Below are 72,089 nucleotides of genomic sequence, written 5' to 3' on the forward strand. Positions count from 1 at the left end.
CATCATACTTATATGAAGAATATGGTTGGGATCACCAATAACTTTAAGGCTCTGCTTCTTTACAGACCTCTCAAAAATCTCCTGAAGAGAACTTAGGGGCAACAATTATTCTTTTGGCTTTGTGACCTAAATTTAACAGACAGATTACCAAACCATATTGTAAAACGATAACATATAATAGATTACCACTTCATTCACATATTGTTGTAATGAACTAAATTGATTCGTCAGATTCGCTCTTTGCTCCAAACGTACACTGCTAGTGACATCAGTCTCTTTTCATTTTATTGTCTTTCTCTCACTCTCAAGTAAACTAAATGTGAACAGTTACAACCTTGAATATTGTGTACCTTGACAGCTCTCTAAAACTGGACAAAACAGATAAATTACGTTGTAAAGTCAAGTTTCTTTCACTTATGCAATCTAGCAAAGATGAAATCATGTTTGAAGTTTAAAGGCCTTGAAACTGTGATCCACGCTTTGATAACATCATGACTTGACTATTGTAATGCGTTATACAGGGATTAGTCAGTCGTCTATTTCTCGTTTGCAAAAAGTTCAAAACTCAGCTGCTAGACTTTTAATGGGGATAAAAAAAAAAAAGGTGAACAGATTACTCCTACCATGGTCTCCCTGCATTGGTTTCAAGTCTACTATAGGATTGATTGTGTATACAAATCCTTGCATGGACTCGCACCGACCTGTCTCTCAGATTTCTTAACTGAATATCAGACTAGACGAACTTTGAGATCAGCGACTCAGAAGCTACTAAAAATTCCCAGGACACATCTGAGTCAAAAAGGAGATTCTAAACTTTGGAACAGTTTGCCTAAACATATTAGAGGAGAGCTGCTACTGTACAGGATTCTAAAGGACAACTCAAAAAACATCTGTTTTCAATAGCTTTTAATCAGTGACAATTTTATTATATGTGCCTATGTGTTGTTTTTTTTCTTCTTCTTTTTTCTGTGTGACATCATAAAAGCACATTGGTCAACTTGTGTTGTTTTAATTGTGCCATATTAATAAAGTTGCTATTGCTATTGTATATATATATATTTTTGTCCAAGTTCACATCATGCAAACAGAGATACAGACACCACACCTCCATCTCTTCTCTGAACTTGCTTTCTCTGTCTCTCATATGCACACCAACACATTCAAATGACTTCCTTGGGAAACGTTCCCTCTGAGCTTCAAGTACGATGCTGTGCTTTGATGTTACTCCTGCGCAGACAGAAAAAAAAAGAAAAAAAAACAAACAAAAAAAAAACGCAAGGAAACCAGACTCAAATATGTGAGGGGAAAAAAAGAGACAACTTGAGCTAACTGAAAATTTGTAAAATACATTAATAAAATGGATAAAATTTCTGTCTTATAGACCATAATAAACATAGGTTTTGCTCAGCAAAAACACAAATTAGAGGGAACATTGAACCATGAATGTGTTAAATTAATTTAAATGCAATAAATAGACAGCATCTGCATGCTCTCTTTACAGGCAGAAGAACATAGATGCCCTTGTGCTCTGATCACAGCTGTATATTACAATTATGACCATTATGTGTCTCATAATAACACACGGAAATACCCATACTTGACATTAGATCTACCTACAACCCTCACACATAAGTGCTAGTTGAGTTTATGATTGGACACCATCATAAGGAAGCCATAATCCATGAATCCATAATAAGATGGAATTGTCCAGACCTTGTGAAAGATAATTTAGGCATTGTCGCCATCAGGCAATGTTGATGTAAATGGAAACAGGCATGACAGACAGATATTTCATTATTGAATTGCTTGGTCCCTCCCTATTGCCCATTTCCTGTACTGTCACCCAGCAACATTGCCTTTGAGATTGTGGTGTATTGCTACAAAATAGCTGTAATAACATAGCTCAAAACCCTTCAAAGCTGGTGTAAAGCAAAAGTGATCGAACATGGTTAATGAGAGCCTCATTAAAAAGTGATGCCTTTAATATGTTCTCCAGCTAAATGTTAAAGATAATTTATTGGGGTATCCAGACCAGAACCATACAGCAAAACTGGCTCAAGGATTTCAAGCTCAAGTTGTTGCCAAAAAGGTATTAGCAGTATATGTTGCTCATATTTCAACGTCTAATAGCGGTTAATTGTTTTAGGGTATGAAATGTTCCTACTTAGTCAACAGGAGTAACGTGCCAGTTATTGTTGTTTTCTTGTTTGAAAAGGGAATGGCTATTAGCCTACACATATTATTTAAATTACAACAATCTGTCTCGGGGAAGAAGAAGTTAATTAGAAATTCCTTGAACTTGCATGCAAAGCAGCATAAATTACTTCCTTTCAGAATGTAAATAAATTCAGAGGAACAAAAACACGGTTGCTGTTCTGCAGCAGTGTAATTTAAGTTGACTAAGTAGTGATGACTGCAGTAAGTAAATTATTAGGAGTGTTTTGATCAACATTAATAACTTTTTTTCCCACTAGGCTTTTTTTCTCCGTTTCTTAGTGGCATCACATGTGCACGACCCCTTACAGCCCTCATTGAAATGCTTGTGATGACATGACCTTTTTTAACAATCTGTTTAACACTGAAGATGTCTGATTCATGTGATCCATGACCACATCATTTACTGTCTGTCATTTGGCGAAAGTCTCAGCTGCTGTAAACTACATAATTATGTTATGTCTAATATATAATACATACATATACAGTATATATATATATATATATATATATATATATATATATATATATATATATATATATATATATATATATATATAAGACACTTAGAGTAAAATGTTTGCATATTTTTTTTAATTTTAAATGTTATTATTGATCTTGTATTCTGTAAGAACAATTACTGCTAATGTATGACTCTTAAGATACAAATAAATGTAATGTCTTGCTGTAGACAGGGTCAGCCATTTGGTGAAAAAAAAACTAAATTAGCATAGAGTTTTGTTATTATAGCAGGTAATCAATTTCATAAATTCATGACTCATACTTCAGAATTTTCTGCTTAGATTTTTTGGGGAAATCTGACTTTTGTCAGGGTATAGGTGCCATATTGAATTTCACACACATGAAAATTAGGCTGTGAGAGATAGACTTACATTCTTTTCAATGGCATGCACTGTATTTGTCACAGTCGTTTTCAGTTTAGTTTTTCTTGGGGTGCTTCTCATACAGAAGGCTGCATCCTACAAAGCCTGCATATCTCGGCCGCCACGTCATCAAGCGTCGCTGAAGGCCATCTCAAGTTGAAGGATCCTTGTAAAGCAGCCTTCCTTTCGAGTCCTTCTTTCGGCCTGTTTTGAAGGACGCATCGGATGTGTCCTTCGCAGGCCTTAAATCACCCACAATCCTTTGCACACATTTAAATTCACGAAAATCAACTGATGGAAAACGAGTCGGTACTGAGCTCGTCTGAGTTTATTATGAAATGTAATACAACAATAATATTTTCAGGCATGAAAGCATAGATGTTATCTTTTGTTTTGCAGTAAATTATTCATTAACACTAAACTGCCAATAATGTAAGCCAGTGGGAGACTGCAGACGGCTGTCATTCACTGTATTGCATTAATAGAAAGGCAGTTAATATAAAAATGAGTATTTTTCCAAAATTAAGTTTTAATAGTATTTTCGTGAAGTGACCGCAGGGGCGGAAACATGTGACGAAGCCATGCGCACTTACTAGACCGTCTCATATTGGCTTTTAATGCTGAGGAGGACTCTAGCCTTCAAGCCTCAGAAGGACTGAACTTAGGAATGACACAACCTCAATACAACCTTCCATTTGAGAAGCACCCATTATAAAAAGTTATTAAAATGAAACAGAAAAAGGGTCAAATCATTTTAATTAACATTAAATGTAAAAAAAAAAAAAAAAAATCACACTTTGGGACTATAGATAAAAACACATTTGCCTTATTATTTTTTCTTGATTGCTTAAACACTATATCCAGGCCTTCAAACTAAAATTTCAAAACCATAACACCATTTATCAAAAAGCACAGCCATTTCCCTATTCCCCTGTTTTGACACATGAGTCAGGTTTGTTGAACTGTCACTGCAAAACTCTACACACAAATCATCCTTCATTTCTCATTGCCTACACCATGTTGTCATTTAGAAAGCACTAGCATTCAATATTGTTCACTGAAGTCAGCACAGCTTCAGCTCAGTTAGCACACAGTTACCCAAGTGGAAACACTAAGAGTCAAAATTTATCACACATCAATAGAGAGATAAAAGGGCCAGAGTCAGTTCAGTGGGTTTTGAAACAATGGGCCCAGAAAGACATGAAGGAAGAGATTGAGGAGGTGGAGGTGGAGGTGGAGGTGGAGGTGGAGGAGGAGGAGGAGGAGGAAGAGCAGATGGGAATGGAGGAAGAGGAGGAGGAAGAGGAAAAGTAGGAGATGGAGGAGGAGGATGTACAGTAGGGAGTGGAGGAAGAGGATGAGGAAGGTGAAGGGGAAGGGCAAGGCCAAAGAGACAAGCATTTCCACTCTAGTTGCCCATGTCTTTGTCCATGGTATGACTATGAGGGAGACTGGGCTATGAGTACAGCCAAACTTGAGTCGCTTCACCGTCGCCTCGATCATAAGAACCTTCAGGAAAGAAAAACAGGTACAGTGGATGTACTTCAGACTGCTCTCTACTGTAACTTTTGAGTGCAGTACACTGTGCTGTTATAGCACATACATGTACTGTAGCTGTTGCCCTATACTACTGTAATAAAAAGAAATGCATCAAATTGCCTCACATACAGAAAGAGTTTTCTGAATGCTTCCATTTTGTAAAAAGGATGTGTTACAGGTACAGTAATCAGTACTTCTATTTTTCTAGGACACAGAGACGATGAAATGGAAGAACATAACCACAAGCAACATAACTTGCCAGTTTTGGAAATGTTGTTTTGAATTTATTGCACCAGTGTGTAAGACTATGTTGTAGTGTGTGTGTGTGTGTTTGTGAGGGGCTTGTGTGTGATGTCTGAAGGCAAAGTTTGGTTTTTCAGCAAGAGTGAATGGCTTTGAGAGCTTCATTTTGACCTGAAAATAGGATGTTTGTAGCCTGGCTAACGTCAGACCAAGTCTCAATGAGACTTGGTCTGGGAACTACGTGCGCATTTTCTCGTATTTGAGGCGTGGTTTACGAATGCCCAGAGCCGTTTATTGGGCGCTATGAATGTCTATCAAATGCGCCTGTATGTAGCTCATAGCCAATCGCTTCAATTATACCAGATGACGTATGTAGAGTGAGAGAAATTCGACGAGGAAAAAGACGATGGGTCAAAGATTTATTTGTACACGATGGCGTTTAGCGAATATTACCGTTTGTGAAAGATAAACATGAGGGTAGAAGGTAACGTCGAGTCTGATATAAACAAACTGCTTCGGTGTCGTCATCATCTTGCTGCTCCCTCCCCGTTCTGTGATTGGTTCCCTTTTTCAGGGGAAAAATTGTCCCATGGTGTCCAGACTGCCTAGCAGCGTGAATAGAATCGCGCTGCGAGCAAGGCAGTATGGGGAAACCCAGGCTAGGATGTTTGGGGAATTGGGAACTGATTTGAGAATACAAGGCATAGTTTCAAGAAATGTGTTTAAGCAATCGAGAAAAGGTAAGTTGATATGTGACAACTCTTAACTGCAGCTGAAAGCATGAATCAAGTTTTGACAAAATATTTAATAAACAAACATGCAAAGGGCTTTGAGTTTCTCTTCAGCCTCAGATTCTGTATTGCCATATTCATGATGACTTAAGATGGAGTCTCTTCATATTGACATACTAAAAAACTTCTCCCCATCATATCCTAGCAATTGATTGTTCTTTGGGATGAAGAACCAACCGCCTTTGGTGTCTGACTGAATGATATAGATAGAAATAAAAATGTCAACTTCTGAAGAAAAGTTAATATCAATTGCTTCTGCCAAATGCATGCCTGAAAAATCATTTTGAGCTTTGGGCCTGTCTGACCACAGCTGACCAGAAGCTGTAGTTAATCTTCACACCGCCTTTTGTCGACATTTCTGTTATTCTGTTTAATCATATTGCAAAAAAAAAAAAAAAAAAAAAGATTAGATTTACCTTTGGACTTTGAGTCAGATTCTTCTTCATGGCTAGTCTGGCATGACCTGACTGAGATTGAATATTCAAGTATTTGCGAGTGGGAGAGCCAGCATTTGCCTCTGAGTCATGCACACTTGCGTCTCCAGACATTCAAGGAGGCCAGAAGGATTGTACTATGTGCATCTTGAGTCTCTCTGTGAAATGAAGCGAAAATGTGAGGGTGACACATTTTTCAGTAATCCTCAGAGGACTCCTACACTAGTGGCAGTTTCTGGGTTTGAAGTCAGTAAGCTGTTAAATTGTGATAAATGCCTACAAACGACCATAACCAAAAAAAGTTTATATCATGGCAGTCTCCCAACTATTGTACTTTTGAAAAATACAGGATTAAGGTCAGAGAAACAGTCTTTTTTTAAACATTCCAAGGAACATAAGACTCTTTCTTTCTTCAAAGTGGACAGTTTTCAGCCAATTCCAATATTCTGGAGACTTTATTTATCAATCTGTAATGTATTTCTGTTCAAATCAGGCTGATTATTATCATCACAAATAATATTATTAACATTACACATATTTATGTAAAAAAAAAAAAATAAAAAAAATCTAGATAGAACTAAAAGTCTCTTATGCTCACCAAGGCTACATTTATTTGATCTAAAATACAGTGACATATTATTACGATTTTCTATTTTCAATATTTATTTTTTTACTCATTACTCCATGTCTTCAGTGTCACATGATCCTTCAGAAATCATTTTAATATGATTTGGTGCTCAGTGTTATCAATGTTGAAAACAATTATACTGCTTAATTTGTTTTGTGTAAAAACTGTGATTTTTTGTTTTGTTTTTAGGATTCTTTGATGAATAAAAAGTTAAAAAAGAACAGCATTTAATTGAAATATAATCTTTTTGTAACACTATAAATTTATTTTCTGTCACTTTTGACCAGTTTGATGCATCCTTGCTGAAATAAAAGTAATAATTTCTTTCCACAAAAAAAACAACAACTTTATATATATAAAAAATATGTATATTTTACTGCACCCAAACTTTTGAACAGCAGTGCAGCTTTCTTATAAATATAACGATTGTAAATATTTAAGCATGTTTGGGCTCTGCCCTCTAGTGGTAAATGGCTATTTAAACAAACAACTTCCCACTTATCAATAAAATCAAAACACAAACAAGTCACATATTATTACAAATTTTATTTATGGTTAAATAGGGTATATAATCCCCTTAAATTTGAACAATATCTGTCTGTGAACAAATTTTGAGAAATGAAAGTCATCACCCATATTTCAAAAATCTCACTGTGGATTAAACAATAAACTCTAATTAACTAAACTAATTAACCTGTCATGCTACATTATTTACATCCTTACTATATATTGCAGTGCATAACCTTCGTCTACCTAAAAACCAGATCTGTGCACAATCAAAGATCAAGCTCAGTACGCCGCTTTCACGTGCGACACACCCCGACTTAATTCGGTTCGATCAATACACCTATACAACCGCAAGAGAAACCCACACACACTGTCAACCTGAGACCTCAGGCTCAGGTACATGAGAAATCAAGGAGAACAACCATCTTCAGACCACAGGAGGATAAATAATGTGCTCAACTCGAACACACTTCTTATGATTTGGCATCGCCCCTGAAAAGCAGCTGAATAAAATATGAGCACTCAAAATATCTAAACAATATTTGAACCTAGAAGACAAACTCAATCATTTCCAATTTATAAACTGAGTGAAGGTGAGAACAAGGAACTAAAGATGTGACTCACACTTCATGTTCTGCCATGCGGGAGAACACCAAGGTAAAGTGAGGACAAGACAAAACACAGCGAGACTAAAGAGCCAGCCCTGTCACTTCTTCTGTTTACAGAGGTAGAGTTCTCCTGTCAAACTTGTTTACACCAATGCGAGAGTTATATTCCAGAGTTATCGATCAAAGAGACTGAAGCTGTAGATTTCAGGGAAATGCAATTGCCTTATTCTCAAAGGCGTTGTATTGTTTAAGTATTCATTTACAACAAGTGTATTGAAACTTTTTTTTTAATTTGTTGTCCTTCTAAAGCCGGATGAAACAGCGGAACCCCTGAAAGAGTGCCAAACAACCTTGATAGTGTCATTGTAACCGTCATAAATAAATAATAATATTAAAAAAAATTGCATTTGCCATTTGTGGCACGGTTATCCCAGAGTAGGCAGGTCTGTGACTGTGAATGTAAGCTTTTAGTCTGTCCATTTATTAGCATCCGTGTGTATGTATGCGTTTGTATTCAGCATGGATGTATTCAAATGTGTGTGTGAATCTGAGCAGAGTGTGTTGTTGCCTCCTGTTGCCAGGCAATAATCAGGTGTGTGTGTGTGCATGAGCATTAGTCCACTCCAAGGGCTTTGAGCTGTCTCTCGATCTCCGCATCTGATATCCCATCTGCTTTGGATGTGGTGGCGCTTGGTTGCTTTCGGCCAGCTGAAGGGGCATGAGCCATCTGCAGGGGAAACAAAAAATCCATTATGGATCAAAAACAATGTGATGGATAGTGCTGCTGCAATCAAAGACTCAATAATCATGACACTTCACTGCGTAGGCCGTAGGGTACAGAAAAACAATATAATAATTCTCTATGGCTCTCAGTTTCTAAAATAAAATGTGTTAATTCTTTCACACAGAAATTATGATTCATTAATAAGTTCACACTTAAAGTGCCCCATTATGCTTTTTCGGATATTACCTCTCATGTAGTGATCAGTAGCGGCCTTTGCTATGTTTCACGCGTTCTGTTCTTCGCAAACAGAAGGAGCTACCACTTAGGCTCGAAAAAGGAAAAAAAAAAAGGCCGGAAATTTAAAGGGGGCTTGGGGCAAATATGCCATCCAAAATTAATAAAAAAATATCCCCAAAATCCATGAGATGGTGCAAAAAATGACTCTTGTTTTTAATATTTATAAGCAATACCACATGAGCAAGAGTACAGTTTTCCTGAATATCAGCACATTTGCAAATGTGATATTGATTTTAGTTCAATAAACAAGAAGTTAAAATTAGGAGACTTCAATTTTAGACTCAGAATATTCTTTTTGCTCTATTTTGCTAACGAAAATAGCACATTTCAAAATTGCGAAATTGTACATCTCTGAGCAACAAAATCGGTGCGTCCCAATTCGCATACTATCCGTACTAAATAATATTCGAAAATAGAATTAGTACGTCCCAAATCGTAGTATGTTGAAACGAGTGTTCCAAAGATACCCGGAGGGTCTACCATTTCCGGTCAGAATCTGAAGTGTAGATCGATGCACACTCTAACGGCTAATGTTGCCCACAACCCATCTCGCGTTGGACGAGGATTAGATTAGAAATACAAACACGCGTAAAAAGTGTTAAAAAACGACAGACATGGAGGATGTGCGAGTTATGTAGAGAGGTTTAAATAAAGGGGGTTGAGTGATTAATTATCAGTATCTAACCTTAAAAAAAAAAATATTTATTCAATGTTGTCCACGTGATATTTCATCTGTAGCAGCATTGTGAACTTTTGTAAAGATATGTTCAGCCATTAACTTTAAAATGCATCATTATATTCAAATTGCAAACACATTAGGAGAGCCTCCGCATGAAAGACCCACAACTGGCAGATCATCGTGCTCCAACATTTCTCTCCGAGATGATTGAAGATCAGAAGATGATTGACAGGGCAGTTTCCGGTGACAGGATGCACGTAAATAAGCGACAGAGCTGTCCGTTAAAGATGACGAAGTAGTATGTCCCAAAGCTTGTCTACTCTTTTGCTACACACTCAAAAGTATGTACTTTTTCTTCACAAAAAGAGTACATACTTTTAGGGCGTAGTATAAGTAGGCGAATTGGAACGCAGCAAATTATGTTTTGTTACTGAATGTATCTGGGCCTTTGTATGAATCAGTCTAATAAATGACCGAACGACTCATTCATAAAAGGCAGGTGCGTCCCAATTTGCGTACTATACATTTATGTATAATAATTAACTTTTTACATTTAATTAGTTAAATGAAATGCATAATTAAATAGTTAAAATCATTTTTGCTATGGTACTGAATGTGAGACCAAGATCTGTGAAATGTAACTGGCATTGGTACCATCTACTTCAATTTTGGTATGACAACACTACTAAAGTATTTCAGAGTTAAAATGTAGCTGCTCACATGTAGTCTAGGCTTATATGAACGGTGTTTATGGGCACTTTTCACATTTCTGGAGTTCACAGAAGCAGAAATTGTCATATGTCATATACTTCAATAGTGATAATTGGGATATTACAGCAAATATGTTTCCTCAAAGATCTTGCTGCATGTGCTCTCAGGCGAGAGTGCAGAACGTAAGATACTTTTTGAAAGAGTGACAAATGGATGTACAGGTGATGTGTGCGGAATGCCCTGGACATGTGGGTGTGTGTTTTTTTCTTCTTTTTTCTTGCAAATTTAAGAGGAAATATAGCAAATCTATGCACGTACACAACAGGGTAATTTTACATGAAAAACTTATCTTGAAGAACTTTTACACGAAGAACACTTGCACGCAATTATTATCAAATGAAACGCACTGTGATGTGGTAAAAATTCTCTACTGGCATTTGTAAATAGGGATTTTATAGTTACATGAGCATTAGAGCTGCCTGACAAATGAAAAACATGATGTGTGATAAACTTGTTGGATTATTTTATAGCCCCTGTTTTAAGATAAATATCTCCTGTTCTTTCTAGTTAAACAGCAAATCTTGTACTACGTGACATTCTGCATAAAGTCTGATTCAGGATTACTGTAAGTCATATGCAAAACCTAAAAAAGGCTTAAAGTCCCCGTGAACCGGAAGTAAACGACTTTTCTCCAGTGTTGTGACGTATTTCCCAGTGAAAAGGAATATTGAACAGAGGGCAGGGTTTTACTTAGCGCTCCTCCTCTCCATCTCTCGCTCATAGCAGACTAACGGTTTGAGGGGAGTGGTTAAGCGTTTTCAAACCAAGCCGTCAAACCTACGTCATCAGAAAAAGACGCCATTCCAGACCGGAAGTAACTTTTCAGATTTTGATTAAAGATTACCATGGTAAAAAATTTTTTTTTTTTTATATTTACTTGCACAGACTGATTGTTCACCACAAGACTAGTAATATGCACTAACAAAGTAAATAGGGTCAATTTTGATTTCATGGGGACTTTAATGTATAGGGTTCAATTATTTATATGATATATGTAATGTAGAACATCAAGACCAACAAATTATGGGAGGCTCAGCACTTTGACTCCATTTTCCGCATGTGATCTATTCTCATATTGCTTCTCTTTATATATAGTTACACATAAAAAAAATAAATACAAAAAAACGGCCTAAAGCTTAAAGGTGCTCTAAGTGATGTTGGGTGACGTCACTTCTTGTTGACGTTCGAAGTATTGTCAAACAAAACGGAGGCTAGCTAGACCCTCCCTCCTCCTCATCCGTGCACTAACCCCCCAAACCCCACCCCCAAATTCTTCTTGTCAGTTATTGGCCAGAACAGTTTGTTATGTTTCGTGGTTCAGGTTAGCCCAGTTTGTTTTTCTTGCCGTTTGTGGAGCCTGGACTGTCTACAGAGACCGCATTTTTTTACAGTATGTTCAGGGGACAGACAGCTAGCAGATAGTGAGATGTTTGCTGTATGTGACAAAAAATGTTTTGGCCTAAAAATCGTGTGACATCGCTTAGAGCACCTTTAAATAGATCAAACTTGAACAAATGGAGAGTGCTGCTTTAGTGCTTTTTAGGAAGACGGTAAGAGCTAACCATGCTTGCAGTCTTTTCTATAGTTTGCCGTGCTTAGACAGACTGAATAGGACTGACTGAGCGTGGTCATCAAATGTAAAGCCAAAATACTACCACACAACCAAGGTGCTATCTCGTTTTTACCTTGTTTGAATGAAAAAAAAAAACAAGTCATAGATTCTCTGTATCACACTAGCATCGTTGCTGCTTGGTTGTTGCATATAACACATATAAGAATAATCATTAAAGTTTTTTTTAAAATCCACTATGTTATGCAGCCCTAATGGACACAAATGGATTTCAACACTAATGCACAACATTACACAGTACAGTAACACAGTAATAAGACAGTTTATTGAATCTAGTGCCTCAACATGATTTGCCTGATGCCCGTATAATATTTCAGTTCTTACCTTTCCTGAGATCTCAATTCCAATCTCGTCCAACACCTGACTCACAATGTCGTGAGATTCTTCCTCATCATCCGAATCATCAAAGATCTCATCCAGAGTGTCATTCACTGTAAACAGACACAAACATACGCATTACAATCAATCCTTCCTGAAAAATGTCTACAACATTATTTTTCAAAACCACTCACAAAAACAACCACAATAACAATAAATAAACAAATGAAAACACATCTTACTCATCTCTTCTGTCATGTCCATCTTTGCGGTTTCTTTCTGGAAGTTCTGCAGGGTCTGCATGGTCTTCTGTGGATCCATCTTTTTGTTGACAGCTTGCATTGTCTGTAAGTTGTTTTGAGAGAGGCGGAGACACAAACAACTGAGTCACTCTTTGATTCATGTCCTTTTTAAAGTGTGCACTTTAGGCTACTTATGCAATTATGCAAAGGATGATGGCTATGTATCAACACTGTGCCAGTTCCGCATTTACAGAATAGACCAACATGTAGGCCCAAATTAGTACAAATACTAATAAAACCAAAACAATTTACCTACATGGTTAATAGAGTTGTTAAATCGTGCACAACGTCAATTTGCTGCCCTAGCTGGAAGCAAATTTGCATTTTCAAGCCATGAGTTCCCTTGCGAATTTATAATGGGGGTTTTGAATAGTGGTTTTCCATTTGGGTAAAACAAGGTTAATATTACTTTAATATCCTTTCACATTAAAGAGACTTTAATAAATAAAATAGCAGCGTTTCTTCCAGTAATGTTTACCACAATCCTTATTTACTCATAAATCCAAAGCCAATAATTCAAAAAACCCATTTGAAATTCCAGAGGGAAGCAACGGCTCTAAAATGCCAATTCTCTTTGGGATTTAGGAATACAAAATGAGCAGCCCTATTTACTTAAATGTGAAATCAGAGTGGATCTGAATTGTCTAAATTGACTGAAAATAAAATTCCTGGGGTTTAGAACAGACTTTTATAAAAGTTATCATGAGGATCTTACTTTGGTGGTTGTGGCCATGGCACCAGCCATCTTCATCTGGGAGTTCATAAGCTTGGTTTGGGTGGACATGGAGGTGACCTTAGAGCTGACAGCATATGTACGCGTTTTCTGTTTCCTCACTTGCACAAGCTGCTTGGCTAAAACTGTACAGGCCTCTCTGTTCCCTGTTTTAGCCATTTTCTTGATTTCCATCTCCTGTGATGAAAAAAAAAATATATATATAGTAGGAAACGGTTAGAGATGCATTATAATTGCATTACAGTTCTCAGTCAAGCTAGAATAAGGCTTAGAGGTGACAGCATAATAATTAGATAAAGAAGAATAATAATGTTTATTTGTATAACACCTTTAATCCATAAAATGCAGATATGTTGTACATTTGTGCCACAGACAAAAACGACTAATTCTTCCAAAAAAACAAACAAAACCTGTAAAAATATAAAAACAACTTTATTACATTATTTTAGTGTCATATGTGTTACCCTGATGGTGTTTTGTGTGTGTGTGTGTGTGTGTGTGTGTACCTGTCTATATATGGGTATTGGCCATGTTTTAAGGCCACAACCACTTTCAATGAACTCAATTCAACATGTGGATTTATATTCTACCACATGTATTATTATAATGGCTATCAGTAGTACTTTTAAAGGTGAAAAGCAAATCAGATTCTGGTAGTTCAAGTAAATAATTGATATATTATATCACTTAATGAATTGTACGGTTATAAGTTCCAAAATATACAGGCACCAATATACCATTCTGTAATACCTGAAACACTGTGACAGAACTTTTTTACAGTGAATTTCTGGCAACCACAGCTACTGTTTTTTAATGTTTACACTGGTTTTAAAACATAGCCATTGATGTATGACGGGCAGCTATAATAAAAGTATAAAGGATTCCACCAGCAACTTCTTAAAAGTTACACCAGCAATGGCACAAACAGCCCGTATCTCAAGTTGAAACAGAATCATGAGCTGTTAGTCATAATCTATTGACACACTAAGGCCCCCTGTGACATTAATGACATAATGACATAACCTCGTGATCTCATACACCTCAGTGCTGAGAAAGGGGAACTTCTGGCATCATATTCACGTCACATTGATGGGTGGGGATTCTCACCAGTTGTTTTTCCTGTCTTTCCAGTGCTGTCCGGTCTCTTGTAATCTGTCTCTGCGTTCCCCGCAGCTCTTTGTTCTGTTCTTTGATAACATCTGTAGTATGATAGGAGATATAGTTATCGATTCCCATTTAAATTATTAATGCTGAAATTTCGGAGTCAGTTATAATAACAAATACATATTTAAAGGTAGCCAACTACTTTCATAACAAGTCATTTTAGAACCCTTAACGATACAGTAGTGGCCCGGTGATTTCATTAACTATTCGTTTCGACCATCTTTAACCCGATACTGTTAAGTATGAGCAGACTCAAGTCAGATCAATAGATGTTTGATATTTGATATGTAAGTTAGAATGTTTCCAGTGGCAGCTCCCACAAACACATTTTAGAATAAAATACACTTCTGTGTTATATAGCACTGTGGACATGCCCCAAAAGACCCCAAATCAGGTTAAATGTAGGCTATTCAACAAATTTACACTCAGTAAGGAAACCAGCCGATGATTGACGTGTGAGTGTTGCTGGGCGGCTTTCACAAACAAACAAGCCCTTAGAGCAGCAGCAAAAAACTTACCATCTACGGTCTTTTTCTTGAATAACGATGCCATAACTGCGACAAACTCCGTCGGCCACGAAACTAATAGAAAAGTAAGTATTTCACAATGACTAATGTCAACTGAGAGTCGCCTATCAAAATATCATGACTATTTCCTGGTTCTTGGCAAGTAGGCGGAAAACTTGTGCTCCTCTGCAGAGATTATTTCATTTTGATTGGTGGACATTGCCTTGACGTTGCATTCAAGTCATCCAATCGTAACATCATCTTGGAAAGCACCGCCCACAGATCTTGTGCACAGAGGTCTCCTTTGTCGGTCCCACAAAATACGGGTTGGAATTTGTTCCTTTTCCTTTTGAAACTTAGTACAGGGCAGGCCAGGGGCTCTGGCCAGGGGTTTTCAGACTGCGGTCCACAAGGGAGAACTGATGGTCCGTGGAAATGTGTAGAGGAAAACAGTGTAAAAAAGAAAAAGAAATACAATTAAATAAATAATGAATATACGATTAGAATAATATACATAGACAAATAAACAAACATATTAATAAATAACGAAAAGTTTAATTAAAATAAATCAATACATTGACTTATTAAAATTATTTAAAAATTGAAATAAATGATATTAAAATAAATACAAATTGATTAACACGTAAATAAGAAATTAGATTTTAATAAAGAAATAATAAAAAATATTAAATAAATAATTAACAGTACAATATTATAGTGAGTAGGAAAACAACTTAATAATGTAGCTTGATAGAAACGGAATATTTTACAAATAATATTTGTCAAATATTCATATGAATAATAGTATACTATTCTACGTTAAAATAGATATAGCTGCCGTTTAAATTGAGTTCCTCGCATGAGGATGATGAGGATGGTTCGTGAAAACCCCATGTTCTAGTCATAGACAGTGAAAGAAAGGTTCTAGTACATTTGAACAGATTTTTTCATATTTATTACGACTAAGGGCAGCCAATCGTAGCGCAAGGATTTGACGCATGCGCAGCCAATCATAGCGCCAGGATTTGACGCATGCGCAGCCACTCATAGCGGCGCGCATGGATTTGACGCATGCTCGTGTGAATCCGACTCTGTTCGTTAGCTGTTCGTATATCTTCGTACGCCGTTCGTTATGTTCCGCCTACACCTCGGATCTTGTCGATAGTGAATTAGGGCTGTATTTCGTCCCCCTCGATCTCTGTGTTGTTGTCCTCGGTGACGCGACGGAGGTGTAGCCTGACGCGGTCTCTTACGTGTCGGACTAAATAAAAGTGGAGCTCCGGAGGCCTGGGAGTGACGAGGCGAGTCTGTGTCGGGTAAGAAGAGACGCATTCGTGGGGGAAAGAGATAATGCACTTGCTGTTTTAGTGGACATGTCGCAATGCTCGATCCGTGTGTAACAAAGAGATCATGGCGGCGGTGGGCATGTTTCTCAATAGCTCAGACTTGCTTGCAGACAATGAGTCAGTCAGGCAGTCGAAGGAGGAAAATCGCGGTGGTTTTACGAAGTACGTGTGTTTATGGGAAGGAAAAGGGATGGATAGTGTTGTGAATGCGATCGCTCGTCCATGGCACATTTTGATGGAAATACAGCACATGAAATGTTTTTTTTCTTGACTCCAGCATTGGTTTTTAGAGTAGTCGAAGCGTTCCGTGTTAAATGAAAGATCTTTACTGCATTCTCGCCCATGCAAAGGTCTTTCTTTACCACAAAAACAATTATCTTATGTAATAAATTGTGGATTTGATTGGTAAATAAAATGAGAGAAAATGTATTCCTCTTGAGTATTATTTCCTTCAAATTACACCATAAAACAGACTGATTTTGTGTTGCATACTTGCATCATTCAACCTGGAACACTATTTTACAAGTCGAAACACGCCTAAAAATGCAAGCACTTACATGTACTGTATTGTTTTATTTTATTTTAAATATCCATAAATACGCTCACGAATTTTTTTTATTATTTCGCTTGCACCTTTTTTTCTTTATTTTGCCATAATCATAAATCCTTAAAAACCAAAGCGCAAATGTGACTGACAGCTGTACACGGAAGTAAAAAAAGGCGGCAAATGGAGTCAACTTGGTTTGTTGAGCACGATGATTAAAGACTCCGTTTCAACATTATTACTCATCACAAAACAGCCATGGAATCCTTCAAAGTGTATTTCGTTTATATTTGTTATGCATGATCTCATTCATGTGTAGGTTGGTAGCTACATTTGTTTCTATGTGGATTATAATCTAATTTTCACGTTATGTAACGTCATCTGAAATTAAATGTAGACTATATAAATGCAAACATTTCACCCTTTTAGAATGTCAGAAAATATATATATGTTTAAATATATTGCATAGTGTTATATTATACATTATTAATTTGTTCAATGTCTTTTAATTTGTTGCATTTGCATTTAATACCTATACATATGTCTGTTTTATAAGACAACCCTTCAGACTACACAAATGAATACTCAAAATGAAACCGACAAACCCAGTCTGTGGGCAGATTTTGCGGTCGCACCCTTTCAGATTTCACATTTACATCGATAAACATCCCCTTTTCATGGGATTTTGATGACCTGCCCTGTATATTCATAATAAATTGTATATTCGTAGTATCCTGTATATTTATCAAAATAAAATATTTTGAATTGCATCTCCAGGCTATCTAAATGACCATGGAGGCAGGAGCAGATGTCCAGCAGGGCGGCGACACTGCAATCTCAGAGACAGACAGTCAGCAGCTGGCCACTTTGGCGCAGGTGAGTTTCTAGTATGGAAACACATTTGCTAGCATGGCAAGGCTGATTATAATTGAACAGTTAGAGTAATTATGCTTGTAGATGTGGGTTGATATTTTAATTCGGTTCTAGCTTAGTTTAGTGTCTGTGTCTCACCCTGTTGTACCTCCCTGATGCAGGTTTCCATGGCTGCAGCACAGGCATCAGCTACTGGACCCACAGTGACTTTAGTTCAGCTGCCCAACGGGCAAACGGTGCAAGTTCACGGGGTCATCCAGGCAGCCCAGCCCTCCGTCATACAATCCCCACAGGTGCAAACTGTACAAGTAAGCCTGACAAGATGGTTCATTTAAGAGAGAACCGTACAAAAATCTCATTACATAATTCTGTGTGAGCCAGAGGTCGCAAACATTTTCTGTCATTGAATTTTTTTTTTAGCAGTGACGGAAAAATCAGAAGGTTGTCTGTAATTTTGACAGATTACACTGAAGGTGATCTATCTGTAAATGTCCAGTTGGTGAAGAGTGCGCTCCAGTGTGCAGGCAGTGTTGCCAGATTGGCCGGATTTGAATTTGATTGTGCGGGTTATAATTGGTTTGGCAGGAGGATCGGGTTTGGGATCGCGATTTTCAAACATTTAAATTGTATTGGCTAGTTGGTTAACAAACAAAACCCAAATGTGCATGTCTGTCTAATCAGTCCTCATGACGTTACTAAACTCACACCCACACAGCAGAGGCAGCTGTTTGAGGAGGATTGAAGCAACGATTAATCGGTTTTGACTGTGCAAAGTTCTGTGTTAAATGCTACTATGTGTACTTCAAGAAAGACGTTGAAGTTTTTTCAACAGTTTCTGTTTGAAGTTAAAGTGCAACACAAATGTAAGTTATTATTATTGTCGTTCATTTTTTGAGCAGCATTTTCTGCTTTTTATGGTGTGTGTGAGGGTTAAAATCTGTTAATTTCCTCCTGACTGCCGTTTGCAAATAGGCTTTTGACATACTTGTAATAGTTTCTACCTGTTTGGGTAGAAATATTTTTGTCATATTTGCTCATTTTCATTTACTATATTTACCATGTTTTGATCCGTTTTCCTGTTGTATTGTTGTTCTCCTGGCAGAGAAATTTATGAATTTTTATCGTTTTATTTTGTCATTTATTTTTAAGGCCTAATAAACCTTTTTTGTCATGACAGTAGAATTATATTGCATTCTTTTGGCAGTAAATGTTTTGGACTGGAAATTGTGGTCCCAATCTGGCAACACAGATCATGGGTTCAGCCTCAAGGACAAAATTAAAACTAGAAAAAACGCAAAATCTAATGACAATTCTGCATTAGTCTCCCTTGATGCGTTTAATTGCGCAGTGACGAGCATCCAGTTCCTGTTTTGTTCAAATCCTTCCTGTTATGTGTGAAAGAAAAAAATTGGCTGAAAGAGAAAAAAGGAAAGGAAAAAATGTCGATGCGGACATGGAGGAATTTTGAGTTAAGGCAGATACAGAGCGTTGATTGAGTTTAGTTCAGTTAGTTTTTTTTATTTTTAATATATTGCGTTGTTTATATTGGCCTTTTCAGGCACCAAAGCCCAATGTCGCTGCAGGGAATAAAAAATCTGCTTTGCACAGTCTCTGTTCATCTGTTCTCTTTTCCTAAATGTATAAATGCATAATCTTGCCCTTATGCTTGTCCTGTAAGTTCATGATTAAACATTTAAATGTGAATGAAAACTACAGCTATTAAAAGTCTTATTTTCAATAAAATATTCAAATTAAAATGACTGGTAATAATGGATTATTACAGAAATTGTATGACTCTGTCAGTCAAAATGATGGACAATTGAGAAAGACTAACGCGACCTCTGGTGTGAGCTGTCTTTGCAGACTCAATATTGTATGCAGGTAGCACATAGGCTTAAATAACCTTAATACAATATGTATACTCTGTTGTTTGTTAATCTAGAAGACTTGATAGTTTATAAATAGTAATTTTTGTAGGGGATGAAGGGTCTTCAGTATTTATGGGTTCCTGTTTTGTCTCGTTTTAGATTTCTACCATTGCTGAGAGTGATGATTCTCAGGAGTCAGTGGACAGTGTGACAGATTGCCAGAAAAGGAGAGAGATCCTGTCTAGACGGCCATCATACAGGTACTTGAGTGTATTTGTAGTTTCATCTCAAAGTTGCAGTGACTTCTCTTCTTTATCTAATCAAGGGCTGTAACTAATTATTATTTTGGTAATCGAGTAATCGGTCGATTATTTTGACAATTAATCAAGTAATCGGATAATATTTTTTTGTGGTAATAAAAATAGACCTAATTGAATAATATCCAATTAATTACTTAAATGCATAAATAACAAGGAGGCAATAATAATTGTCAAATAACATTTCAAAAGCAAGTAATCATTTGGTTTTATTGAACAACACTGTTAAAATATATAATGTAATATAATATAAACATAATCAACTTGTAACGAGGTTTAAGTTTAATAGTTCACTTAAAAATGAAAAGTTTTTCATCATTTACTCACCCTCAAGTTGTTTCAAACTGGTATGAATCTCTTTCTTCTGCTGAACACAAAAGAAGATATTTTGAAGAATGTCGGTAACCAGACAGTTGATGGACCCCATTGACTTCCATAGTAGGAAAAAAAAAACTATTGTAGTCAATGGGGTCCATCAACTGTTTGGAACTGGCTAACGTTCAACACAATACTTTAATTATAAAATAAACAAACAACAAAATGAAAGTAAAGCGGCAAACCCCTCATGGATGACTGCCTCATATAAACATATAAATAAAACATAAAACACAACATAAACAGTCCAGGTCAGATCCTCTCCCGTTCTTCACTGTCGTCGCTCCTCCTTTTATCCTCGTTGTATGTAAGCATGTAAAAGCATGTAAGCGTTGCAATTCACTCTGAAACCTGCAGCGCATATATTTATTTAACTGAATATAAAATTCAACTCGCCAAAGTGGCTAGTTTATTCACAATTCATTGTTCACAAGCATGATTTGATATTTTGAAATGCAGAAAGATCCTGAACGACCTTTCATCCGATGCTCCAGCGGTCCCACGGATAGAAGAAGAGAAATCAGAGGAGGATTCCACTCCAGCCATAACAACCGTTACTATGCCAACGCCCATCTACCAGACAAGTAGTGGGCAGTACAGTAAGTTGTTTGCTTCTCTAGTACAAATACACTACTACTATTATTTTCCAACTTTTAAAATAGTAACTTGACACTGTTTGAGTCTGCTAAATACAAATCGAAATGCAAAGGTTGTCAGTATTTCAGATAACTTCACGATTATACTGGTTGCATTTAAATCAACCTCATGCCATTTGTTTTCTCCCAGTTGCTATTACTCAGGGTGGAGCGATCCAGTTAGCCAACAACGGAACAGATGGAGTTCAAGGGCTACAAACCCTGACCATGACGAACGCAGCAGGTGCTCAGCAGGGCACCACCATCCTGCAGTATGCACAGACCAGCGACGGGCAGCAGATACTGGTGCCCAGCAATCAAGTGGTCGTGCAAGGTGAGATTTAACAAAAATAGAAGACATTTCAGTTTTAAGCAAGTAGGCTACATACAATCTTGAATAAAAGAAAGCAACAGATGAGCAACAGAAGAGTAAGTGTGCTGGTCTAGTTCCTCAGGCTATAGGCTGTGCCCATGTTCAGCCACACTTGGCATCTAAACATCTCCTTGTCGAACCATAAATATGTGCTGCTTGTGTTTTTCAGCGGCCTCAGGAGACGTTCAGGCATATCAGATCCGCACCGCAGCTAGCACCATTGCTCCAGGTGTGGTCATGGCCTCGTCTCCTGCAATGCCCAGCCAGGGAGGAACTGAGGAGGTCACGCGCAAGCGGGAGGTTCGGCTTATGAAGAACAGGTACGATTAAAAACTTATCTGCACAAGTAATTGCCCATGCTCATTTTGGACTGAAAATAATTGTCTGATACCACTGATAAAATGAAACAGGTTGCCTGTGTTTTTCTAGTCAACTAGTAGTTGTTCATGTAAGCCATTAGGCGACTAATCGCACATTTATATTCATTTAATTACTTAAATATATACTACTGGGGGGCGGAATATATGCCTATTCCCCGCTCAAGCCACGCATAAAGCTTTTTAACGCGTTAAACTGAACAGAATTAATCGCATGCGTTAACACGTTAGTTAGTATTTTAGTAATAACGTGCAATGTTAGTATTGTATTTTGTTCCTATTAAATTATTTATTATTGTTATTATTTTACTTTACAATAATATTAGTAGCAGGGATTAAAGTTCGCCATCACTACGACGGATTTCCGTTAATTGCAGCGAGTCAACAACGGATTTCCGTCAATTGCAGGGTTCCCGCCTGTCTCACTTTTCATTTTAAGGCTGTAAACAGGCTTACATTTCTCAAATAGTGTAATAAATATCTTAGTTTTAGTTTGAATAGGTCTTAAATTAAGAAAAAACTAGGTGTATTCACCCTGGACTCCGCGATGTAACGATTTGATTTACGGCACTGCACTCAACATATGCTAGCCTTCTGAGTATCATACATACCTCAGTGGACACGGTTCCATGCGTTCGCCGGCTTCTTTGAAAACAAATGCACATGACCAGAGGGAGAAGATGGGAGGGAGGAGAATCGCCAACGAGTTTTTACGACAGTGTTGTCAAATATCTATTCCGAAGCTGTAGGGGGAGCTCTATAGAGAAACCTGCGAGCAAAAAGCGAATTTGCCAAAACTGCATAGTGCTGCTTCAATTATTTGTATGGCTACATCACAAAGAGTCAAGTCTTGTAAAAGCATTAGATTAAAAACATTGAAATTTCATAAAAGTGCGTAAATAATAGAAATAAAGTTCAAAATGACCTTTCTTTAAATGCAAATGTTCTTTGAGTATTTCATTTGTGAAGGTAAAGCATGTGCTCACTATACTCCTAATTACAAGAAGAAAAAAACTGCTCTTAAACTGGGTGAGTGACAGGCTGTGGAATGGGGATTGGTCGAGGAAAATTCTTCAGTCAAAATTTTTTTTTTGCTTTAAGTAGTAAAGTAGTTTTTTGTAGTAGTAATATATTTCTTATTTGATTTCGTTTCATGTAATTTTAATAATAATAAAATAAAAATGTTTTTTTGAATAATAATAAATATTATTATTAACAATAATGTTATTGTAGTCATATTGAATAAAGGAGAAAAAAACAAGTTTTCCTTTCTTTATTTTTTCTTAGCTGATCACATGCCTGATTAAAATGCCAGATTATTTTTTTGTGTCATGATTGTTTATAGATATTTTTTTTCCTGTAACTTGACTTTTACTATGAATACAACCTGTATACTGCGGTCTTCCTTAGAACCTTAACTTAATGGTTTTGAATATTGCATTTTTAGTTTGCGTGACTAATTTGGTGTCCTCTATAATCGCCTGACTGTAATAATGTGTTTCCACCACAGGGAGGCAGCACGGGAGTGCCGCAGGAAAAAGAAAGAGTATGTTAAATGTCTGGAAAACAGAGTGGCCGTGTTGGAGAATCAGAACAAAACGCTCATCGAGGAGCTCAAAGCGCTTAAGGACCTTTACTGTCACAAATCTGAATAATTGTCCTCACGCATACGTGCTGAACGGATCTCTTCTGGTGCCTCTAGAGACAGAGACTCTGAACATACCACAGGCACCTGCACAGCATCTGTCTTTTTTCATTTTTTATTTCTTTTTTTAAATATTATCTTCTGTAAAAATCCAGTTATCAGTAATACATTGTAAGTTTGTACGTGTAAACTTTTTATTTCCCTTTTCTCTTCAGAAGAAAGAGAGTCGGTTTTTTGGAGACAAGAAAAAACGACATGCAGGGTACAGTTTCGTTATCAACATGTTGCCCTACTTAAGGAGCGTTGTGAACCATAAAGAGCACCTTTCTGCAGCTGTGACAGGGAATGAATGTTTGTGTGGGTTTATCATGAAAACAGCCCAGGGTGCTGCTTCTGAGACCTGCTCCTATCACTCTGAGGTTCCCATTTGAAAGACTTTCCCACAATGCACCAGTCCTTGATGGCTGCTTGCGAGCATGATTAAAGAGGGATGGAGTTTTTCACTATTGCAGCATGGCTCTTTAATGATTGAGATTAAATCAGCCGTGCCCTCTCCTGTTGTTTAACTGCTTCCGTTACTAATACATAAACTCATATTTTATATATATATATATATATATATATATATATATATATATATATATATATATATGTATGTATGCCCCTCTGTTATGACTTGGATTGATATATAATGTGTCATCTACTTTTTTTAAGCAGTGTTCTTTTGTTACAAAATTAAGGAGAAACTCAGTCACATTTGTTAACAGAAAATAGCAGATCCTTTGAAACCTGGAATGATAACATTTGAAAAAGTGTAAAGTAAATGAAATATACTACATGATTTTCAATGAGTATTTGATGGCCTATAATTAGAAAATTGTTTTTTAAAATTGTAAGTGTGCTTATATTGTAATATATTGGATTTCTTCATCTATGCTAGACTTTACAGGTTATTCTAGTGCCATCTACACTGATCAGAGGCTAATTGTGTTGATTCCCTTATATTTTGGGCAAAGATTTTGATATATAATAACTGATCTCTGATCAGTGGAGTTTTTTTTCATGTTCCACATTGCAATGAAATGCTGTTATTCTCTTCTGTCTTTGGCCATAACATGTACCTATCCACAACAACAGAACATACATGTTATTTTAAGTCGTTTTTTTTTTTTTTTTTTTTTTTTTTTGGTTAAACATTTCTGATTTTATTTTTATGTTTATTTTTGTATTATGTATTGTATTTTTAAGATATGTTGCTTATGTGTAACCTAAATCAGTTATAAAGCATTCTGGTGCAGTCTTTCATCAACAATTATATATTTGGCAGCTGTTCGTAATCTAATGTGTTCAGGTAGTTTTTATTTTCAGAGTTTATCTGTAATGTTTGTGAAGATTTAATATTATTTGATCTTAACTTTTCACTTCAGTGCAGTTGCTCAGCCCAGCAGGGACGTGTAGAGAGTTCCTCAGGGGCAGGGGCTCAGATGTAAAAAGGGGCATATAGCATATATATATATATATATATATATATATATATATATATATATATATATATATATATATATATATATATATATATATATATACATACACACAGTATCTCACAAAAATTTGTACACCACTCACATTTTAGCTAACATTTTAGTATATCTACTCAAGGGACAATACTATAGAAATTAAACTTGGATTTTAGAGTAGTCAATGTGCTGCTTGTATGGCAGTATATATTTACTGTCCTCTGAAAATAGCTCAACATACAGCCATTATTGTCAAAATAGCAGGCAACAAAAGTGAGTACACCCGAAGTGATAATAGCTGTACATCGTTTAACCATGCAAAGCAACATGTCCTATTCATCATTTTCATGTTTTTGTCTGCTTAACAGGACCATACAAATTTGTGTATCTTGTATTAGAGCAGTTAAAATTTGTGCTTTGAATACCATTCTCTTATCGTGACCACTGGATGTTCAACATGGCACCTCATGACAAATAACTCTCTAAGGATTTGAGAATTAGAATTGTTACTCTCCACAAAGACGGCCTATAGGCTATAAGAAGATTGGTAACACCCTGAAACTGAGTTACAGTACAGGCCAGGGTCATACGGAGGTTTCCCAAGACGGGTTCCACTCGTAACAGGCCTCGCAAGGGTCAATCAAAGAAGTTGAGTCCTCGTGCTGTGCGTCAGGTGCAGAAGCATCAAAAAACACGCATGCGTGCTGCCAGCATTGCTTTAGAGGTCGCAGAAGCTCAGCTTGTCAGTGCTCAAACCATACGCTGCATACTACATCAAGTCAGTTTGCATGGCTGTCGTCCCAGAAGGAAGCCTCTTCTGAAGCTGGCTCACAAGAAAGCCTGCAAACAGTTTGCTGAAAGCAACCTGCCCAAGAGCATGAATTACTGGAACCATGTCTTGTGGTCTGATGAGACTAAGATAAACTTGTTTGGCTCAGATGGTGTCCAGCATGTGTGGCAACGCCCTGGTGAGGAGTACCAAGAAAATTGTGTCTTGCACAGTCCAGCATGGTGGTAGCATCATGGTCTGGGGCTGCATGAGTTCTGCTGGTACTGGGGAGCTGAGCTTCATTGAGGGAAACATGGATTCCAACATGTACTGTGACATTCTGAAGCAGAACATGATGCCCTCCCTTCAGACACTGGGCCGAACGGCATGATAACGACCTCAAACACACCGCCAAGATGACAACTGTCTTGCTGAGGAAGCTGAAGGTGAAGGTGATGGAGTGGCCAAGTATTTCTCCAGACCTGAACCCTATTGAGCACCTGTGGGGCGTCCTCAAGCGGAAGGTGGAGAAGCGCCATGTGTCTAACATCCAGCAGCTCCGTGATACCATTATGGAGGAAGTGGATCCCAGCAACAACCTGTGCAGCTCTGGTGAACTCCATGGCCAGGAGGATTAAGGCAGTGCTAATCAAACAATTGCAGGCTTGATGCGCATAAGGAACTTCTTTAAAAAAATAAATAAATAGTAATGTGTGTGCAAATTTTTGACCAGTAGTACTGTAATATTATACTATTGCTGCAAAATTATCAAAAATGTTAAAATAATAGTCACCATTTCATGTGTTGTTGTCAGTTTACACTTCACATGATAGGCCTGTAGGCCTGGGCTTCATTTAACAAACTATGATAGTTTCATCAAATGGTAAACGTATAGTATAGTATAGTATAGTATAGATAATAGTATAGACTAAATACAAGTGACTTGAACTTGCTACATTTGGTGCTGCTTTTGTGCAGTGCTTTGTAGTCAATTAACATCAATTAGTTCAACGACGCAGATTCAGATCGCTTCATAAATGTAAATTAAGTCTGTCCATGTAACGATTTATTTATAAATTACCGGAAAATTCACGTTCCACTTCACATTGTCCAATGAAATTTGAACTGTTGTGCCAGATGACAATTGGTCAGTGTATTATACATGACAAACAGGCTTCAATTAATAATGTAATATTGAATAAAATGCTAAATAACCATGTTTATTTATGATGAGATCATTAAAATAAACGGAAAAGCATGTGCAGCACTATGCCATTTCACATTTTGTAAAATATAGGCTATGCCAGATATTAGATATCAGTACATGCTAGAACAATCTCGAAATGCATTTTTTCAGGCTGTTTATCATTCAGTTAGATGAATGGATTGAAAGAGTGAGATGCCTTGAAATGATGAAGGTTACTTGAACGAATCGGGTGGGCACTGCTTCAGCCATTCAATCGCCTACAGATTGAAAAAATGAAGAAAAAAACATTGTAAACATTGAGACATTGTAAATTGTCAGTGATGCTTAAAGTGCCTAATTTAAAGTTTGTTTTAAGATACATGGGCATCTCAGTTTTCTGCTTAAAGAACACCAGATTGCTTTTTTTTTTTTTTTTTTTTTTTTTTTTGTCTGCAGCAGAACAGCACAGAGCTCCCTGATTGCTTGTGTTCTGTTTCTCAGAGCGTTTCACCTTCACGGTCAGTGATCAAGGTCTCCAGCAGTCTTTGATAATGGCCACAGGCAAACTTATTCATAAAACTCATTAGGGTATTAAATGGTGCTAAACAGTACCCCCTTGCCTATGAATCTGTGGGTTTGATAAAGCAGAATGAGAGGCTTAGATTAGAATGGTCTTTGTTCGATGATTATAGACTCCAGTTATTAGCACTGATTTGTAGCAATATCTTAAATGATTAAAAAAGATAATTTGTGTCAAGGGTTAATTAAAGAGCTTTTTCGTGCAGTCTAGCATTTAATAGTCTTATCTAGTCATTCATCATCTGTTGAGAGTTTTTTGATTCTTTGCTTTGGAAGAAAATACATTTCTTTTTATGGAATTCTGAAGAGGGTATATATGTCCTCTCATCAAATGCATGTTTTTTGTTGTTTTGTTCTTCTCAAAATGTCTGTGGGTTCATTCAAACTTTTTAAAAAGTTCCTCTGTAAATGTAGTAAGCGGCAAGCCACATCTGCCCGTTCTGTCTAGTACATTATGAACAAATTGTAGCAAACATTGCAGATTGCCTCTTTTTATTTTTGAAGTTCAAAAATGAAAATTACTCATATTGTTTCAAGCCCATTTACTTTATCTTAAAAACAGAAACGAAAATATTTTTAATGAAACCTGAGATATTTCTGTCCCTCCATTGAAGGTCCGTTCCACCAAGACTTTCTTCAAAAAGAGATGCAATCGCTTTATGATGAACAGATTTAATTTAGGCTTTTTATTCACAACATTGATCAACGCACAAACATAGAGCACATCATATATGGTCAACAGGAGCTCAAACGCTCAATTTATATGGATAACTTTGGTGATATCTGGATGAACTTTGTGTGACAGAGTGAAAGTTCTGGTGGATTTTCAATGGTGGTCCAGAAAACTCAGAAATCTCTCAAGGTTTAAAGATGATCGAAAGTCTTATGGGTTTGGGATGACATGAAGATGAGTAAATGACTACCCCTTTTAAGAGAAATATATAAGTCTGGTCATTTTAAATTCTTTTGATGCATGTTCTAAAAGTATTGTAAGGTGAATATCAGATTAAGAAAACTAAGCTGGAAAATTTTATGAATTCAAAAGCAAAATACTGACTCCCCACAAATGATTAAAGGAAATTCTGAAATCCAAAGCACAGAATGGGCAATCTGTGAAAAGCCACAGAAGGTATTTGCATTCATATACTAAACACACTAAAAGAACATTCTGCCCTTCATTTGTTTCACCACCTGGTCATTTGTTAATCAGATTTGATTAAGCATTATTGAAATGCACGGTGTGATTGCTTTTTCGCTCATACAGCTGTGTCATGATGAAGGATTTTTACGGTGTATGAACTCTTCTCTCACACACTCTATGCTGTTTAACTTCATGGCCCTGTCGGTTTTTCTTAGGTAGTGAGGTACTTTAGACTGATTTTAATGTGTGACAAATTGAAATAAATTAAACACTAAATGAAGTCTGAAACCCCCATGCCAGTATGGACTGATGTTGAATTTTCTGCTCCAAGTCCATTTTGTCCTTATGATGTTATCTGTGTTTCTATTCTATTCTATTCTATTCTATTCTATTCTATTCTATTCTATTCTATTCTATTCTATTCTATTCTATTCTATTCACTCATCTTCTCTATATAGAGGGGCCTAAAATTCCACAGTAAAAATCTATTCATTCAAAATCCAATAATTTCAACTTGGAAATAAAGTTTTGGGATTTAAAAAAAAAATGACAAAAAATGCATTAAATTAAATATACAAGATTCTGCACTATTTATATGTAATTAATCAAATAAGCACATTTGTGAAGCTGGGGAGTGTTGCAAAGCTAAAGTGTGTTGTTCCAAAGAAAAATATATAATAATAAATAAAACAAAATAAAATGAAACATACAAAAAAACAACAACACTAAAATTAATTTTAATATATCCATTCACCCTTTCACTCAAAAGTTAAGCGATATATACTAATAAAAAAATAAATAAAAGTAAAGCATACATGCATACATAAAATAATAAATAAATAGTTTATAGAAACCTTTTTAATCATGGTCTCGTGCTCTCAATTTTTTTACATAACGAAAATCAAATGTAACGTATCTCATCAATGAAAGACAACACTATAATATGTCCTATTTGTTTAGAAAGGAGCTTTTAGTACAACACACTTGTGACGCTTTAATCAATCTCATTAAATAAAATTAAAATTCATAAGACACCAGTCCTCTCCTTATCTTTTTCTATTTCAACTCCTTGTAAAGAATTGGAAAAATGTACCGCACTATTTTCTGATCAAAGAGCATGTAATGACATGGTTATTGTGTCCCTATACTGTTGCATTGACTAAGGAGCATGCATTGCCAAATTGAAATGAGACCTCCCAGGAAGGCTACATTTTCACCTATTCACAAAAATCAATTCATCACTCAATAAGAGCGGAACAAGCTTAGCAGGTACCTCTGCCCAAAGCCTTTTGTCGCTTTCAAGATGTTTCAATTATTCATCCAAAGAAAGCTAACAAAAATGGCTATGAACGAGGACAGCACAATTGATTTGACGACTTGGTTCCTTTGGGCATCGCACTTGTGGTACAATCACAATCTAATTACACAGAGGCAGGGCAGAGGAAATGGTTCGCTCCAGTGGTATTACTCATCTACCATTCGTTCCTGGAGCAAATCACTGAATTGTTTATTTTCTGTTGACAGGCGCCGCTCTTTTTGCTATACGCTGAGAAGATTTAGTTATTTTTTTCCAAGGATAGAGAAGGCAGAGAAGAATGGCAAACGGATTTGTGGCAAATTAAATAATTTGAAGATAGAAACATGTCTCATTATAATGCATTTTGATGGCAAGAAATGTGTTTTATGCAGATTTAGGCAGATTTATGTCTACCTGAACATTTATAATAAAAGTTGAGCATAGGCTCAAGCTTCATCCTATAATCTGGAAGAGATGGCAGGCATAGAGAGAATCTAAGTGCAAGGGGTTTATTGAACAAAAAAAAAAAAAAAAAAAAAAGACCCAGGGAAAACAAGGAATGAGCACCGGTACCATCAACCAACCATACAGAAAACATCGACTGACAGGAACAGGGGAAACACAAGGGCAGGAGCTCTAATTGGCTAACAAGACACACCTGGGAACAATGAAGACTAATCTACTAAAAAACTACAAGAACTACAAACATGGCACTTGGGATAGGAAGTAACCTAAAAGTCCAAACACAACACAGGAAAATAACACATCCCTTTAATTCATAACGATTTAAAAAAAGGAAAAAAAAATATTATAAAAAAAGAAAAGAAAAAGAAAAGTATACAAATTATGAATAAATAAAAACTAATTTATGAATATAAAGTTATAGTCGTGGTGTGCACTTCATCGGAATGGTACGGAACTTGGTGAGTTGCTATGTGACCACAGTCGCTATGCGACCACAAAAAAGAAAAAGCTAAATGGTTGTGAAAAAATAAATAAAAATAAAATAACTGTCAAATGTGTGTTGTTTGCGGTCAGAAATGACAGCCATAAGAAATAATAGAAGAAATATTAAACAAGAGAGCAATTTTTATACAATCTGCAAATCAGCCACGATGCAGAAAAAAGGCTCAGTGAAGGGGTGACACTCATAAACATCAAGAGTGCAAAATAGACACATATATCCAAAACCTAAAAGTACGTTTTTATGTCTAAAAACAACTATGGAATTTACAAGCCTCTTTTTAAATAAAGGAATCTAGAGGTTACATACCATGGCATTACATATGTTTTTCTTTTATTTACTCCCACCAGATGACACTACTCTGCCTTCAAAAATTAGATTTTAAAGGCCTTGTCTCTATTTTAACATGAAATACAGCTTTGAAAAATAATAGAAAATTATATCTTCACTGGGAAACAATTTATCATAATTATCGCATTAATATTAATTAGTACAATTCTCTCAAAATACAAAATGTTATTGAACATAAATATACTACACTGATTTTACAGAAATTAAAAAACAAAAAAAAAGTTACATTTCAGGTGTTCTGTCACTTTTGACCACAAACAACACAAGTGTGACTCCCAAATGAAGCTTAAAGTGATTATTAAATCTTTATAAGCTTTAGACTTTACAATTATTTATCATTATAGTTATCATCCATGGTGTGAATGGACCTTTAGGGCTATTTGATCTACACAAATATTATTGTAACATGTTTTATGACATCCAATCTCCAATTCCTCAAACGCTTATTAGAGTTTGGGAAAATTTTGTAGATGGTGGCAGTGGCAACACAAAAGACAAATCACTCACATACAGAGTGAAAAGCAAGACGTCCAAAAATAGTGCAAAGCTTGTTAGTTCACAAAACAAAACAAAATTATCCCAATTCTGGATTACCATTTTGGCAGCAGGGAGAACTAAGAACTTATTATCGGCCTATACTCATAATTCTCAATGTTTCCGCGGCTCACACGTGAAGCTGGCTCGGCCTGTTACACCCTAATATGTGTTTCAACACCCCAACGAGACTGTGACAGTCAGCCAGCGATGATGAATATATCTATTCCCTCAACACTGACAAATCCCATTTTCACCGTAAGGAGTCCAGCCTTCACATATGTGTCCAGGCACATTCCATTTTCTCACAATAAGGAGCTACACAATCCTCTGTAATGGGTGATTTTTGTGGATCATCTTTTTGCGATCACCATGCAGCGGTGCAAGAAAATGAGGGCCAAGCCATTGCTGCTCATTGTGCGCCTAATTTAGTGCTCCCACATCCCTATATATCATTACTGTCTCATAGAGATAAGCCGTGAGTCAACGGCAGCTGATTCTGAACGAGATTTTGGTTGTTAATATCTAAAGAAACAGAACATTTAAAAACAGGTTTATTTAAACAATATTGCTAGCAAGAGTGCTGTTGTTACAAGTATCAGCATGACCAAACCATTGAATGTGCTTGATTAACATTGCTTTTACCAGTTAAATGAACAATAAATCAATATGGTAACATTTTATTTTACAGTGCCCTTGTTACACATTACATGTAGTTACTGTATTAACCCTTAAATGCATACCTCAGGTCTTTAGTGATCCGGGATGTCATTCACTACAAGGAGAGTATAGTTTAACCCCTTAGGAACTGCCCTCCCACAAGGCCTACACTGCCCTACAAAGCAAAAAGGCAGTAACTACGCAGAGTGCAGAACTGAGAAAAATGACTTTAAAGTTATTCTGTCATCCAGCCTAAGTAGTTGTAGGTAGATTATTGGACATGTGGCTGTTTTGTTACTTAATATTAGCTTATTCTTTGTATATATCAATCCTCATATTTAATTTTAATATTTTACCCCTATTTTGCAGTTACTGTATTCTTGCTTTGTAAATTTGCTTTGTATTACTTACCAAAAACGTGGCACAATACCAAGGAAAAAGGCAGTAACTACAGATTCTCCAAAAGCTATTACCATTTTTCTCCAAAACGACACACATTTGAGATAAGATGTTTTGTCACATAACAAACGATGCCTTGAATGTCATGAAAATGATAATAACTCATTTTTGACCAAAAATGCAGTTACTGCCTTTTTGCTTTGTAGGGCAGTACACTACTGTACATAAAATGGTCCCTTTAAAAGGAAGTCATTTACTGTTTATGATCACATGACCCAGTGTGGCAAGTCTTCACGATTCATTTTAAAGCTAGATGGCTTGTAGAATTATAATTATAATATATAGTATTATAATATATTTCAAAAATGTAATTATTTCTTTGATGGCTAAGCTGAATTTTCAGCAGCAATCCAGTCTTCAGTCTCACATGATCCTTCAGAAATCATTCTAAGATGCTGATTTGCAGCTCAAGAAACATACCTCTTGTTGTCAATGTTGGATACAGTTAATATATTTTTGTGGAAACTGTGATAATTTTTTTTTTTATTTATTTATTTTTAAATCAGTAATCTTTGATGAACAGAAAGGTCAAAAGAACAACATTTATTTGAAATGTATATATAAAAGCAACAATTCAAAAGTCTTTAGTGTCACTTGTGATCATCAATCTAGTGCATCCTAGCTGAATAAAAGTAATTTATTTCTTTCAAATGAATGAATGAATGAATGAATTAATAAATGTTACTAACCCCAAAGTTGAATTATTCAAGTGGTTTTGTTGCACATTTTCGTCGCCCATGAAAAATATTTTAAAGTTTAAATAAGTTTCATAGGACTCTACCTGCTCCTTCCAGAGTTCCCACTTCAAGGACTTTGTCCTTTTGAGTGAGTAGCGATGCATAGGGATGTTCAGTTCCTTTTCTAATTCACCCTATATCAGCAAAATAATGCTGCAACCAATCAAATTCAAGGACTGTAACAAACCATTGCATGAATACAAATTAGTGAATGACTTAAACGTTTACAGCAGTCAACGCAAACAGATTGGAAATCGGTTCCATTACAAAGCAATCATGCAGCAAACCGAAAACCTCAGCCTTTCTACTTCTGTCAAAATGTTTGTGAGTATGTGTGTGTCTTTTAAGGCAAGGTCACAGAATGTGACCACAGCGTTTTCAACACCTGCTCAGCCGCCCCTCAATCCACCCGCGTTTGAAGTGGGGCTATCTTTGCGATTCCCATTTCGGGAAGGTAATAGTGATCTTCTTCTCCATTCCACTGAAATAACGCAGATGCTGATCACCTCTTTCATTTTCTCTCTGCTGTCTCCCACTGTGGATTCGATTATTGGACAAACGAATAATAGCCTGAGCACTGATTATTTTGCTAATTTGCTCAAATGTTATTGCTTTTTTTATTGGGTTGACCTTATAAAAGCAGAAAATGTAAGGCAATTTCTATCAACAGCGTCATTTCAGGAACTTCAAATTGGTTATTGATGCCTTTAGCAAAGACTTTTCCTTTAAACCCCAGGAAACATAGTAGTCATGTGGAATATGAGGGATCAACAGTCATCATGACTTTATAATCAATGCAAATCCCTTTTACTTGTGAAGCAAGTCTAATCAAGGATGCAAGTTGTAGCAGACCACATGGACAATATATATATATATTTTTAAACTTGTTTTTAAAATAATTAATTTGCTGGTTAAAGGAATAATTAACTCAAAAAATATTATTTTGTCATTGTTGTACCAAACCTGTATGCAGTAAACAAAAAATGATGGAACACAAAAGAAGACATTTTGAAGATTCTTCAAACTGGTCATTTCCATACAAGGCCATTTCACAGTGACAATGTCTGTCAAGAAAGAAAGAAAGATAAAAAAGAAAACCATAAAAGATCATCTGACTCATGTGCTGTATTCTGCGTCTTCTGAAGCCTTACAATATCAAGGTATTTGCTGAAAATCTTCATAACTACTGTGACCAGATTATTAAATCAGTAAACTGAACTGGAGAACCAAATCAATTTGATCTGTGAACAAGCTGTTCTTCTGAGCTAGTTCTTGAATTGGTGGTCAAATCAGTTCACAAATTGGATTGAACTATTCATTCAGAAATTGGATTGATCAATGTTTTCATTAATCAGACTGAATCAATTAATTGTATTTTTTAAGAATAAAAACAATTACTATTACTTGATTGTTCTGCCAAGGAAAACAGCCCATTAAGACATAGACAACCATAAAAAATAGATAAATAAATACTTTCATTCAGCAAGGGCATATTCAATTGATCAAAAGTGATAGTAAAGACTTTGTTTCAAAAAATATATATTTTAAATAAATGCTGTTCTTTTCGACATTCATCAAACAGCCCTAAAAACATGTATCATGGTTTCCACAAAAATATATAGCAGCAGCACAACTGTTTTCAATACAAATAATAAGATAATAATATTGAGCACCAAATCATCATATTAGAATGATTTCTGAAGGATCAATGTCTAGCAAATGTTTATGCTATCCATTAAATTAATACTGAAGTCCACTGAGACCCTTTTCACTAGCGTCGGTAAGTAACTGCTTTGATTTATAATGGCATCAATGATATAATAACTTTGGGGTGAAATGAGGGAAACTGCTGAGTGATATTAAAATAGCATTGACAGTGGTGAAATAGCCTATGCAGTTCAGTGCCGTGGTTAACCAGTCAAAATGAAGTATTCCAGAGGGGGGTGTAATAAATTATGGGTTTATATTATATGCCTTAATAATATAATCCAAAGCCTTTAACTTTGCCAACATATGAGCTCGCTCGCTCTCTCTCTCTCTCTCTCTCTCTCTCTCTCTCTCTCTCTCTCTCTCTCTCTCTCTCTCTCTCTCTCTCTCTCTCTCTCTGCTTCCTGTCTACCCATCTGTAATTACACTGTACGGAACACATTATTTTTAATTGTTTGCGTAAAGTGGAGATTCAGAGGTCAGAGAGCAGTGTTTCTGATTACAGTGGGACTCACTTGTGTCTATGTATGTGTGTTTGTGTGTTGTGGTGGGCACCTCCTCTATGTCCTGTGATTAATAGCTGCAGTACTGTGCTGTTGACCTTGAGAGCTCCGCCATTACAGGTGGTGGCTTACAGGGTGGGAGGGAGAACAGATGGGACATATTACCCCTGAATATCCACAGACAGGGAATATCGCATGGGCCAATGCGCCTACCTAAATCAAAGTTTGGAATATGGAGAGGGGAATTTGATAGATACTGATTCATAGGAGGACAGATTTGGTCATTGTAATGTGCTATTCACTGTGCTCTTTCATGCAAACCCAAAAAGGACACATCAGTGATTGGTTACACTGCTTATCTGAAGAAGAAGAAAACAGCAAGGGGGTAGACTTAAATAGAATGCTATAATCATTGTGTTTTACAATTAGTTAATCATGGTAACCATAACAGTAATCTCATAATATATTTTTCTATTCATCTTTATCCATTAACTTTCAGTCTTTACATATGAACATTTACATACAAACTTAGGTTCAGCATTATAAAATGGGCTAAAGAAGAATTTTGAACAATAAAATAGGGCTTTTCACAATTTCTACAAAAAATATTAAGCTGTACTATTTCAACGATAATGGTAAGAAATGTTTATTAAGAAAATCAGCATACTGGAATGATTTCTGAAGGATCATGTGACACTGAAGACCAAAGTGATGATGCTGAAAAGTCAACTTTAACATCACAGGATAAATGAGGAATTATAGGAATTAATTATTCTAAATTAAAATAGAAAACATCTCAGGTTACGTATGTAACCCTGGTTCCCTGAAGAGGGAACGAGGCGCTGCGTCGAGACGCTGTGGGAATGCCCCTGGGTGATTGCGTTGTGAAGCACGTGTCTAATCAGTCCAATGGTGTGACATCATAGACTATAAAGCAGTATGCGCTAGCTTCTGATAGGCCGAAGCAAGTCGATCACAGGCATGCAGGGAGTATGGCAGAGTGACGCATCATCTTGGTCCCTCTTCAGGGAACCAGGGTGACATACGTTACCTGAGATGTTCCTTTTCAAGGGAATTCGAGCTGCATCGAGACGCTGTGCGAACACTATTCCCACAACGCCATAATAGCAAATGCCTGTTCTGTGTGAAATCATTGCGGACACAAAGAAGCAAGCACCCTAGACCCTGGAGTGGAGCCTAGATCCAAGTCATAAAATCTAACAAATGTATGCGGTGAGAACCAGCCTGCCGCATCACAGATGTCATGAAGGAAAATCCCCAATAATAAAGCCTTTGAGGCAGCCATACTCCTGGTAGAATGGGCCTGGACAGAAAAAGGTGAAGGCTGACCAGCCGCTTCATAAGCAAGTGAGATAGCCTCGACTACCCACTTGCTCATCCTCTGCTTGGATGCAGGGTAACCTTTTCTTGGTGACCTGAAACAGACGAATAGTTGATCCGATTTACGACACAGGGCAGCTCTGTGTACGTAGGCATCCAAAGCACAGAGCACAGCAGATTTTTCCTGATCTGGTGTATTAAAAGGTGGAGGACAGAAGGCCTGCAGCACTATCGGGCCCACAATATTAGTAGGGACCTTAGGAATATAACCCGGCCTAGGGGGAAGAAAGGCTTTCACCATACCAGGTGCAAATTCTAAGCACGAAGGAGCAACCGATAAGGCTTGCAAATCTCCAATTCTCTTGATAGAAGAAATAGCAGGTAGAAATAAAGAAAGGTTTTTAGTGTAAGGAACTTTTTTGAAACCTCTTCAATGGGCTCGAAGGGAGCAAAAATCAGGCCTTCCAATACAACGGCCAAATCCCAAGCCGGTGCTCTAGTGTGCAGTGCAGGCCTCAGCCTCAAGGTGCCACGGAGAAAACGAGAAATGAGAGGATATGTCCCCAATGATGCACCACCCAGAGGAGTGTGGTAAGCAGATATAGCCGCCACATACACCTTTAAGGTGGAAGGAGATAACCCCTCAGAAAAACGTTCTTGCCGATAATCGAGTACTGTACCAACAGGGCAGTTAACAGGATTCAGTTGGCGTTTTCCGCACTAAGCAGAGAATAGTTTCCATTTCAGTGCATACAGTCTTCTCATGGAGGGAGCTCTGGATTGGAGTATGGTTGGTCGAGAGACCTGATTCTATGAGCTGGGCCCCCTCAGGGGCCAAGCCCACAGTTTCCACAACTCCGGGCGAGGGTGATAAATCGTGCCCCCTGCTTGGGACAGTAGGTCCCTCCTGATCGGAATCTCCATCGGAGAGCCGTCTAGAAGGGACACCAGGTCCGAGAACCAAACTCAGGCCGGCCAGTATGGGGCTACTAGTAACAGACTGGCCCCTTCCTGGCGAACCCTCTCCAGAACTCCCGGAAGCATGGATATTGGAGGAAAACCGTACAGGTGTGGCCGAGGCTACATCGCATCCAGTCCTAGAGGAGCTGGGTGCCTGAGAGAGAACCATATGGGACAATTAGTTGTATCTGAAGATGCGAAAAGGTCGACTTGAGCTTAAACGAATTTCTCCCAAAGGAGCTTCACCACATCGGGGTGGAGTCTCCATTCCCCGGGCCTCAGCCCCTGCCTCAACAGGATATCCGCTCCCTGATTTAGATGCCCCGGAATATATACTTCCCTGAGAGACAGTAATTTCCCCTGGGCCCATATGAGGATCTGATGAGCCAGTTTGCATAGGTGACGTGATCTCAGACCCCCCTGATGGTTGATATAAGAGACCACCGATGTGTTGTCCGTGCGGACAAGCACATGGTGACCTCTCAAGACTGGCAGGAAGTGCTTGAGAGATCAAAACACAGCCATCATTTCTAGCCGATTTATGTGCCAATAAAGTAGATAGTCCTGCCATAGACTAGACGACCACTCATGATCGTCCCCCAACCTGTGAGGGAAGTATCCGTTGTTAGCGTTACGCAACGACAAGAAGCCCCCAGCACTGGGCCTTGGGCGAGGAACCAAGGTTTCTTCCATATGACTAAGGCACGTAGGCATCGCCACGGATTTCCCCTTGGAGAAAACCCCTTGGTCCAGAGCCACCACTGCAGGGGTTTCATGTTCAGAAGGCCAAAAGTTATTATGCTGGACGCAGCTGCCAATCGAAGTAATACATGCAGGTGACAATTGTGCCCGCATTGTTGTTGAATCCCATACCACACCTAGAAAAGTGGTCCTCAAGCCTCAAGTGTTGAGCCTCAACCCCAGCATCTTTATGTGGGACAGAACGACATCTTGATGCCGAACCGCCATCTTCTCGGACTGAGCCTGCTTGGGGTCCACTACCGTAGTGAGGACCCCTAGAAATGGTACAGGAGATGTCTGGGCTTGGGAGAGAGATAGCTCGCGAGCGTCTCTTCAACCCGAGGCATCGTCACGTAACCTTGATCTTTAATACCCATAACATTGCTATAGTTAGATGTTTGTGGATTAAAAACACGATATGATGCCGGTTTCTTCCACGACCTGGTTTTGACAATGGTGTCGTTTGTACACAGGAAAAATGGTGACAATGGTGTCGTTTGTACGTTTAAATAGGAACTCAAACAAGATGACAAATACAACACAGCTGAACCAATCAAACTCATAATGACGGTGACCATGGTAACAAAGGAGTGGCGGGAAAGTCAAACAAAAGAACACATGAGAATGAATGAAAACAAACAAAAAGTGCATGATAACTAAGACAAACTGAACATAACTGTGACAATTACCATTTTACAGCATTTTTGATTAAATAAATGCAGCGTTGGAAAAAGGAGATTTCTTAAAAAAATAAATAAAAAAAAAGGTCTTACTGACCCTAATCTTTTGAACAATAGCATAGCTACACTGTAAAAAGAAAAAAAAAATCGCAGTTGTAAAGACAAAGACTATCAAACAAAGACTATTGGAAGACTGTCATGTGGGTGGTTGTATAAACACACGAAGATGAAGATAAAGGAAAAAAGGTAATATTTAATAAATCCACAGGATAATCCACAGGATCCACTGATGACACCGTACAACTAAACTCAAACAGAACCGAACATATATGTCACAGGTCGGGGTGGAGCGCCAGCGGGCCGCCCACCCCTTCGCTTGCGTGCCGCCCCTGAGGAGCCGGCCGTGGACACGAAGGAAATGGCGAACACAGAATTCAAAATAAATATACTCTTTATTAAATAATAAAACAAGCTTAAAAGTCTCTTCAGTTCAGGTTATCTCTTCATGCATCTCTTCGCATTTCTCAGCACCTTTGGACAGAGAGAGGAATGGACAATATCCACAGCTTCCGCATTCTCTTCTTCAGCGAGCTCTTCGCGTTTCTCAGCACCTTCAGACAGAGAGAGGAATGGACAATATCCACAGCTTCCGCATTCTCTTCTTCAGCGAGCTCTTCGCGTTTCTCAGCACCTTCAGACAGAGAGAGGAATGGACATAATCCACAGCTTCCGCGTTCTCTTCTTCAGCGTTCTCTTTGCGTTTCTCAGCACCTTCAGACAGAGAGAGGAATGGACATAATCCACAGCTTCCGCATTCTCTTCTTCAGCGTTCTCTTCGCGTTTCTCAGCACCTTCAGACAGAGAGAGGAATGAACATAATCCACAGCTTCCGCGTTCTCTTCAGCGTTCTCTTCGCGTTTCTCAGCACCTTCAGACAGAGAGAGGAATGGACATAATCCACAGCTTCCACGTTCTCTTCTTCAGCGTTCTCTTCGCGTTTCTCAGCACCTTCGGACAGAGAGAGGAATGGACATAATCCACAGCTTCCGCATTCTCTTCTTCAGCGAGCTCTTCGCGTTTCTCAGCACCTTCAGACAGAGAGAGGAATGAACATAATTCACAGCTTCCGCGTTCTCTTCAGCGTTCTCTTCGCGTTTCTCAGCACCTTCAGACAGAGAGAGGAATGGACATAATCCACAGCTTCCGCGTTCTCTTCTTCAGCGTTCTCTTCGCGTTTCTCAGCACCTTCAGACAGAGAGAGAAATGAACATAATTCACAGCTTCCGCGTTCTCTTCTTCAGCGAGCTCTTCGCGTTTCTCGGCACAGCATTAGCAGGCTCTTCACTGGACTCAGACAGAGGGAGGAACAGACACGTGTAACTCACAGCATTAGCAGGCTCTTCACTGGACTCAGACAGAGGGAGGAATAGACACGTGTAACTCACAGCATTAGCAGGCTCTTCACTGGACTCAGACAGAGGGAGGAATAGACACGTGTAACTCACAGCATTAGCAGGCTCTTACAGCATTAGCAGGCTCTTCACTGGACTCAGACAGAGGGAGGAATAGACACGTGTAACTCACAGCATTAGCAGGCTCCTCAAGCATTAGCAGGCTCTTCACTGGACTCAGACAGAGGGAGGAATAGACAGCTGTGATTGCGAGTGAACAGCAGAAACAATTCCCACACTCACATTTCCACCACACACTGTAAGGTTTCACTCGTGCTCATTTCCACAATAAAACTGCAACTCAACAGACCCACAGTGCACCAAAGCCTCCGCCCGCAATCCAGCCGAAGTTCTCTCTGGCTCTCTCATCTGTCTCTCTCATCTGTCTCTCTCGTCTGTCTCTCTCCCGCGGCCTCCCGCCGCGACCGCGGCCGCTCACGTACTGCACGCCTCACCTCTCCCCGTGCCCTTCTCTTCACTTTCCTTTTTATGTGCTTCATTTGCCTACACAGCCTCATCACAGATCCCAGCGTAATCCCTCGCACCTGATATTAATCTGTCATTAACCGCTGTTGCTATGGTGACAGATGCAGCTGATACCGGCCCGGTGTTACAGTGGCACAGTCCCGGGTGGAACACAACTTCAGCGGGACTTAGTTCCGCTTCAACTTTGTCACCTCGTGACATATATACACGTGATAATAAGTAAATTAATGAGTGAACAGCTGAACATAATGTGTGAGCATGACAACAAATGATAAACTCAGGCAGAAGGTGGTGAAGCACAAAAAGTCCAAACTAACAGAACTGTGACAGAACGCCCCCTCCCGGAAGGCGTGTCTTTGCGCCATAGAGAGGAGGCAAGGAGATGGCAAAGGAATGGTGAAGGGGGTTGGAGGAGGGATGGCACGAACAGGCAAAAGGAGGCTCTGGAGGTGGACAGATGACCGGGAGAAGGACGAACAAAAGAGTCCAAGGTGGTGATGGAGATGGAAAGAGCCATGGGATAACCTTGATATGGGGATGCTGGATGTTTATCCAGGCTACAGCCAGGGAAGTGCCCCACGGAAGCGTTGCTGAAGGGAGGAGCCATGGAGGAGTACTAATGGAATCCGCCATGGGGTTGACAAAAGGCAAGGACGGCGTGGATGGAGCCCACCACGCACAAGCAGAAGCAGAAGGGGTGGAGGACTAGAGAGCAGCAAGTCCGAAGCGCAGGTGAAGTGATGTCCAACCCAGGTGGAGCCGACGTGCCGAGGAAGTCTGGCGATGCCAAATGGCCGATGGTCCACGCAAAGGTTGAGGGTGGAAAGAGCGCAAGAGCCAGGGCGACGGGTCGAGGCAGATCATAGCGCACCGAGGCTGGAGGCGGAGCCTCTGGCTCCTCATTCCCAGGAGTAGATGGCTCCCAGCAGGTCCGAGATGGTGCCACACTACTGACAAGAGGCAGAGGTGGTACTGAGGGACTGATGGGAGATGGTGATGACTGGATGGCATGGATGGCTGAGAACTGGGGAAGAGACTGGAGACCCACACAGAAACAAATAAAAAAACAAAGCCTTTATCATTTCTTTCTGGAGAGGTGGTGGCAGAGGTGGGCTAGTTGGGGCCAGCGAGACAGGCATAGACTGGTTCAGGCAAAAGTAATGAGGGCAGAATAACATCCTCTCCAAACTCAAAATGTAACCAGTCAACAACTCACTCTCAGTAGAGGGAGGGTGAGCGGGCTCACTTCCAAACCCTCGAAGTCCATTAACACTCCCTCGGCGATGGATGACGTGGCCAGCTCACACACCTGGTCAGGCGCTGCTTGGGTTCTGTGGCGATGTGTTCCTCATTTGCTCTCTGGGGCACAGGCTCTAACGTCAGGGCGGATTCCCTCACGCTGCCTGTGGTGGGCTCAAGGTGGTCATCCTCATAGGCTGGGTGGTTCTGGCTGTGCACTAGATTGGGAGTGGGGCTGGCGGCACCGAACAGCGAACGTTGATCTGCAGGAAACCAGCACCCATTCCACAAATGCGGCAAAGCTCCCTCGAGGAGCCTCCCAGGACAGCTGCGCTTGTGTGGCCGGCAGGAAGGAACAAGCACAGGCAGTTATCCGGGAAGGTGGTCTGATGGGCAAGGTCCAGAAACTCCTCTAAATGTTTCTCGAGGGACCGTTCTCCCTACTCAAGGCACAACAGTTTTTCTGCCGGAATATCCATAGTGCAAGCAGGGAAAAAAATGAAACCAAAACACCTACTTACTGAAAAGAAATAAAACTTCAAAAAACAGGCCACTATTTACTTTGTAGGTACGGTATTATGTCATGCGGGTGGTTGTAAAAACTAACACAAAGATGAAGATAAAGGCAATATTTAATAAATCCACAGGATTTATGATGAACTCAGCCAGAAGGAGGTGAAACACAAAAAGTCCAGAACTGTGACAAGTATGTTCTAAGAAAATACTATTTCAGTCAATTTCTTTGTTTATTTGGAAAAGTTTACTAGCAAGTTCTGCAACACAGGGTGAAAATTATTTCAAAGTAAAGCTACACCATTGGTTCAAGTGTGGGGGTTCACATGTCACAGCAGCAACACTTACTATAATATCTTATAAATGTATGAGGTGGCATGGCCTTTTACCCCACACACTGGGTAAAAGGCTCACCAGCATGGGGTAAAAGGCACACAGTATTTATACAAATACTTATATATTTTAAGTTAATACTTGTAAATCTACACATAAACAATAAATAAATAAACAATAAATCTATTGCTAAATTAACTACATATAGCCTGCAACTGTTTGGGGGTGAAATGTATGAATCATAATGGAAGACAGCTTCCTTACCATCCATTCTTGCCCAATTTCATCAACAGAGAGATATAGGGCATCCCAATACTGAACTAGCCCTCCTAATCAGTTTGAGTCTGTTTTTTTTTTTTTTTTGTCCCTCTCTGAAATCCCAACATACAACAGCATAAAAAGCACAGCATAAATAGTCCTTAACAGAATACAGCACACACCAAACAATCTCAGTCAACTCTGACCCTTCTTATACATTTCATGTGATCACACCGGTCCAGCTTAGTAGACTTTAAGGTATTTATAAGATCTCACAATTTCAATGTCCACCCCTTAGATATTTACAGGGACAATTTGATGTTTTCTTTCTGAAATCTATTACGATTTCTTTCTTTTTACTTGCATTAAGGAAATTCAACGGGAACCAATCTACAAAATTCTTAATAAGCTCTCTATATTCATCCTCATTATTATCAGTGATACATCCGACAACCGCAGTGTCATCATTTCTGAAGATGACAACAAGCAGAATTGTACTGAAAGTAAGATACATATTTATACAATTCATACTGTGAGAGAAAATTGTATTTCATTGGTATGTTTCTTTCTCTGTGGGAATAATTTACCATAGTACAGGAAAGTTGAGTATGTGTATGATGTGCTTCTGAGAAGGTAATGTCTGTAAAATCTATAGCATAAAAGAATGAATACTGTATGTGTGTAATGCATATTTTAAGGTTATGTCCAAAACCTATGTCTTGTTTGGTTATCTTTTTTATTCCGATGATAATGTTTACTCTAATCATCTTAGCTGTTTATTTTACACCTTACTGCCCCCAAAGATATGTTTAACCTTTAGATCAGTTGCAGCAACAACAAAGCCACACGTTTTGCTGCACAGTCTCTTATCCGTGTTTTTACTCTGAGACTTGCTGGCCCTGCATTCCTCTTCCTTTTCCTGCACTGCAAACTCCATTTGAAATGCAAATCAAAGCCTGGTGATTATCGAGAGTAACCCAGCCTCCTTCTGTTCTGTCTGCTGAATACTTATATTTGTGTATGCTCAGGCACAAAGACTTGTATGCTCACACACACCAACTCAGTTAGTGATACGCCGCTGTTCTCCAGTGTGCTCAGGACGGAGCAGGATTTATGGGAACACGTCAAAATTAACACCAGAGTGCCAGCTGTACATCAATCCAGATACTTCAGTACCAGCACATCACCATTTCACATAAAATAAAGTCATTTATCACTGAGCATGATGTGTGGATCCAAAAGCATTTGTTGATTGAAAAAAGGATTGAAAAAAGCTGGTTTATGGTGCTGCTGTACAAGATGTGTAGTGTCAAAAGGTAAAAGGAATATTTCTCAACAAAAATTATGTCATCATTCACACTTATGTCATTCCAAACCAGTATGACTTTATTTTGCACAGCACAAAAGGAGATAGTTTAATTAATTTCCTTTTGGGTGAATTCAATACAACGGCATTACACCGTGACTGTCCTTCTATGATTAATAAAGCAGCCATGAGTGTCAGCAAAAAAGTCCAATGCCCTGTTTGGGTTTGGTGGAAAAATCCCTGATATTTAAAGGGATGGTTCGGAGTAAAATCAACCTAGGGTCCTTTGCACCATGACCCCGAGCCAAACACCCCCCAGAAGCCTTTTTTCCCTTGGTTGAACATTATTAAAGTTAGAGCTTATTTAGAGATATCAGTCGAATGGCTTAGTGCAGGTGCTAATGGATCCTATAATGTATCTCGTAAATTACCCCACTAATAATGCCCAGAATGGTACCAAACTTCTACAGTAGTACAAATAGGTTCTGTACTCATAAAACGTGGCATTGGAAAGTTTGTAAGTACATCAGGAGTTTATTTAAATAACACTTGCCTGACGGCTCATGCTACTGCTAACCCGCACATCGAGGTCACTTCAGTGATTTGGGAAAAGCACGTAAAAGTCCTGGCAGAAGGATGTAGTGTGGGGGGTGTTTGGCTCGGGGTCGTGGTGCAAAGGACCCTAGGTTGATTTTACTCCGAACCATCCCTTTAAGAAATTTGCACAGCAAGAAGTGCTCCATGTTCTCTCTGAACAGGTTTCTCAAGAAATTGAGCCCAGAGAACCAGGAATTTAATTGGAGCCAAGTGATTAGAACATTAGAACAAATCTCAGTAACTCGACTCCACTCACATATGCTGATCAAAACCAGCTTTCTGTCTGTGCATTGCTTGGTGACATGCAAAGCTTGATGCTCGGCCTCTTTTGTAATGCTTAATGTTAGCAGGGAACACACTGTCAGAAATGTATCATGACAGCTTATCACTGGGGTAGAAATCTTAGAATCACATGACACTGAAGAATGGCTGCTGAAAGTTCTGCTTCTTCATCACTGGAATAAATTATGAAATATTTAAATAATATTTCACAATATTACTGGTTTTACGATTTTTTTTTTTTTTTTTTTTTCCTTAATCAAATAAATGCAGCCTTGGAGAACATAAGGGACTTCTTTAAAAAATCATTCCAGCTCCAAACTTCTGAATGGTAATGTAAACTAACTGGCCATTTTTTTCTGAAATGTCTGAAGAGTGATTTTAAGGCTGACTGCTATAATAAATAATTGCTCATTTAACACTTATTGTCCTCAGCATAATGAACATTAAATAGCTGATCTAGGTGGAAAAAAATAAGCGACTTCCTTTTGGAGCACTGTGACCTTCTCTTCAGATTCTCAGTTCACTCTCTCAGCCTAAACAAATGCTGTCAAGATCCTGACAGATCTCATCTGGGACGTAACTGAAAACAGTCCTACCACAAAGGGGCCATATTGATTATATTCAGAGCTCCTTCTGTCACCTGTCATTCCAGCAACAAACATATCTGAGCAGTGGCCTTTAGGGATTTGTTGATGACATTATGGGTAAATTTTTCAGAAAGATGAAAGAAGGATGAAGCATATTCCTGGGGTAAGGACTGGTTATGTATGAATGCAATCGTTGCACAACTTTGATGAAAACGAATGACGAAACCATGAAATTTAGTGTCTATCAAATTAAAACCTCAGCACATAAAAATGTCATGGCAAAATGAAGAAGTGTCAATCTCATACATACATCCAGAGTTATTTGCATACTTCTCTGTTTGGTTGGTTTGTTTGTTTCAGCCTGAAATTGCCAGCAGGACATGGCATTAGTTTACGGTAGGGATAAGCTATGACAAAATGGCCTTATTTAGTAACATATGAATGAATAAATGTGTAGCTGATGGTTTTTGGAGTATTATATTTAAGTTCTCAAGTATTCAGCAAGGAGGCAGATTACATATACTGCTGAAGGAGATGTCCACAGTGTAACTAATGAGAGTACTTCCTGCTTGAATGGTTTAGATGTTTTGATCTACAAATACCCTGAAGCTTGAGATGTTAAGATGTGTGCCCTCCACTCTTCTGTGTTTGAGACACCTAATTTCTCTCCCAAGGCGCAATATTTCTTCCATAATACACTATATGCCTGTCAAAGTTTCTCAGTCATACAAATGCATATGAAATATTAGTGCACATAAATTTATAAAAACATTATTAAGCCTTACCTCTAACAAATGCACAGAATGATGATAAAATGGCAGAAATATTAGCTAAGTGTCACGGGGGGTTGCAGGAAGGCAGACAAAGATGAAGAATAAAGTTCCAATACGAAGTTTATTGAGGGTAATACAAATAATACTTAGACAGGCAGGGCAACACACACTAAATGTAATGCAGACCGAACAAACTGAGTGAACAAGAGGAACTAAAATACACATGATGATTAACTAAATGAAGAACAGCTGTGATGATAGAACTAAACTAAAAGTCCATGATAACTAAAACTGTACATAACTTTGACACTAAGTGGCAACAAAAAGCATTTCTATGTTGTTGTGGCATTTGTTTCTAAATGCTTATTTCGATTTATGAGTGCTGACATAATACATCAACTAATTTGAGAGATATGTAACCATGTTATTTTCTTGTTATATCTGTAATAATACCTCTGGCAAGCAGCTAGACCTGAAAACATCATAGAGGTGTCTCAAGAGTTTTAGTTTTTCATCATTTTCTAAGACTCACTCAATCAATCAATCAATCAATCAATCAATCAATCAATCAATCAATCAATCAATCAATCAATCAATCAATCAATCAATCAATCAATCAATCAATCAAATCAATCAATCAATCAATCAATCAATCAATCTCTGCATGACAACACCATTGAAGACATAATATGCATGTGCATGATGTCATCATTTTCAGAGATTTGCATTTTTGTTGTTTACACAGAGACCGTTTTCTCTTTGAAACTTGCACTTTGAAACCCGTTTTCAAAAGTTAGCGTTTTCAGCCACCCAAAACTTGGTTGATGTGTAAACGGCCAAAATGCATAAAAAGTTTTATGTTTTTAGTTGAAGATAAACAGCCTCTCAGTTGTGCAATTGCCATTACAAAGCCATCAAATCAGCCTGATCTCATGAAAAGCGTCTCTATAGCATTGTATTTATCGTGCAATTTATACGTGAAAATTAGTTTTTACGTGTATATGATATGCAGTTTTCACGTGCATATGATATGCACTTTATGGCGTATAATAGGCACGTACCCCACACCACTAATCCTAGCCAAGGGGTTTACAGTGTGTGTCATATGCACATATTATTTTCGTATTATACATTGCACGATAAATATGCGTGCTACAGAGATGCATTTCATGAGATTGGGTTGATCAAAAACACCATAGACTGATGGTATGAATACAATGATAAACAATGATGAATACAATAGCAATTGCAAAAATAAATAAATAAGTAAATAAATAATAACATTACAACATTACCAGAAATCAGTAGTAGCCTACATTGAGTTTAATTTGTTTAATGTGATTTTTATCCTTACATCTAATATGATATATTGTTAGTCCCGAGATTCTTCACATCAGTGAATAAATGCATAGATTCGCGAAGAATGCTTGTGTGCCTTTATAAACCGTGTATCATTCAGTCGTTTTTTTATTTAATATTGAAAGTAGAAAAATGAGAAAACAATTCCTTTTTCATTTTTTCCCAAAATTTGGATGAAATCTTGCTGAAAACTGAATGAATGATAGCCTACACGGATTATTTATGGTCTGGTGGTAGAACTTTCATTGAGTGTGAGAGGTTCTGGTTTCTTCATTAAAACCAGGTGTTCATCAGTGATTCTGCAGGGATATGTTTGAGCACATTTTGTTTTGTGATTTCACTGGAACGAATAGAGAGTCTCCGCAACAGCGTTAAGCGATAGATTGAAGCGCTCATCTGTGTGAAGACTGCGAAGTGGTCACAAGGGCCAAGAGAACTGATAACAGCGGCAACGGGCATTATTTTAAAAACAACACATTTCAGTGATAGATCGCCTCTTATTTAACACAAACGAACGAATTGCTAATTAAATGGAAATGTTTCTTTCTATTAGGTACATCAGTGCCAGGACAAAAAATGGTGGGGACAATTATCGACCCTGGAAAAAAGTGGTGGGGACATGTCCCACCCGTGACCCGTCCCACTCGCAAATTACGCCTACACTGACAATAATGTTTAGTCAGTTCAGATTAGAAAATGTTCATGTGGAAACATCTACAATAACTGGTTTTGTTGAAATGAAATAAATGATTTAAGATGGCTGATTATAACTGAATTCAACCAAGATGAAGGTTTTACTGAAGCATGACTGTCAGTTGATGTAACGTCTCGGTTATGTATGTAACCCTCGTTCCCTGAGGAGGGAACAGAGACATTACGTCAGTGAATGACTAAATGAGGGGTTTCGCTTAGAAACCTATCACTTTCAAGTTTTAGAAAACGAGCAAAAATTTGCATGCCGCAACTCCGCCCCACCGCGTGGGTATAAAAGGAGGAGCGGTGGCAAACTCACATTATGTTTCCTCACTGAGGAGCCGAGACTGAATTCAGGCAATTCCAGCGGTACAGCGGTTGTGGCAGAGGGACGTAACGTCTCCGTTCCCTCCTCAGGGAATGAGGGTTACATACGTAACCGAGACATTCCCTTTCGTTCAGTCACTACGAGTTACGTCAGTGAATGACGAAATGGGGGTCCCAATTTAATCACGCTACATCGGCTGTCTTCCAGTACCCTGCGCAAGACTGAGCTCCCTGTCGTGAGACTAGCACGGACGAAGGGCTAGGCTTAACGCAAGAATACCAAGGTACACTGGGTAACATATCCTAGGAGGACCATGTAACACAGTGCCTACTCGTAGGGAGGACTTAAAATAATGACCCGAGAGCGGGATGCATATGGAAAACTCAGAGGTGTCCAGCCTCTGTGGAATGTTTCAACCTCGAGAGAGAGGGAAAACACGAGCTTGTTTGTGTGATAGACTACAGGCTCTGTACTAAATTTAACAATTATTTATTAAACACTAAATATTAAATTTAAATAACAATTTAAAATGTATAAATAACCAGCTTTTCAAAATAACAGTTGTTTGCAAAACAACATAACAACTGAAACAACAACAAATGAATTTTAACCCAAATGCCAGATGAACTTCTTTTTTTTTTTTTTTTCGGATAAATAATGTTGTAGAATGATGACATTCAACCACCAGATGCCGCTGTTCGGACGCATCACAGGATTCGGAGGCTTATCACATATTTAAAGATTGAAAGTAGAGCTTAGATCGGGCCCAAAAAATCAAGCCCGACCCTACCCAAGCCCGTCCACGTTGTGTCCGAGCCCGGCCCGGCCCGACACATTAACTGTAATTATGAGCCCGAGCCCGATTTAAACCCGACCATTCTTTAATACGTGGGCCGTTATAACCAGGGGCGGCGCCAGATAATTTTTTAACACAGGTGCTGAGGGGGTGCTAGATATATTATATATAAATACTATTAATAAAGTTTTATGTAACAAAGTTCGGGAGGAGCATGTTCAGGTAATCATCCAATCAGCACAAGAAGAAGCCAGTATAAATAAAGCCTTCCCTTACCTCCTGTCTCATGACAAAATTCTCAGCATCCCACCACCACCCCATCACCTCACACTCGGCAGGGTCTGCTCATAGATACCTATGGTCTATACATTCATAGGGGGGAGTACTCTGGGGTCGGGCCGAATTCCGAGCTCGGAGCCCTCCCCCCGGACAGCAAGCCAAAAACGCATTATGATTTTACATCAGATTTCATTAACATGTGAACTCGTGAAATGAGCAAACATAGGCCACCTAATATTTAATATTCAATTATTTTAATTATCACAATTAAAGTATTAATTTTATTAAATTGAACAAGCACAACATTCAGCATTCAATCAAATATTCTTAAAGATTTATTAGGCTATTATTAATAATGTTATTTCAACATAATATCTCGTTATTTCGTAATATGTACATAATATGTGTGCGTGCAACAAGCAAGATGTGCATTTGTAAATCAGGTGACAGGCGTGCATTGATTTTTATTAATAAACAGTGTTGGCTGCAACTGCAAAGATGAAGTTGACGATCGCCATCTCCGTAGTGAACGTGCAGAGAGAAATGCACATCATGGATTACATAATCAGAGAGTTGCCTATTTCTTTTGTTTTGAATTGTTTCGTTTAAAGACATTTCAAGCTTTCTATAGATATATTTCTCATGTCTGTGAGGCATACACTGAGTTTTGTTTAATTTATGATGAGATGCGCTCTAGATCACATGCAATGGAAGTGACCGCGGCGCGCCGGTGCCTCCATGATTATATTGTCTGCTATATTTGCTTCTTATTTATTAAATACAGGCGTTCGTTGATGAAAAAATGATTAAATTTAGGATACAATTTATACAAAACTAAATTCACTTTAAAGAAAGGCTTTCTACAAAGCAAAACTTAATGAAGTGGTCAAAATCATGCCTGACCCACTTCATGTCTCTCGATATATTGCGCATCCTATCTTAACTCTGTTCTCTTAACTCTATCTTAAATGCTGTTCACTTTTTATATTCAACATAGATGGAAAAAAAATAACATTATAATATTTTAACAAATATGAAACTAAATGAGCTTATTTAATGGCTACAACACATAGTAGGCCTACAGACTCTCTATTTGTACAAATTGCTGCACATTAATTTACTTCTGAATTTTGCACACATAAGTTGAAAGGCATTTGTTTGTGCATAGTAAAACATTTATCAACTTCACGGATAATTGTGCATGCATTTATTAATCATTATCTTAATGAATAATGCAACAAGGACAAAGCATGTAAACTGCGTTGTTTGTTTATTCAGAATGGAATGGATCGCAAATGGATCCGAATGAAGAAACGTAAAAAAAAAATAAAAATAATAAAAACGTGAACAATGATGAACACAGAAAATTAACAAGAATGAACTTTGGATGGCCTAGGAGGAGTAGGCCTAGGCTACTACTCTAATATAATTCAACAAGGTTTTAGAATATAGAATATTTTTTAAACAAAATAAATATTTTTAAAGCCTATTATCCTGGGCCGGTGTGATGCGTGTGAGCGAGGAGACGCTGCGCATGACACGTGATGTGTTGCATTTTGTAACACAAGTGCTTGATCAAGGGCCCGGCCCGAGGATACTGGCGGGAAATATCGGCCCGACCCGGCCCGAGGTTCGGGCTCGGGCTCGGGCAGAGAATCTAAGCTCTAATTGAAAGGGAGAAAACAGGACAGAGTAACACGGCAGATATCGCTCATATACATTTTTTTGACGACGTAGTTAAGGCGACAGGCGTGTGTTGCTTAGGCGGCCGCCTTAGTTCCAAAGTGCTGCGGGAAACCTTGTTGACCTTGCATCTGGAAAGCCAAGACAATGGAGTCCACTATCCAGTTAGACAACCTTTGCTTGGAGAGAGCCTTTCCCTTCAGCTTCCCACCATAATAGACAAAGAGCTGGTCTGAGGTCCTGAAACACTGCGTTCTGTCTACATAAGCACGGAGGGTGCGTACTGGACAGAGCAGTGCCAAGGCTGGGTCTGCCTCCTCCGAGAGCAGCGCTTGCAGGTTCACCACCTGGTCTCTGAACGGAGTGGTGGGAACCTTGGGCGTGTATCCAGGCCGGGGTCTCAGGATCACGTGAGAGTAGGCTGGCCCGAATTCCAGGCACGCTTTGTCAACTGGAAATGCCTGCAGGTCCCCTACCCTCTTGATGGAGGCCAATGCAACCAGGAGCGCTCTCTTCATAGACAGGAACTTAAGCTCCACTGATTTCAAAGGCTCAAAAGGAGCTCTCTGCAGGGCAGATAGAACCACTGCGAGGTCCCAATAAGGTACAAGAGGAGAGTGAGGAGGATTTAGTCTCCTCGCTCCTCTCAGGAACCTGAAGACCAGGTCTTGCTTCCCCACAGACTTACCTTCAACTCGTCGTGATGTGCGGCAATAGCGGCAACATACACTTTGAGGGAGGAGGGAGACAGCCTTTACTCCAACCCTACTTGCAGGAAGGAAAGCACGACACTGCTCAGGCATTTTCTGGGGTCTTCTCGGCGAGAAGAGCACCAGGTGACGAAGAGGTTCCACTTCAACACATAGGCATGTCCCGTGGACAATGCTCTAGCGGAAGTGATGGTAGCCACCACCGGAGGAAGTAGGGTACTCAAACCTGCCTTGTCCCGTTCAGAAACCACACATGTAGGTTCCATAGATTGGGACGAGGGTGCCAGAGGGTGCCCTGTCTCTGAGAAAGGAGGTCCTTCCTCAGAGGAGTTGGCCAGGGAGATCCTGTCACGAGGAGTACTAGTTCGGAGAACCAGGTCCGGGATGAGGCACAACCAATATGACCTGCTCCTCGTCCTCCCTGATCTTGCACAAGGTCTGTGCAAGAAGGCTCACTGGGGGAAACGCATACTTGCGGAGGCCCCGTGGCCAGCTGTGCGCCAGTGCATCCGTGCCGAGCGTGCCAGGGAATAAAATTCCTCTATTCCTCTGTCAGGGAATAAAACAGGCTGCAATGGGAAGAGTTGTGGGAGGCAAACAGATCTACCTGTGCGTCGCCGAACTATTCCCAAATCAGCTGAACCGACTGGGGATGGAGTCTCCATTCTCCAGGAAGTGGCTGAAGCTGTGAGAGCTCATCAGCTGCACGGTTCAGGTCTCCTCGAACTTGAATGGCTTGAAGCGACCTCAGATGCTTCTGACTCCATAGGAGCAGGTGGCGGGCGAGCTGCGACATACGGCGGGAGTGTAGACCACCTTGTCGGTTGATGTACGCTACTGTCGCAGTATTGTCTGAGCAGACTAGTACGTGTTGGTTCTTGAGCAATGCACAGAAGTGGTGCAGAGCCAAACATACCACCAGCAACTCAAGGCAATTAACATGCCAAAGGCGCATGGCCGCGGATGCCATATGCCCCAGGAGCCTCTGAAATAATTTCAGTGGAACTGCACTCTTGCCGTCGAACTGTCTCAGGCAAGTCAGCAGTGACTGCACGCTCTTGCTCGTAAGCTGTGCTCACATGGCGACCGAGTCGATTTCCATACCGAGAAAAGAGATCCTCTGCACTGGGGAGAGTTTGCTCTTTTCCCAGTTGACCTGAAGGCCCAAGCGGGCTAGGTACCGGAGCACTAGGTCACTGTGTTTGCAAACCTGGTCTCGAGAGTGAGCTTGGATCAGCCAGTCCTCGAGATAGTTCAGGATGCGAACCCCGTGTGGCTGTAGCGGCACAAGGGCTACCTCGACGACTTTCGCGAAGACGCAAGGAGATAGGGCTAGCCCGAATGGGAGAACCGCGTGCTGATGTGCCCCCCCCTCAAAAGCAAACCATAGAAATGGTCGATGAAGAAAGGAGACATCAAAGTAGGCGTCCTTCAGGTCGATCGCTGCAAACCAATCCAACGGATGAACGCATTCGAAAATGCGTTTCACTGTCAACATTCTGAACGGAAGCCTGTGAAGGGATCGGTTCAAGACGCGCAGGTCCAGGATTGGCCGTACCCCACCGGTTTTCTTGGGTGCAATGAAGTACAGGCTGTAGAAGCCGGACTTCATTTTGGCTTGAGGGACAGTCTCGATCGCACCCATCGCCAGTAGGGTGGCGACCTCCGCGCACATGACAGGGGCATTGCCACCGACCATGGTGTAGCGGACTCCCCGGAAGTGGGGAGGAGACCGTGCGAACTGAATCGCATAGCCGAGCCTGATGGTTCTCGCGACCCAGCGGGACAGGTTGGGAAGCTCTAACCAAGCTCCCAAGAACTGTACCAGCGGGGTCATGCAAACCACAGACGTACCCTTAATGGGGGAGCGAGGCGGAATGACCGGCCCGGAAGTGGGAGGTGCAGCGTCCAAAAAATTCTCCCCTGGTGGAAGGAGTCCTGCTACCATCTCCTGGAAAGAACTGAGTGCCATCTCTGAGCAGCCCATCTCAGGGGCGCCATTTAGGCTGGCGTTTAGTGGGCTGCGGGGCCGGAACGGGCTGTGGCGCTTTCCTGCGGCTACCTCCACGGTGTGGCCCAGATGAAGGCTGCTGCTGGGGCCGGGCGGGAGCTGCAGGAGGGCGCCCTTGGCAGCGAACAGGCTGAGGATTCTGTGCCGACGGCTGGGTGGAGGCAGCAGCAGGCCGTCGGAGCATAATATGCTTCATAGCCTCAGTCTGCTTCTGGGTGGTCGAGAACTGTTGGGCGAAGTCCTTGACCACGCCACCGAAGAGGCCAGCCTGGGATGTGGGTGAGTCAAGGAAACGGGTTCGCTCAGCATCTCTCATATCAGCCAGGTTGAGCCAAAGCTGTCTCTCCTTCTGCCTTAGAGTGATCTAAGCTCAAACACGCAAGGCAGCGATTGTGCCTATCAAACTCAGAAACAGTCCAACCGCAACCAGAAGTGCACGGGTGAGACATCTTTATAAAGACGTGCCATGCGCAAGCTCATTTGTGAGAGGGAAAACTCAGCTGAGTGCTGAAGCGACCAGAGAGAACACACGACTGGCAGATCACTGCACAGATCAGCAGGCAATGTGAACTCACTGGAATTCGCCGTCACACCAACACCTGGAGAGTAGCTCGTCTTGAAGAGTGAAGATCTCAGAATGGTTTGAGGAGTGAAGATTGCTCTTGGCTCCGGAGCGAAAACATAATGCGAGATTGCCACCGCTCCACCTTTTATATCCACGTGGTGGGGCGGAGTTGCAGCATGCAAATTCTGCAGACCCAAGGCATTTCCCATGCCATAGGCTCCTTTTCTAAAACTCGAAGGTGATAGGCTTCTAAGCGAACCCCCCATTTCGTCATTCATTGACGTAACTCATAGTGACTGAATGAAAGGGAACCTGATTTCTCCAGCAAGGTAAAATTACTTAAGTTTGATATAATGTTTGATAATCAGTTTGTTATGATGAAAGTCCTTTTCCACCTTTTTTTAATTTTTTTTATTTCACCTTTATTTAACCAGGTAAATCAGTTGAGAACAAGTTCTCATTTATAACTGCGACCTGGCCAAGACAAAGCAAAACAGTACGACATAAACAACAACACAGAGTTACACATAGGAAACAAATAAACATACAATCAATAACACAATAAAAAATCTGTATACAGAGTGCAAGTGTAGTGCAAAATACAGTATGATTAGGAAGATAGGACAATAAATAGGCCATAGTGGTGAAATATATTAAAGATTTACACTACATTAACACTGGAAAGATGGACAATGTAATTAATGATGTGCAAATAGAGATACTGGAGTGCACAATGAACGGATGTAAAAGGACTATAAACAGGTGCAGTGATCGATAAGCAGCTTTGACAGCTGATGCTTAAAGTTAGTGAGGGAGATAGGAACCTCTAGCTTCAAGGATTTTTGCAAATCGTTCCAGTCATTGGCAGCATGCTACGGGTGGATGTTGCTATGGTGACCAGCGAGCTGAGATAAGACGGGGATTTACCTAATAAAGACTTATAGATGAACTGGAGCCAATGGGTTCGGCGATGAACATGTAGTGAGGGCCAGCCAATGAGAGAATAAAGGTCGCAGAGATGAGTAGTGTATGGGGCTTTGGTAACAAAACGGATGGCACTGTAATAAATTACATCCAATTTACAACGTAGAGTTTTGGAGGCTATTTTGTAAATAACTTTGCCGAAGTCAAGGATCAGTAGGATGGTAAGTTTTGCAAGGGCGTGTTTGGCAGCATAGGTGAAGGAGGCTTTGTTACGAAATAGGAAGCCGATTCTAGATTTATTTTTGGATTGGAGATAGTTAATGTGAGTCTGGAAGTTGAGTTTACAGTCTAACCAGACACCTAGCTATTTGTAGGAGTCCACGTATTCTAAGTCAGACCCGTCAAGAGTAGTGATGATAGTCTGATGGGCAGTTGCGGGCAATGTTCGATTGAAAAGCATGCATTTAGTCTTACTAGCATTTAAGAGCAGTTAGAGACCACAGAAGGAGTGTTGTATGGCATTGAAACTTGTTTGAAGGTTAGTTAACACAGAGTCCAAAGAGGGGCCAGATGTATACAGAATGGTGTCGTCTGCATACAGATGGATCAGCGAATCACCAGCAGCGACAGCAACATCATTGATGAATATAGAGAATAGGGTTGGCCCAAGAATTGAACCCTGGGGCACCCCCATAGAGACTGCCAGGGGACTGGACAGCAGGCCCTCCGATTTTACACACTGAACTCTGTCTAAGAAGTAGTTGGAGAACCAAGCAAGGCAGTAACTTGCAAACCAAGGCTGTTGAGACTGCCAGTAAGAATGCAGTGACTGACAGAGTCGAAAGCCTTGGCCAGGTCGAAGAAGACGGCTGCACAGTACTGTCTTCTAATGATGGCGGTTATGATATTGTTAAGTACCTTGAGCGTAGCTGAGGTGCACCCATGACCAACTCAGAAACCAGACTGCATAGCAGAGAAAACACAGTGGGATTCAAAGTATTCAGTGATCTGTTTATTAACTTGGCTTTCGAAGATTTTAGAAAGACATGGCAGGATAGATATAGGTCTATAACAGTTTGGATCTAGAGTGTCTCCCCCTTTGAAGAGGGGGATGACCGCGGCAGCTTTCCAATCTCTAGGGATCTCATACAATACAAAAGAGGTTGAACAAGCTGGTAATAGGGGTTGCAATAATTTTAAGAAGAAAGGGTCCAGATTGTGGGCTTGAACAAGTTGCTGCGGGAAGTACAAAGCTATTGGCCGGGGTAGAGGTAGCCAAGTGGAAAGCATGACCAGCCATAGCAAAATGCTTGTTGAAATTTTCAATTATAATGAATTTATCGGTGGTGACAGTATTTCCTAGCCTCAATGCAGTGGGCAACTGGGAGCCGGAGGAGATGCTTTTATTCTCCATAGACTTTACAGTGTCCCAGAACTTTTTGGAATTAATACTACAGGATGCAAATTTCTGTTTGAAAAAACTGGCCTTTGCTTTTCTAACTGACTGTGTATATTTGTTTCTGGTTTCTCTGAAAAGTTGCATATCGCGGGGCTATTCGATGCTAATGCAGTGCGCCACAGGATGTTTTTTTTTAAAAGGAGCATGCTTATTTAAGATGGTAAGGAAAACACTTTTTAAAGAACAACCAGGCATCATCTACTGATGGGATAAGGTCAATATCCTTCCAGGATACCCTAGCCAGATCGATTAGAAAGGCCTGTTCGCAGAAGTGTTTTAAGGAGTGTTTGACAGTGATAAGGGGTGGTCGTTTGACCACAAACCCATTTCAAACGCAGGCAATGAGGCAGTGATCGCTAAGATCCTGGTTGAAAACAGAGGAGGTCTATTTGGAGGGCAAGTTAGTCAGAATGATATCTATCATAAGCCGCTTTCCGATCGGAGGAACCTTTTCACAGTTCCTAGAACTATTGGCTAAAGTACCCGGATGTCGGCGTGTTCGCACCGCAGGAACTAGGAACGATTTTAGTTCTAGGAACTCCATTTGGAGGAACTAATTTAGGTCCTACTTCAGAGTAGGGTCTAAACCAGCACTATAGGAACTACTCGTGACGTTAGTGTACGCTGATTGACCTAACGCAAGTGGAACACCAGCACCCGCCATTTTTAAAACAGCTACAATGTAAACACACAGATTATAGCCTATATATTTACTCCAGAAACTAACTATACAAACATGGAAAACAGTGATAGATGGGCCTCTAAACCTTTATGCTGAAGAGAAAATCCAACGCAATTTTGAGGGGACCAAGCCAAACATATGTTTATCTGCCCAGCTAGCAACACTGGACATCAACCACACGGCATAGGCTAATAACTTTTTTCATATACTGTCTACTTTCTATAACAGTTCTATCTAATAACATATTAAACAGTACTGTTAGACAGATCGCTAACTAATAATCACAGAGAATGCGAGCATTGTTTGCTCTAGCGTTCTCAGCGCCGCCAAAATAAAGGTCCGTCGCGCCATCAAAATAAAAGTCACCGTGCTTGCGTCACTCCCTTACCCCATCTACCAGTTCCTATGGTCACTTGGCCAGTGCGAACGCAAACAGCAAAACCGAGTTTGGGGGAGAGTAGTTCTTAGAACTGTTTAGAAGTGGACAGTTCCTAGAACTAAGTTCCTGTAACTACTTGGTCGGAAAGCGGCTATAGTACCCGCGTTTACGGATTTAGGGTTGTACCTGGTGGGTTCATTGATAATTTGTGTGAGACTGAGGGCATCTATCTTAGATTGAAGAACAGCCGGGGCGTTAAGCATGTCCCAGTTTAAATCACCTAACAATACAAACTCTGAAGATAGATGGGGGGCAATCAATTCACATATAGCGTCCAGGGCACAGCTAGGGGCTGAGGGGGGTCTGTAACAGGCAGCAACAGTGAGCGACGTTATTTCTAGAGAGATGGATTTTTAAGAGTAGAAGCTCAAACTGTTTGGGCACAGACCTGGACAGTATGACAGATCTCTGCAAGTTATCTCTGCAATAGAATGCAACTCCACCTCCCTTGGCAGTTCTATCTTGACGGAAAATGTCGTAGTTAGGGATGGAAATTTCAGAATTTTTGGTGGCCTTCCTGAGACAGGATTCAGACAAGGCTAGGACATCAGGGTTAGTTGAATGTGCTAAAGCAGTGAATAAATCAAACTTAGGAAGGAGGCTTCTGATGTTAACATGCAAGAAACCAAGGTTTTTATGGTTACAGAAGTCAACAAATGAGAGCGTCTGTGGGGAATAGGTGCAATGCTGGGAACTACAGGACCTGGGTTTACCTCTACATCACCAGAGGAACAGAGAAGTTGTAGAATAAGTGTGCGACTAAGAGCTTTAAAAACTGGTCTTCTAGTACATTGGGTACATAGAATAATAGGAGCAGATTTCTGGACGTGGTGGAATAGATTGAGGGCATAATGTATAGACAAGGGTATAGTAAAATGTGAGTTAAGTGCAGGTAAACCTAGGCATTGAGTAATGAAGAGAGAGGCATCTCTAGAGACACCAGTTAAACCAGGTGAAGTCTCCGCATGTGTGGAGGGGGTGAGACAAAGGAGCTATCAGAGTCATGTTGAGCGGGACTGGGGGCTCTACAGTGAAATACAATAATAATTGCTAACCTAAACAACAGCAGACAAGGCATATTAAAATAGGAAAGGGGCATAACAACACAGTTAATACAAAAATAAAAAATAAATAAATAATAAAATGATAAGCGATATATGGACAAAAAGGATCAGATAGAGAAATATACTGCCGTGCAAAGGCAAAAGACCGTAACTTCGTTTTTGGTCGAAAATGAGTTATTTATTTTTGGCACATTCAAGACCTTCTTTATCATGTGGATAAGTATCTTGAATCAATTCCGTTTTTTTTTCGAGAAAATAATGATTTGTCTTAACAGTAACTTCCAAAAGCCCATGAGAAACCAAGGCAGAACACCGTAACATCAGTTACCGCTCTTTGGCTTTGTTTTGGAATGCTCAAATTACGAGTTACGGTGCTCTGCCTTTGTTTAGCCGCGCGTCAATATGAAGTTACTGTGCCGGTGTTCAATCAAATAATGCTACCTACCAGATTGTACGGTTATCTACCTTTGTTTTAATGTCCATTAAAATTAAAATGACGGTGTAGCCTGTGTACTTTGTACAGCTGCCATCAGTCGCTCTAACTTCTGATGTCCTCAGAGCGGTCAGAACACTTAGTATGGTCTGCTCCATCGACAAACGTGCGATATCGATCGCGAAGGATTATGCAGAGTTGACAGAAAAACGTTACACATTGCCGTATCAGATGAATACAACCAAGAATTAAAGCTCGGCAAACTAGCTGGCAGAGTGCCAAAACTTTGCCTTCAGCCCCGCCCTAAACGCGGTCGAGTCAACGCTGGACTAATAGGTATTTTGTCATGTCAAATGTATTAATAATGCCATCAGAATGCAACCAAAGCACAGGATAGCAATAAGTAGATGGCTATAAATAATTGTGAATCATACAAAATAAATGCCATGATCACTAGATTTTATACAGGTGTGTACTATAATGATTTTCTTAATGGTGATCAGCAACTAAATATTGATAATGTGGAAGTTACTGCCTTTTGCCTTGGCATGACTTCTCACTTTTTGCTGACAATACAAAGGCAGAGTACAGTAACTTTAAAATAGTGGTCAAAAGTCAAGTTTGAGCTCAAGATTTTTTTATGTATATAATTTCCATTACTAAAACATCTATTTGCCAGATTTCCAGTGTCCTACCTATAATTAATTTGGCGGGACAACTAAAAATCTTTAAAGTCATTTTTATCAGTTCCACACTCTAGCGACTTAAGGTCTTTTGCCTTTGTAGGGCAGTATAGCACATCATATTTCTCTATAGCACACACAGGACCTAGGGCCTAACAGATAAACAGAATGAAATACCATATAACCAGACAGTCCCGGGGGCTTCAGATGTGAAGCCGAGTAATCAGGATCTGATGAGTGGCAAAGAGGTAACCCAGGCAACAGTTCAGTGGGCGCTGCACTAGATGAACGCAAGGCACGGCGCCCAGAGTGCTAGCAGGCCGAGGCTAATGAAACTTCATGGACGAAACTTCAACGACCACGCCGGCAGACCAGCCGCGGTCCCTCAGCGGGGTCAGCCCTATGTTCCCACAGCCCTATGCTCCCTCCTGTGAGGGGTAGGTTTAGGTATGTTAACTAATTAAGCCCTAGTCCCCTGTGAAGGGTAAGTTTTAGTGCTTGTGCTGGTACAGGGATAGCCCAATTACAGCCCAGACAAGTCTCCCTCCTGTGAGGGGTAGGTTTTAGGTATGTCAAACAATCAAGCCTAATTCCCCCATGAAGGGTAGGTTTTAGTGCTTGTACAGGTACAGGGATAGCCCAATAACATCCCAGACAAGTCTCCCTCCTGTGAGGGGTAGGTTTAGGTAGGTTAGGGTTAGGGTTAGGGTTAGGGTTAGTGTAAGTGACTACCAAACTGGGAGAAATGGGGATACATAAGGCTTTGGGAACATAGGGCTGTGGGAACATAGACATGGTCCCGGCTCAGCGGGGCTCCACGCCAACAGTAGAAGGTCCAGGCAGGCCGACAAGGTAAAGCTGCGATGATGTCAATAAATCCGGTGAGGTGTAAGGAAACACAATCTGATATGGGCTGATTTGGTAGCGCGCTGGGCAGACTGGCCGATATTGTCCGGATTAAAAGCTGGCTGATGCAGGCAGAACCGTGGTGAGAACCGCTAGCAGAGGCAAGCAATGGCCAGTAGCTAGTTTGCAAGCTAGCCCACAGGCCAGCATCTGACTGCAGTTAAGTCAAGTAATGAAACAAATAAATAAATAAATAAATAAAGATATTAGATCCATTTCACGTTGAGTGAGGTGGGTTGCAGGAAGTAAATCGGAAACAGTAAAAATATATAGAAAGGCAGACTAATTACAAACTATTACTATTTACATGGAACATGAGATGGGACGAACAAAAACACATCTGTACTGTTGCGCCATCTTGGGCAGCACATATTAAGTGTATTTAACGTTACACCTTGATGTAAATACACTCAAAAAAAATGTATTTCCCTTTTTTTATTTAATTGAAGACATTTTTACACACAGCTTAATTTAGTGTATTCAAAATAAATCAGTTCAATTGGGTCAATGTGCATTAATGTACACAATATATTCAATGAACCACTAAGAAAAGACTGGTATCAATACTTACATTAGTATAGAACATTGAGTGCCCACAGCCTAAGCACAAGCACTACTCATCAGCTGTAGACTTGGAATTAAGCCTTTTCCCCATTATTATTTGATTCATGGGACTGGACACCAGTTATCTTGCCAAGAAAAATCTTATGTCAGGAGAGAAACTTTTAGAAGGTGTTATATTCATGCCAGGTCTATGCGTTTCTGTGTTTCTCCTCCCTCACCCCATCATTCCTCTATGTTTCTCCTTCCTCTCACCCCGTCATCTCTCAATTTCTTTGCGGTGGTACAGTAAGATTGAGCTTATATGCATCACAGAGAGACTTCCAACTTCCTTGTAAGGTAACAAAACATGTTGCTTATGTTTAAAAATGGAATGTATATGTCATGCTTTCACATGGTACAATCCACTATCCCTGGATTGTATACATTAGTGGTACATTTGCATCAGTTGAAACATTCCTTTCCTTGCAAAGAGCATGCCAACTGTACGAATTTGAATTATCATCATCAGTGAACATCTCTGCTCAGTGAACTTTGCATTGCACTTATACCTCTAAGCAAAATATAGCTCATCCCAGATTTATCATTAGCACACATGTACAACATACTTTGACCTCACAAAATACATTATGGAATCATTATGAAAATTAATAAAGAAAAATAATACTAAAAAATAACATTAAACAGTAAAGTTTTTAGTCTTCATCAGCACAATGGTAACTGCAAAAAAATTGCAACAGAAACTCCATTAGCTTGTTTGTGTTTGCCTATTTAAACTGTGTTCTTTTTTGCTTTTGTTGCTTATGTCTTGTTAGTGTTACCACTGCATTTCTGAGCACCTGTTCCCGTGTTTCCGTGTTTCATGTTCTCCGCCTGTGTCCTTGGATTCTGCCTAGTCTGGATTGTTTGGATTGCTGAGTGTATTTGACCATTGTCTGTTTTTGACTACTCTAATGGACTGTCCTACATAAATGCTGCACTTGGATTGCTCATAGTCTCAGAGCAGTGAGTTCGTAACACACTGCAACAGTTGTCAAAATTCCTAATGGCCTAATGCATCTCTTAAAGACTAGAGACCTTAAAATGTATTTTCTATTATATCACCATAAACCAGCTTAAAATTTTGGGCAAAAAGGAATTCATGCATTCAGAAAAATGCAAAGCACACAATGTGTGTGTTTTTTATGATGTTACAAAGCTGAATATTGCTGCAACGGAATAAAAACTCTTCTAGAACTTCAGCTCCTCTGAAAATGTTAAATTGGAAAATATACATTAGTGAAAAATGCCTTAAGTTCCAGTATGTTCCACACAGAAAGCTATTGCACAGCTTAAGAAAACTCAATACAGCCAATGGCAAAATTTCTGTGATTCTGGTATTTTTATTTATTATTTTTTTTAGGTGGACAGATGTGGTTGCTGAAATGTTGTATGGAAAACGCTCCATAATGATTCTCCAAAAAATATATATATATTTTTTTTAATATAAGCAAAGGGTTTGGGCATGACATGAGGGTAACAAAATATTGACAGCATTTTCATCTTTTGAGTACTTTTGAAGAATTATTATTTTTTTCATTGGCCCCCATCCTTGCAGGCAAAAAGAGATTTCTCAAAAGATCCCGCTACTGATTATATCACAGGGACACTAACCTACTCTGTCAGCCATTAGCCATTTACCTGTAACCAGTGTTGCCTACACTCTAATAAAGTTGATGCAAAGAGATTGTGGAAGCCAATCTTGGATCCGAAATTACATGTCTTCTGCCTGAGATTAGTGGTTGGGTACCTGTTAAAAAAAAAGTTGAAGCTTGTGAATTGCTTGTGAACCCTGTGGTTGCAAGTGTTAGCAAATAGACAGTTAGCAAATAGGCTAACTGAACCATGCTAATGAGGCAATTCTTGACACCTCAAACAAATGGGGCAATATTTTGTTAGCGTCAAATGAGCAACAGTGTTTACACTTTTTTGAGGAATTCAAATTCGCGTGGAAGTTGTGACATCTTTTCTTCTTTGCTGTGATATAGGCCTACATTATATACAGTGAAACGTTTTATCGAAAATGTAAAAAATGTAGGGTGGGGACTTTATTCTAACCATTGTGTTGTTGATAGGATGGAGGCAGATCTGAAGGCAAACTTGCAGTTGATTGTAAGAAAGGGCTGGAGTATATGCGGCCTAGATAATTGGAGAAGTTCGGTATACATCACCAGAGAGAAGTCTGTTGTTTCACTGGAAGATCGAGTAATGACATTTTGATTAAAAACTACACTGTAAAAAAAAAAATGCATTTTGAAAATGTACACTCCATTGCCATGTTCCATTGCCACTGTGACTGCTTCTTATTATGATCTATTGCCTGTTTCTTGGATATCACATTTATTGGATTACTGTTTTTGCCTTGGTTAGCTCTTTGGACTGTTTATTTTGCTCACTGAACCTAGCCAGTATCTTTGACCATCTCTTTGCCTGTTGATTTGGATTTATTGCTTTAAAACTTCTGCAAATGGATTCAAAACAAAAACCAAGCCTGAATCTGTTATACAAACCAGTGTGCTTAGGATTATGATAATAAATTCATAACGTAACAAATACCAGTATCAAGCAGCATTCAGCATTCATACAACTAAAATAACTGGAAGCGGGTGAAACCAGTGGCCTCGCACATTCAAGTTACAAATGGCCGCACCCACTCATGGTAAAAATAATGTGGATATTTGCATGTACAGTGGAGTTCTCTTATTTTACTAAATTAGATCATTTTTAACTGCTGAAACTGGAAGTTAAACCATATTATAAAGTGTCATATTACATTAATTATTAGTTTGAGTGCTCTGAAATAAAAATATCACTGAGAACAAAAGGTCTGTATAAGATTTGTTCTTCAGTGAAATTAGAGAATTATTGATAATGCCATTGTACCTCCACTTGTGAGATCACAGAAGGACTCTTAAGAGTTGCTAAATATGGATGATGGCTGTGCTTTGGTTGGGACGGGTGAGGGAAAGAGTGAGAGTCTGAATGTTGAGGCTTATCAAGACAGCATTACCAAGGTTTAAGTAGGCCTGCTGGTTTGTGAAGATAAGGCCTTTCCACGGTGCCTGTTAAGGGGGCACAGGAGCTTTTAGTGGTGAACTAACAGCTCTTAAAATTGCTCTTTTATTTGGATCTAGGGCCTTACCTTACCACAATTCTAACCAGAAACTAGGAAAAGTAGATCTTAGATCAGGGGTGAAAAAAGGCCATTTCTGGCAAAACCATTGATTGGTGTGTCTCTCAGGCTGTGAGGGATAAGTAGAGGAGAGCTGGCAGAGGATTTGTATGATTAGTGACACAAAGTTCAGCGGCCAGTACGCAGAAAGCTTTCTGGAGGACATATCATTACAAAGACCTATTTAGAGAGCCCATTAGAGCCCGATCTGTCTTGACAGGACAAATTGCTTTTTTTTTTTTTACCTACACATTATTCAGTGCCGCTCCTACCCTTTTAAAGGATCCCTCAGCAAAATTTCTGTGGGGGCACCCCCTCAGTGGGTTTGTTACCTCCAAAACGTTCCCACCACCCCTTAATGTATCTCAGAGCAGTTTCCTATAAACAAACAACTTATAGTAGCCTGTTCATACCAAGCATGATGACTATAGCAATAATGATAAAGATATAGTTTAAAAGGAATTCTAAATGTAAAAGAATTGCAGAGTATAGACCTTTACATTTGTATTTAAGGATGTCCTGATCGAGGGTTATTGTTTTATCATTTCATTAAAAAAAGAGGTTTTACTTCTAAATAACCTAAAATCCCTCCAAAAGTGGGTAATGCTATTTTTAAAACTTCAGGGAAGTGAGTGTAACCAGCATTGGCCAGCAGCCATATCACCCTGTAGCCCAAGTGTAGTGTGCCGGAGAAAGCAGGCGGAAGCGAGGATCTATATGCAGGGTTTTAATGGAGAAACACGTAATACAAATAATAAAGAACACGAAGGACAAAGAAACAAAACCACGAGCAGGACCAAACTAGAAGCACCCATACATGTACAACAACTGACAAAGTAACAAGTGAAACACAAGGGCTATAAATACACAGGGACAAACAAGCTAAACAAGATAACAAGGGGGTGTGGCTAACTAGAAACACCTGGGAAGACTAATAAACAAGAAAAACTACAAAAAAGGACTACAAAACATGGCACAGAACAGGAAATAACAAGTCCACACAAGACAAGGGGAACACATGACAGAGCCCCCCCTTTAAGGAGCGGATTCCAGACGCTCCACACCAAAAAAATAAATAAAGGTCAAGGAGGGTGGTGGAGCAGAGGTGGAACGGGGGAGGGATGGAGGGCCAGGTCCGTGGAATGGAAGAGGACCTGGAGACTGCGGCAAGATGGGAGGCCAGGGCGGAGCAGGCAGTGCAGGCGACCAGGGCGGAGCAGGCAGTGCTGGCGACCAGGGCGGAGACGACCCTTCAAGCGGCCAGGGCGGAGACGACCCTTCAGGCGGCCAGGGCAGAGACGACCCTTCAGGCGGCCAGGGCGGAGACGACCCTTCAAGCGGCCAGGGCGGAGACGACCCTTCAGGCGGCCAGGGCGGAGCAGACGGTTCAGGAGTCCAGGGAGGAGATGACCCTTCAGGGGGCCAGGGCGGAGGCGGCAGTTCAGGAGATCATGGCGGCGCGGCCTCCATGGTCCCATCGCGGGACCTACTGTCCCCCCCCCAAAATTTTCTTGTGGGCAGCTACAGGGTCATAGGCTGGAGCAGGCACCGGCTCAGGAACACACACCGGCTCAGGAACAGACACCAGCTCAGGCACAGGAACAGACACTGGCTCAGGCACAGGAACAGATACCGGCTCAGGCACAGGCTCGGCGGCGGCCATCTTGTCCAGAGACACTGGCTCGGCGGCGGCCATCTTGTCCAGAGACACTGGCTCGGTGGCGGCCATCTTGTCCGGAGACACTGGCTCGGCAGAAGTGACGTGAACAGTCTCTGGATCGGCAGAAATGACGTGAACCGTCTCTGGATCGGCAAAAGTGACGTGAACCGTCTCTGGATCAGCAGAAATGACGTGAACAGTCTCTGGATCGGCAGAAATGTTGTGAACAGTCTCTGGATCGGCAGAAGTGACGTGCACAGCCTCTGGATCGACAGAAGTGACGTGAACGGTCTCTGGATCGGCAGAAATGATGCGAACGGTCTCTGAATCGGCAGAAGTGACGTGAACGGTCTCTGAATCGGCAGAAGTGATAACCTCCTTCTCCAATCATGACACCAAGACTGGTTGCCCACAGAAGCTAAGCAGGGTTGAGCCTGGTTAGTACCTGGATTGGAGATCTCCTGGGAAAACTAGGTTGCTGCTGGAAGAGGTGTTAGTGACGGGGACACTGTACTGTCAAAGAGCACCGTCCTTTGGATGAGACGTTAAACCGAGGTCCTGACTCTCTGTGGTCATTAAAAATCCAAATTTGCCCCTTGGCCCCTGTCCATCATGGCATCCTAATCATCCCCATATACTGATTGGCTTCATCACTGTCTCCTCTCCACCAGTAAGCTGGTGTGTGGGCGTTCTGGCGCAGTATGGCTGCCGTTGCATCATCCAGATGGATGCTGCACATTTATGGTGGTTGTGGAGATTCCCCTTTCCATGTAAAAGCAGCTTGTGTATTTTTATGTAGTTTTTTGTGTAGTTTTTACAGAGAGAGGACTGGCACTGAAATAATTGGGTTATTAGGAGAAACTGTTGCTCTAAATGTTCAGATTATAGTTTGTCTTCAAAACAACAGAGGTCAGGAATTCACTCATTTGGTGGACAGAGGGCTATCCACCAGTTGATGGTGATGGTCCACCAATTGATTAGATTCAGCCAGGCTACTTACCTGCCCATGTGTACCTCTTTTATCAAGCAGACAAAATGCACAGTATATGTCAGATGGAAAAAAAAAAAACAGGCTCAGATAAGGATCAGAATAGGGAGTCTAAATGCTGGATTCCAGACACTGTGGGGCACAAACCGGAGCACCACAGAGGCCATAGAGTGATGGGCAAAGTGTGACAAGCCCTGGCAAGCCTGTGACAGTGATAAATTAGAGATAGCCATCCAGGAAAACATGGATCAGGGGAACAGGGATCAAGTCAAGCGCATACACAGACACACTCCTTTACACGCTAATGTGGCTTTGGAAACTAATCAGAGATTTATGGATAAGACAATGGCTCTCTGCACATATCACATATCCATCCCATTGAGAGTGAAATAGAGCAGGAGGATTGATCAAGGACAAATCTGATATATGACTAATAGAGTTAAAGGAATACTGATGGACCTGCTGGTCACCGCTAAGGTGAGTTTGTGGAATAATGTCATTACCTGTATAAGTTCTGTTCTATAATGATGTTCCAAGCAAATAAGCACTGTTCTTAACCCACACCTAAAATCAGAGAAAAATGATGGGCTGATTGCAACATAGTTCAAGGTACCCAGAGGTCGCAACCCTACGTGGGGACTCAGAAACAGAAATATATTTTCTTCTTGAGCACAATTGCTTAGGCAATAGGATATAATAGGCATAGGGTATATATATATATATATTCGTGAACAGCAGTGAAGTGACACCATAGGTGAGATGACAATGACAACATGATATAACCGAATAACATTCATACTACAGAATGTCACAAAGTACTTTTCTTTTAGAGTACTTACTCAAAAGAAGTACCTACTCAGAGAGTATTCGATTTGGTCGATTTCGATTTCGTGTGGTTCACACACCAAAAATGAGAAAACAGCAATATCAATATAAATATATATATTTAGAGTGGGCTGGCAGTTTGTGTCCCTTCATACTCTGAATTAATATAACAATAACCCAATGCATGCTATGAGGAGGTGATGAACACCAATGTTTAAGGCATTAAATGAGGATTATTTTGAAAGGATGCATGGTACAGATGAGGTTACATTAACTAGTGGTTCTATCATAAAAAATGCATAAAACAGTATACAATACAAAAGACACCATAAGACAGTAATATTCATACACACAATGTCCTGGAGATATGCATGTTATTCATTCATAGAAGGTTTACTTATGAATTAATGGAAAGAGTCCCTTTCATGCATTATGTGTGTTTCATTAGGGAAATGGACTGAAAGTTACTTTTTCCACATTCCTTTTGGTTGTAAATGGCTTTTCTGCTATGGTGACCAGAGGCCTGTTTTGCGGTTTTTTGGGGGTTAGTTGCTCTTCGGGGGTTGTCCACAGAACTCTTACACATAGTTTGCTTTTTGGGCGAGGGGGTTTGGTCTATTATTCATTAACTATAATAAATAATTGTGTGTCTGATGGGTCCAGACACTACACTACATTGATTATATGGAATACAAATCAATAGAATCATTGATGCTTGAAGAATTTGTTTGGGAGGATTAGGTTTAAAATTAGAACCATACAACTGATCAGCAAGGGCTCGAATTTAAAAGTATCACTTGAAAAGCAATCAAATGTGTTAGTATTTAAATATGTGAGTGAGGTGAGTCTTGCATATCAGTGCATGTGCTTGAGATGGATGTCCCACAAACTGCCAAAGGCATTCATAACAGAAAAACCTAAAATGAGTCATCTGCTCCTGTGGTGGATTTCAGGTCTCTCTCTCTCTCTCTCTCTCTCTCTCTCTCTCTCTCTCTCTCTCTCTCTCTCTCTCTCTCTCTCTCTCTCTCTCTCTCTCTCACACACACACACACACACACACACACACACACACACACACACACACACACACACATATGTTGGGTTTCCATGTTTTATGGGTACTTTAAATGATTGAAAAGCAAAACGTACAACTATTACTTAAAAAAATTAATAAATCAACACTTTCACATATTATTAGGCCTACGTGTGACTATGAAGTTCATGACAGAACTTGAAAAAATGTAAATGAAATGCCTGGACAAAAGGATAAATGTAGCCCTTTTTATTCTATTCAAGTTAACAGAGCACGTAGATTGTATGTCTTCTGCTCTGTGTCCTTGAAATGGCAATTCACCGGCTCTGCCCAATTTTTAAAACCCACACGACATAAATTGGATTTTACATCTCACTTTTTCGTTTACACTTCACCATTAGCAGAACATTAGGCAGGGGGGAAAAACAGCTACTGCAACAAGGGAAATCAGTGTTTTTATTTAGACAAGAGCCTTAGAAGAGAACATCATTTACTCTGTTTTCTACAAGAGCTGAAGATGAGACACTTCAGAGTCTCCTGGCAAGATAATGCTCCACTCTTTTCTCCATCTTTATCCCTCTCTTTCACACACAAATGACAGAAACATTGGGCTCATTCACAGTGCATGTGGCTGAGGAGCTAAGTACGCAAAATCCTCTTTACACATTTTGTACTGAGACTGTTTCTCGATTCGTTTATCGTCAACCATTTGGTGCCTCCAAATATTATTAATTTATTTCTGTCACAACCATATAATTAATCTATTGGATCATTATTATCAGTGCATGGAAGTTAATTACACTTCCTATAATGCTAAATACATTATAATACAGCCGCACTTCAATTAGTGCATAATTACAGTACCATGAGCAAGACTAGGCGTTGATAAAAGCAAATTCTCAAAAGCAATTGTCTCTCATTGACCCAAAAGCTTCATATCCTGTTCATTGTACAATAAAGAAAAGGAACAGAATTATTTGGGAGATGCTGAAATGTCTGAATGGGAATGCATTTGGTCAACTTCATGACTGACACCACATAAAAAACACAAATGACAGGCACATTTTGACACCAGTACATTTAAATTAGAATTTAACAGGTCAAAATAGCACTTTATCCAAAGCAGCCAAAGTCGAGACAACACCTCAGAGTTGTTACAGACACCAGCAGGTAGAAAGTAACTCATTTTACAGTACTTTTATATATTGATATTTATGAAGCAACATCTCATATCGGAAAAATTTCCATTATTTCAAGACTCGATCAGTTGTTTTGCAATTGCACACTGACCTTGGATAAATATCTATTAAATAATAATAATAATAATAATAATAATAATAGCTGGAATATATTTAAAAGTTAAGACTCAACATAAAAAAAAAAAAAAAAAAAAAAAAAGTGCACATATTTTAAATGTTTATGTTTCATTGTCTGCTCAGAAGCAAGATTAAAAAAAAAAAGAAAAGAACACCACAACCACATAATTACACACTGGAATCACAAATTCTAAGCACGTCACAG

At 39.6% G+C, this 72,089-nt stretch overlaps 3 protein-coding genes across 4 annotated transcripts in view; 1 reads left to right on the forward strand and 2 right to left on the reverse strand.

Annotated features, from left to right (window-relative positions):
- Window positions 1–8,455: 8,455 nt before the first annotated feature.
- chmp2bb (charged multivesicular body protein 2Bb) lies at window positions 8,456–15,391 on the reverse strand. Its single transcript, XM_079896103.1, has 6 exons — window positions 14,985–15,391; window positions 14,410–14,501; window positions 13,285–13,479; window positions 12,510–12,612; window positions 12,274–12,380; window positions 8,456–8,575 (listed from the first exon to the last, which is right to left on the reverse strand). The coding sequence occupies exons 1-6, from the start codon at window positions 15,016–15,018 to the stop codon at window positions 8,462–8,464; spliced, it is 645 nt and encodes a 214-aa protein (XP_079752229.1). The 5' UTR covers window positions 15,019–15,391; the 3' UTR covers window positions 8,456–8,461.
- A 629-nt stretch (window positions 15,392–16,020) lies between these two features.
- On the forward strand, window positions 16,021–23,879 carry creb1a (cAMP responsive element binding protein 1a). Its single transcript, XM_079896117.1, has 8 exons — window positions 16,021–16,288; window positions 17,640–17,738; window positions 17,897–18,043; window positions 19,763–19,863; window positions 20,755–20,894; window positions 21,082–21,264; window positions 21,473–21,623; window positions 23,191–23,879. Exons 2-8 carry the CDS (start codon window positions 17,649–17,651, stop codon window positions 23,333–23,335), a joined length of 957 nt encoding a protein of 318 aa, XP_079752243.1. The 5' UTR covers window positions 16,021–16,288; window positions 17,640–17,648; the 3' UTR covers window positions 23,336–23,879.
- A 47,003-nt stretch (window positions 23,880–70,882) lies between these two features.
- dhrsx (dehydrogenase/reductase (SDR family) X-linked) overlaps window positions 70,883–72,089 on the reverse strand; it is a 58,827-nt gene continuing 57,620 nt past the window's right edge. For both annotated transcript variants that reach the window (XM_079852547.1, XM_079852546.1), the window contains one exon: window positions 70,883–72,089. This exon is cut by the window's right edge and continues 1,063 nt beyond it. The gene's annotated coding sequence lies outside the window, so the exon portion shown is untranslated.

Source organism: Squalius cephalus (genome assembly GCF_949319135.1).
Source record: "Squalius cephalus genome assembly, chromosome: 2".
In the NCBI taxonomy this organism is placed as follows: Eukaryota; Metazoa; Chordata; class Actinopteri; order Cypriniformes; family Leuciscidae; genus Squalius; species Squalius cephalus.

What these genes read in the sequence shown, in the direction of transcription:
- chmp2bb (XM_079896103.1), bottom strand. Translation starts at nt 15,018, where the DNA reads ATGGCATCGTTATTCAAGAAAAAGACCGTAGATG. An exon ending in CCATGGCCACAACCACCAAA is followed by an intron (nt 12,613 to 13,284) that starts GTAAGATCCTCA and finishes AACAACTTACAG; the next exon opens with ACAATGCAAGCTGTCAACAA. An exon ending in GAATTGAGATCTCAGGAAAG is followed by an intron (nt 8,576 to 12,273) that starts GTAAGAACTGAA and finishes TTTCCCCTGCAG; the next exon opens with ATGGCTCATGCCCCTTCAGC.
- creb1a (XM_079896117.1), top strand. Translation starts at nt 17,649, where the DNA reads ATGACCATGGAGGCAGGAGCAGATGTCCAGCAGGGCGGCGACACTGCA. An exon ending in TCTAGACGGCCATCATACAG is followed by an intron (nt 19,864 to 20,754) that starts GTACTTGAGTGT and finishes TTTGAAATGCAG; the next exon opens with AAAGATCCTGAACGACCTTT. An exon ending in GACAAGTAGTGGGCAGTACA is followed by an intron (nt 20,895 to 21,081) that starts GTAAGTTGTTTG and finishes GTTTTCTCCCAG; the next exon opens with TTGCTATTACTCAGGGTGGA.